Genomic DNA, 72,089 nt, shown 5'->3' with positions numbered 1-72,089 from the left:
TCGAAGGTATGTGGAGGTTTCCCATCCTTTAAAGGTGGGTTTTTCTTCAGACCAAATGTTGAATTGGTGCATGAAGAAGAAAAGAAACTTTTGGACCAATCTTTGAGACTGGGACCAAAAGTTGCTGAGGCTTGCAAGTGCTTTGCTCGAGCTCTATGTTCAGCATCGAGTTATGAGACGACGATCCCTTTTTTGTGGGGTTTTCGTGTTTATCGTCATAGCTCTCTAGTAACCGCACGTTCTTTGCGGTTACCTCGTTGCGTCATTGTTGGCCATGTTTGGTCGAACAATGTATATTCATACTATGGGTAAATAAACATGGTCATAGGCAAGGGTATGCCCACCATTGTTTATTCTATGCGGCCCATAATCGGGTTAACAAAGTCATAAGCAGACTTGTTACCGCTGTTCGGACGCTTGTTGTTCGACGAGAGTTTATTTAGAGCGCTGTTCTGCGTTCGTTTTGGAGCCACTTACCTTCCCGCTCCAATACCGAGTTTGCCATGCAGTAGCATTGTTCGGTGATGTGGAGTGAGCTTGGCTCTTCCATAGCAACCACTCTGCGGAAGCTATGGTTATGTCCGTAGCTCCTCGTGAGTGTCTGTGGTTTTGTATTACCACATTTGCTCGAAGTGGGTGTGGGTCGGATGTAGCTCTTGAAGGTTCAGGAGACAGGGTTGCTGATGTGCGTTCGCGTGCATACCCTTCCTTCCTTTCGTTAAAGAAGGTGTTCATGTACCCTCTGCGGTTGTGAACCGGGCAGGAGGGATTTGAAGCTTGAAGAGAATGAAGGCAATGCAGTTCCCCTGTGTCTGAGATGCGGTTCAGTCCAACGGCCAGCGCTGGTTCTGAGCATCTGACACACCTGAACGGGCGCGTGTGTGGCAAGGCCGCATATTCCACGTGTGCTCGTGGGTAGTGCGGATAGGTATTATACCCCCTTATAGTGTAGAGATATATGTTTTTACCTATTTTTAGGGGTATGTTAAAAAACGACATGCGGTATGGGTTATGGTGTGGTATACCAGAGAAACCGCATGCCGCTTATAATTGGATAATGTAGTCGCTTTTTGTTGCATACGTGGCTGGATGCACGTGTGAGTTGGTGGAAGTTGGTGAGATCTTCCTGGCATGTGCTGAAATGAAAGGACGTTTACACTGCCCGAGGCATTAAATGCATTGTAGCGAAGAGTGTAAACGTCTCTTGTGTCAGGCGCGTGGGCGGCCACGCGCGCGTGATAACCGTCAGCGGAAACGGCGCTCGACACGTGGTGTCCTATGATTCGCTCTTTTTGAACGTGATCATTTGTTTTCTCCCTCCGCATTAATTGCGATGGGTATATAAGGGGAAACCGTTCGTGGTTTCCCCTCACTTGTTCGAAAATTCAAAAAATTTGCCGTTTGAGAGAGAAACTGTTATCTGTCTTCTCCGACTATTTTTTCTGAAATTCCGGTGAGGTTGCTGGTGTTTCCGTTCACCATCTTTTGTTTCTTGAATATTTTTGATGGCTGAACCATCGAATCCACACAATGTGGAGGGTGAAAACCCTGAACAGCCGGTAATGGCTGAAGAAGAAGACGAGGGGGCTGCCAGTGTTGGTTTACCGGCGTTAAGGTGGACCAAGAAGTCTTTTGACAATCTTATGCTTACTGTCCAAATGCCCCCTGAATATGGGGCTCAATATCTATCGGAGGGTGATACTGGTGCCGACGCTCCGGCCGGTTATGTGACCATGTGGGCCGACTTTTTTGGTGACTGTAATCTCCGGTTACCGTTGACGGTGTTTGTCGTGGATGTCTTGGAGTGGTACAAGGTCCACATTTCTCAAGTGAGTCCGTTTGGTATGATTCGGATTCGAAACTTTGAGTTCACCTTCCGTGCTCTTGGTATAGAGCCTACCGTCGGAGATTTCCGACGGTTCTATCAGATGACAGTGTCCATGGGGTTCTTTTCTTTCCGTCAACGAGACGGTACCCCCAAGCTGATGACTCCCCCCAAGGGGATGACGATGTGGAAGAAGAAATTCTTCTACATCAAAGCTGCTGCCATTGTTGCAGATATGACGTTTCGGAATGTGACCGAGACGATCATCGCGGAGACCATTGCGGTCCCTAGCTCGAAGTCAGTGGAATGGTTTCCTCAGTTGCAGACCATAGAGACCGTGAAGCTGACCAATACGCAACTATGTCTGTTGCGTATGATGCTGAGGAGGAGCAAGAACTCGAAACCCGTGGTGCGGGAGAAGAGCGGTGGTACGTACTTTTTATCTGTTTACGTTCCTTATTTTTGTGTGCGTTACTGATATTTGTGTTTGCTATCAGAAAATGCTCCTGCATGGAGGATGTTTGCCCCGGATTTCTTGGGTACGGTTGAGACCGTGGTTTGTGCGGGTGGTGAAAAGGATCACAATACTATCATCCGTAGTAACTTCCGGGTGCCTACTGAGGCTGCACTGGCAGTTGAGTTGCCGTCAGGCAAAGGTATAATATCCAAGCTTTGTCACTTGTGTTGATAATGTTGGTTTATTGACGTATTGATTCCATGCAGGTGATCTTGGGGCCTTAGGGGACCCCGAAGCGAAAGGTGTGCCCAAAAGGCAGACTGTGAAGGGCGTGCGCTTTCGCCAAAAGAAGATAAAGGAGGTCACTACTGTGCCTCATTTGGTGCCGCAGGCGGCAGGTATCTCTCACTCCTCTTTTCGTCGACACAAGGATTATGTGATAGTATCTGATACCCTTGAGGGTTTGGGTACAGCCTCGGGGTCGCATTCTGGTGCTGCGAGGAAGCAGGCAGAAGAGACGGCCGCGGGAGGGACAGCTGCGGGTCCCCCTGTGATTGGTGAGAAGAGAAGGCCAGAGCAGAAAGCTGCTGGTGGTGTTGAAACCAAACGTCGGAGGCTGGTAACCAGAAGGTCCGCTCCGACGCAGAAAAAACCTGCGGTTGTCATTGGTAAGTGTAGGCTAGCTTGTCTTAACTGTTATGTGTAACTTGTTTTGATAGCTATTTGACGTTGTTTTTTGCAGAGCCTCAAGATGAAGATTTTTCCATCTTTGATGCTCCGGAGTCGCCCCCGCGTGCCACGGATGCGGGTGCAACTGAATTGCCATCGACACCCCCTGCCAAGGTGGTGTCGGAGCCGACTGTGCGGACAGAGGGTACCGCAGAGGATGTGGCAACCCAGATTTTTGATACCGTGGATTCATCCAACAATCTTATTAGTCCCCCTGATGGGGATAATTTGGATCTGCGGTTTTCTGATGCTGGGAAAGGAAAGTCTGATGCGGAGGCGCAGAAGACTGATACTGAGCCACAGAGCTCTGCTGCTGGGGCGAAGGTTACCGGTGTTGGTGCCGGTGGTGCGGGTTTTGATGGGCCTCCAATTCAGCCTGGGGAGTCTGAGTTGGAGTATTATTACCGCACATACTCCCAGGGTCGCAGTACTATGTATCACCGACCCCCCTGGACTGTTATGCAGGGGGATGATATTTCGAATGATCCTGCGGCCTGTAAGGAGATTTTGGGTGGTCTGGGGACCCCCTTTGAAGTTGAGCGCGCCCGTGCCGCACCTCGAGAGTTGCGTATAAACCAGCTCTCAACAATGTTGGTAGGGACTTCCATTGTGGCGAATGCCATTTTGGAAGACTATAAAGTGCTCGGTCGGCGCGAGGAAGATGCTGCTCGTATGCGGGCAGAAGCGGAAAAGCTGGTCCAGGCTGCCCGTGCGGGTGCGGAGCAGCTGGAGAAGGACAAAGCTGCTTTTGAGAAGCAGAAGCAGACTTCTGAGTGGGCTGCCACTGCCCAGCTGAAACAGGTGCGTACCCTTGCTAAACTCCTTGTTGATGAGCGCAAGAGTTGGAACGAAAAGTTGTCCAATGAGCGCAAGAAATGGAATGAATCTTGGGCTAAGCAGAATAACGTTCTGTTTCATACTCGGCAGGAGTTGGCGAATGTTAAGGCGGCAAATGTTGCCTTGGGCAGCGAGAAAGCTGCGGCGGAGGCCATTTCTGTTAAAGCGCTGCAGGCGAAGGCCGACGCCTTGAAGGCGCTTGAAGAGGCCAAAGAAGCCGGGGCTCGTGCCTCAAAGGCCCTTGAAGAGGCCGCGGAGAAGGAGAGCCGTTCTTCCAAGGCTCTGGAAGAGGCGAATGCGGAGCGCATTCGTTTGGATAAGGTTGTTTCCAGCCTTCAGGTATGTTTCGTTACCTCTGTTGTATATTTCCTTTATTGTTTTGAAAATATTTATCGAGTGTACTGTTTGCTGTTCTTGTAACAGGCTGAGGTTCAGGCCCGGGAGGTCGCGGTTACGGACCTTACTGCCCGCGTGTCTGCTGCGGAGAAGCGGGCGGACGCTGCTGCTGAGGCCAAGGATGCCTTGGTGTCCTCTTTTAACCAACTGGAAGCTGACCGTGAGTGGTTGCGGACTCACGGCATCGCGCGTGTAAGTATCCATTGCCTTTACATTGGCTTGGATTAGTATTCAAGACTTATGATCCTTTTATTGCAGATTGTCGAGGCTATCATGAACGCCCCTGAGACCTCATCTGGTCTGGACCTGGTTAAGGAACGTGCGCGCGATGCTGGCTTCAAGGCTGGTTATAACCACTGCATTGGGCATATCAATGTATTATCCGCAGGCGGTTATACTGATCAGGCATCCGGGTTCCGTGATGTGGATACCGAAGGTCGTCTGAAAGCGGCCGTAGCCTCCTTTTATGACACGCCCCTTGCCTGTGTAGGGGAGCTGGACGAGTGTTTGGAGGTTGCGGACTATGTTGACCGCTTGCGGATGCTTTATCCTGATGTGGAAAAGGAAGAGTCCGCTGGTGGTGCCGGAGAAGATGCGGGGACCAGCGGTACAAAATAGGGTTTAGGTTGGCGAGTGTGCCTCCTTTTTGTATTCCTCTTGTATAGAATAGGAACTTTATGTAAATTCAGTAAGCATCATGTGGATACTTGAATTTTTTGAATATAAAGTTTCGTTGTTCAGTTTGTACAAGTGTTTTTAATTCTTGCATGTCTGAACGTGTGTATGCGTAACTTTACCCATTTATGAACGGGGTCAAGTATGCTCCATACTTTTGTTGTATGTGTATGCATCAATTCTGTTATTTACCGTGTGAGGGTTTTAGAATTGCTTTAAGCTTTGTAAAAGCTTATATTACCGGAACTCTACCCATTTGTGAATGGGGTCGAGTGTACTCCATACCTTTGTCGTATGAGTCCGCGTCAATTCCATTGTTTGCCTTTTTGGGCTCAGGAATTGTGTTAAGTGTTTAACAAAAACTTGTGTATCCGGCCGGATAAAACATGCAAGTCTTTTTGCCTTTTGCTGGCCTATTACAATATTTGTGTGTGGTTACCACTTTGTATGGGTATCGCGAATGAAGATTTTGCCAATCTGTTTTTGGGATACCGCAAAGTGGAACACGCATTTGTAATAGTAATAACAAACAATAATGTAGAAAATTGCTTATTTATTGATTTGCAAATGGCCTGCGGCCCGATAGGTTACATAGAGAAATGTAAGAACATGGCTTACATATAACAGCGTCGAAGCTGTTGTGCATTCCATGTGCGTGCGATAGGTTCGCCTTCTAGTGTTTGCAATCTGTACGCGCCTTTCCCTAAGACCTCTTTGATGAGGTAGGGTCCTTCCCACTTGGGGGCGAGTTTGCCTGGGCGCTCGGCATTAGATGCCTCATTGTCGCGTAGGACGTAGTCTCCTGGGTTGAAAGTACAAACGCGGATGCGCGCGTTGTAGTACTTTTCAAGTTTGGATTTATATTTGGCCTCGTTGATGGCAGCGTTTTCGCGCCTTTCTTCCAAGAGGTCCAAATCGATCCTGCGTTCCATGTTGTTGTCTAGTTTTTCAATAGCCAACATTCTAGGAGAGGGGAGACCTACTTCTGCGGGAATCACCGCTTCTGAACCGTAGACTAGGCTGAAGGGTGTTTCCCCATTGCTTGTTTTTGGGCTTGTGCGGTGAGCCCATAAGATACTTGGGAGTTCATCGACCCAGCCACGCCTGGCCGTTCCCAACCGTGCCTTGATCCCTTCGACTAGGCTTTTATTGATACTCTCGACTTGGCCGTTCCCTTGCGGGTGTGCGACTGAGGAGAATATGTGCTCAATGTGTAGTTCCTCTAGCCATTTTTGAAATTCGTCGGCAGCGAAGTTGGTGCCGTTATCGGTGACAATGCACATTGGTAATCCGAAACGGCAGATGATGTGTTCCCAAATGAATTTTCTTGTTATCATAGCAGTGGTTGAGGCGAGTGGTTTTGCTTCTACCCATTTGGTGAAGTAGTCAACCGCCACTATGATAAATTTAACCGCGCCTGGAGCGTCAGGGAAAGGTCCCACAACGTCAATTGCCCATTTCTGAAAGGGCCATGCGGTTGTGACGGGGACTAAGTTGTTTTTTGGCCGCAAGGTTTTTGGAGCATGACGTTGACAGTCGATGCACTTGCGTAACTCTTTGACGGCGTCCAGGTGCATGCCGGGCCAGTAATACCCGGCATTCATGATTTTGGCCACTACCATGCGTGGTCCAGCGTGTATGCCACATATGCCCTCGTGTATCTCTCGAATGAGGTATGTGGCATCCTGGGGGTTGACGCATCGTAGTAGTGGCCCGAGGTATGATTTGCGGTATAAGATACCGTCTCCCATCTGATAATGGCACGCTTTGTATTGTAGTTTGCGTGCTTCTGATTTGCTTTCGGGAGTCACACCGGATTGTAGATATGCGATAATAGGTGTCATCCATGATGTTGAACCGTATTGAATGACGTTGACTTGGCGCAGGGGTACCGAAGGATTTTGCAGGATTTCGATGCGTATCTCCTTTGCCAAGTGTTGGAAGCTGGTAGATGCAAGTTTTGATAGTGCATCTGCGGACTTGTTTTCGCTTCGATTAATATGGCGAATGTTGAATGAAGCGAATTTGGACTTTAGTTGCAGGACTTGCTCGAGGTAGAGGATCATGATATCCCCCTTTGCGGCATAGTCGCCGCGTACTTGGCCTGCAACTAACAAAGAGTCGACGTGGGCTTCCAGATGTTGCACGCCGATTTTGACTGCTAAACGTAGCCCCGCTAACAGAGCCTCATATTCTGCCTCGTTGTTTGTGCTTTTGAATTCGAGGCGGATTGCATATGTGAGTTCTTGGCCGTCGGGGCTGACGAGTCGCAGACCTGCACCCGCCCCTTCGTCGTTGGAGGCACCATCTGTGAAGAGTGCCCATGTTTCTGAGGAGGGTGGCGTTGGTGCAGGAGTTTGTGCTTCTTCGCATTCTTGGATGCGATTCACCGGTACTTCGGCGGCGAAATCAGCTAAGATCTGGCCTTTAATCGCGGGGCGCGGTTTATAATGTATCGTGTGCGCGCCCAGCTCGATGGCCCATTTCGCTAATCGCCCAGAGATGTCGGGTTTGGAGAGGATCGGGCCGATCCTGTAATTGGTTAGCACCGTGATGACGTGGTTTACGAAGTAGCGACGCAACCGTCTCGAAGCGTGCACTAATGCTAGCACCAATTTCTCCATTATTGAGTACCTCGTCTCTGGGTCGTTGAGCATCTTGCTGATGTAGTAAATGGGTGTTTGAACCCCCTTTCGCTCCACAATTAGTACCGCACCCACCGCGTTGTCCGCGGCGGATAGGTATAGTATGAGTGGCTCATCCTTGCGTGGTGCGGTTAAAGTTGGGAGTTGTATCAAACACTCCTTCATTTCCCGGAAGGCCTGTTCAGCCTCTGCGGTCCACTGGAATTGTTCTTTCTTTGAACAGCTCCGCAGGGTCTTGATGAACGGATAAGACTTAGCTGCGTGGTTGGCTAAGAATCTGTTAAGTGCCGCTAGCCTGCCGGCTAGCCGTTGCATATCCTTCATCGATGAAGGCGATGGCATGCGCTCGATCGCCTGGACCTTCTCCGGGTTTACCTTGAATCCATCTTTAGTCACGATGAACCCAAGGAATTTGCCTTCTTCCATTCCAAACGAGCATTTCCCTGGATTGAGCTTTATGTTAACGCTTCGCAGAGTTTGGAATGTTCTTTCGATATCTGTGAGCATGGTATCTTCTTCCATGCTCATGACGACCAGGTCGTCCATGTAGATTTCGACACTTTTGCTTATTTGGCCGCGGAAAGTGTCGTTCATCAACTTTTGGTAGGTTGAGCCCGCGTTGCGCAACCCAAACGGCATTTTTGTATAGCAGTAATTTCCGGTGGGAGTCCGGAATGCCGTTTTGTCTTCATCCTCGATTGCCATTTGTACTTGATGGTATCCTTTGTAGCAATCGAGGAAAAACTTCCACCTGAATGGTGCGAGATTATCGACCTTTTCGTCGATTTCTGGAAGCGCGTAACAATCCTTGGGGCAGGCTTTGTTAAGGTCTTTGTAATCGACGCACATGCGCCACCCCCCGGACGGTTTTTCTACCATGACTGGGTTGGACAACCAAGTCTGGTATTTAACTTCCCGCAGGATGCCTGCGGAGAGCAGTTCTTCGATCTGCTCTTGCATCGCCTGATTTTTGGCTGACCCAAGGTGGCGTTGGCCTTGGATCACTGGCTTGATACCTGGCATGGTATTCAAGTGATGCTGCGCAATATCACGTGGGACCCCGGTCATGTCTGCGGGTGTCCACGCGAAGATGTCTTGGTTCCTGAAGAGGAGCTGCTTCAGTTGCGCTTTGGTGGTCGGGGACAAGGCGTGACCCAATGTGACCTTTTGTTCTGGGTATCTCGCGTTGAGAACCCATTTTTCTGGCTGGTCGTTGGGGGTGGGCCTTGCGACCTTTGTCGGACGTACTTCGTCCGACATCATGACGTCCCTGCGGGCGTAGATTATCGCGACCCCCGATTCGGTTGGGAAACCAACCGCAGAGTGGGGGACCGACGTAATCATATTGAAATCTCCTTGGGATTCTCTCCCGAGGAGTACGTCATATTTGGAGGTGTGAGGTAAAATCATGAAGTTTACCTCTTCTGTCCTTGTGCGGTTTCCGCTGGAAAGACGCACAGGAAAAGTAATCTGGCCTAGGGGAAAGACAGTTTCCCCTGCGAACCCGGTTAACGGGTAATCTACTGCTTGCAACCGATCTTTGTCCTCCTGGTCGAACTGGTTGAAGCATTGTTCGTAGATTATATCAGATGTACTGCCCGGGTCGATGAATAGACGCTCGGTGCAGTAGTGTGCCAGTTGGCCTGAAATGACGACGGCGCGCCTATCGCGCGGTCCGCCTCGGACTTTTGGAAAGACGACTTGCTCGTCCTTCCAGTCACATTCCGGCCTTCTTGCCGCTTTCCGCGGCCTGCCCTTGCCTCCGTGGATCATGTGGGTGGAAGCCACGTGCATGGTTCGCTTCCCGGAGGAGGTACCTTCGCCGTGAGGGGTAATGCGCTTGGTGGGTTTTTGCCCACCTGGCAAAAGATGTTGCAGTTTCCCCTCCTTTAAGGCGCGCTCAATTTCCAGTCGGAGACTGATGCAGCTGTTGGTGGTGTGGCCCGAGTCCTTGTGGTACTCACAGTAGAGTGTGAGGTCCTGATTTTTCTTGGACTTCATTGGTTGGGCCGGTCGCAAGAACTGTGGGTCCGCAAGTTGGACCTCACTTGGCGACATGGTGATCTCGGTCCAGTTGCGGTCCCGAGATTCTTTCTTGGACGCCCGATTGTCTCGGGCGGGGTTGTAGTTCTTTGGGTCGAACGTGTTGGTTTGCGGGAAGTATGGTTTGGAAATATCGCGATTTCCAACGTCCCGGTTGCGTTTATTGTTACGCTTGGACCCTTGTTGGGATGTTTCGGCTTGGGGTTTTGCCTTTGCCACATGCGGTTCGAGTGACCGCTGTGTCTGGGCGTATTTCTTGACCGCAGTCATGACATCTTCCCATTTTTTGGGCAAGCCCTCCTTGCCAGAGATGGTCATGATCATCTCTCTGTCTTTGACGGCCCGGATGAAGTGGTTTCGTGCCATCTGGTCTGCCACGTCACCTATCTCCAGGCACTCTTTATTATAACGGACGACGAATGCTTCGAGCGATTCGTCGTTCCTTCGCCAGATGTTCATGACGTCACACGAATCTCGTTCGTGGCGTCGCTGCTGGCAAAAATGTGCGAGGAACTTGGTGCGCAAGTCCTCGAATGAATCCAGTGATCCCACTGGCAAAGAATCGAACCATGCCCTGGCCAGGCCCGTAAGGGTCTGGGGGAAAAAATTGCACCAAGTGGGTTCATCCCACTGGCCGTTGATGCCCGCGCCCATGAAGACGTTCATGTGGTCGTCCGGGTCGGTCGAACCATTGTATTTCCCAACGTTGAATGGGAACTTTGTCGTGGTGACATGGGCATTGGCAATCCGCGTGCCAAACTTGGAATTTTCGGCCGCTGCCTTTGGCCTGTATGGTTCGTTTGCAGGGCGCTTTGCCGCCCTAAGGTATGTGTTGCGGGGGTGACTGGGAGGAACATAGTTGCGTCCTCCCGGTCTGCTACTGGTGTCATGCGAATCACCGCGGTAGCTATGGTCGTCAGGGTCGGTATGACCGTACCCTTCGGTGTATGGTTGTGGGCCCAATCGGCTCTGAATGCCGGGGCCGCGTCTGGAGGTTGATCGCCTCCTGTCCTCGCCATGGGGGCCAAGGCGGGTGTGTACCGGTCCTCTGGTGTGGGACCCGTATGAGGAATCATCCTCGTTGAGGGTGTGGACCGAACAGTAAGACGATCCCCTTTCTTCACGCCGGCTTCTTGAAGCCGGGCATGAATGGATCCTGCCGTCGTATTGTAAAATACGCTCAACAGGGGTGTGCGGTGCTGGGGGAAGCCCAGCTCGTATATTCGCTTCAGTACAAGCGCGGTTGTATGCTGCAGTCAGCGTAGCTGCCTGCTGCTCGTACCAGGCATGAATTGTCGTGCCTGGTGGGATCACAGATGGGAACTGTGATAAGTCATGTCCGAACATAAAGGAGGGGCTCCTTTGTGTGGACGTGCCAATGTGTCCGGGTTGGGAGGTCGAGGCATTGACCCCTACCGGGTTTGGGATTGGAGGATTTTGGTTATCCGCAGTATTGTTTTGGTGATCAGTCATGATCGTGAGAGAGGAAAAAGGGATGGATTAGAAAATGCTAAGAGTAGCGGTGGGCGCCAATGATGAAACAATGGTTAACCGGGCAGGGTTAACTCACTGGTCTCGTCAAGAAGGGTTAATCCCTTCCTCTCGAGGATCGCTGGCTGGATCACCGGTGGTTGATCTCCTGCACAAGGAAACAAGCCGTGACTCGTAACAAGGAGGATGGGGTGGGGGGTGCTCCTTGTTACCACTCTCCGGCGTGAGAATCAGTAGTTTGCTTGGGAAGCAAAGTAAGATAGTAGTAGTAGTGAGGGAGTTGTGAGAAGATACCTCAAACCTGGTTTGGGGTTGGTATTTATAGCCGAGGAGTGGAGGAGGATGATGATGGATGGACTGACGACGTGCTGCCCCTTTTCAGGTGTGTCAGGCTCGTCGGTTATGGAGGTTACGCCACGTCAGTCCATTGCTTACGTAGCTCTGACAGGTAACTGTCATTGGTGCCACTTGCACTGTGGTGTCAGTACCACTTGCTTGAGTACATAGGATGCGGTGCAAGCCGCATCGCTACGTGCGGTAACCTCTGAAGTTACCGCGTCTCCTACTTGTGATCAAGGAATACGCGAGATGCGGTGCTAGCCGCATCGTCGTCTTGCCTGCATCCCTTGTCGTGACGAAAATGTCCGTATGGTGCGGTGTCAGCCGTACCACTACGTTCATCTTCTTCTATGCCTAAGGTAAGGCTTTCCTGTATTGATAGAAGTGTTCACTGGACGCGGTGCGATGCCGCGTCGCTGTGAATACTTCCGTTTTTGTACACCAGATGTGATGCTATGTCGCATCACTCTACCATTCTCCTATTCCATGTAAGTCCTCCTTTGTTACTAGATAGATTGGATTCAACCCTTGTGTCGATGCGTTCCCGCATGGGCACAAGTGGGTTGTTAGCTAGTGGGGGTTTTGATAAGGGTAATGGTCACTCGCGGTCGATGCTGACGCGAGATCTGGGACCATACCCCTTCAGTGCCAGAATTCATCTTCTAACTTTTGGCGTTCATGAGGAGGACAGAATTCTTCCAGCATGACCTCCTTGAGTTCGTCCCACGACAGACCGTAGGCTGCATCATTCCCTCGTTTGTTCCTCTCGGTCGTCCACCAGTCTAGTGCGCGGGACTGGAAGACGCCGGTAGCATTTAGAGTGTGGAGGTCGTCAGGGCAACCGCTCTGTCGTAGAGTGACCTCAATGGAATCAAACCATTGGAACAACGCCGTAGGGCCTTCCTCGCCAGTGAATTCCTTTGGCCCACAAGCCTTGAACTGCTTGAAACTGAAGGTAGCTTTGGGGGTAGCTTTAGGAGCTTCGGTTCTCGACTCCTCAGATGATTTGCTGACCTTCTCGTAGACATCACTCACAGCTTTTGCTACTTGTTTAGCGATGATAGCAGCAAGACGTCTGTCTCTCTTTTCTTGGCGAGAAAGTGGGTGACGGGATCCTGATGACAGTCCAGTTGACATTGTCTGCAACAGACATCGTCATAGGTCTCAGACACAACATAATCGGATCTCTCCTCACACTTCTAATACTTACTAAAGCTCAGGAACACGTTCCAACATGTAAATATATAATCACGTAATCACAAGTTCGCATAGAGTCACGTAGGCACATTAGACACATAAGCACATAAGCATGTAGAGCACAAAGGCATAGAAACACAGAAGCACATACGCACTTAGTCACTAGATGCAGTCAGAATACAGAAACCTATCATTCAAATTCTGCGATTGCTTGATTATAGCGATCGCGTTTAGCGCAGCGGTTAGTATAGCATAAGCGTTTAGTATGGCGAGCATCATAGCGTACAGCGTTTCCTTATAGCAGTAACGATTTGTTAACGTTTTGAGATAGAAGAGCAATGCGGGTCGGTGTGTCGATCGTAGTGTGAGCAAAAATCGAATAAGTTTCCAAAATTTAAACACATAAACAGGCAATTTCACATAAAACACACAAAATCAACGAATCATCAGAGTCAGCAGTTGCGGGCTCAGAATCGAAACACATAAAAATCGAGAAATAGATTGTCTGCGGCTATTAGACATTGACTATCCAAAGTGGTTCGACCATTCTCAAGGACTTTTTGTACACATTTTGACCTTCAGGATCGTGCTCCTGCCTCGATTCTTGGGCATTTGGCTCACATCCCGTTAGTCATATCGTGACTTCAGGTCGTTGGAGTCCGTCGAGACTTTGGTGAGAGTTTTGAAAAACCATGGACAAGCCGTCAAGGTTAGGGTTTCACCCCTGGCTTGACAACTTCCCTTTGATTATTAATAAAATAGAGGAGATTATTCATTAAAATATGGTTTTGGTATAATTCTCCCCGTTGATAAGTAAAATGCGGGTTGATCAAGCAAATTTTAGTCGAGAGTTTGCGGTTTTCACACCTAATCTCGACTAATTCGCTTCTTCATTATTGAAAGTTCGAGTGCAGTGATAGTGTAGCGTAGGCGAGAATGGCGAAGAATAGCAGTAAGCCCATACATAGTCCTTACTGGACATGCACGAGTCGGTCTATTAGGTCCTAACTATAGACTAGGTCTCTAAGACATCGGCTTGGACTAGGTCGAGTCTTGCCTAATTCCCTATAGTTATGGCTCTGATACCAATCTGTCACACCCCAACCGATGGCGGAATCATCAGGGTGTGGCACTTAGCGAAACAGATTGTCCAGAAGTTTCCATAACAATTATCATTACCAATTAATTTAATATAACATGTCCCATATCATGTCTCAAAAGGTAAACAAATTATTACAGACAAATCTAGGCAAGTAGTTCTATTCCGACAACTCAGATTTTACAAATTGCCCAATTGTTTATCTGCTTCTAGAGACTCTTGATTTCATTAGTACAGACAACTATTTGTTGGCCTCTAGAAACTTATTCTAGCCTCGCTTTCCTAGCAGATAAGCATCCTAAACACCTGTCACATACGTTAAAATAAAAGCCAATACACATAGTGTAAAGGTTAGCATACAAGTTTGATAATAGCGTATAGAGTTCGAAATAGTTTACGCATAACCAACACGTACACAGAGGAAAACGAAGCATGTTAATTATCGACATGGATCTACCGATACCAATGATTGCGGGTTGACTGCCCAAGGCAGTTTGTAATACATGATCACCACCGTAATCCATGCAAATAATTGTCCTTAACAACCCCCGTGTGAACGGGTGATGAGTCCAAACTATAGTACTATCGTCGTTAAGGCAGGTAGACAGCATTCCACGTGTAAACATAACAAACAAGAATTCATTAAGTCACGTAATACATGCGGTAACGGTTAGCGTTTAAAGTATTGCGTAGTTCGATTGTGATTTTGTATAAGTAACGTATGTAACACCCAAAAGTGCATAAAGCAAAACGGGATCGAGTATACTCACAGCGGTTGACGGATTGAAGGGAGCGCTTGAGAGTAAGGTTAGCCTGAATAGTTCGATAGTATAACGATAAGTAACGCGTAAAATGGAAACAAGTGTCGATGGGTCGGTCAGCTGGTCGATCGGTCGGCAGTCCGATCGGATAGCCGATCGTGCAGTGACAATCCGGTCCGACGGTTGTCTAATCGGACGGTAGTCCGGTCGGATGACCGTTCGAGTGGATTGTTTCTTCCTTTGAGAAGGAGGTGTTCGTGTATGATGGATTGACTTTTGAAGTTTTTGTTGTAGCATTTGAAAACATTGAAGTATCTCTACCTTCCAGGCCGTTCGATCGGTCGGTCGTTTGATCGTTCAGCAGCCCGTTCGGCTGGGTACTTCAACGAGAACAAATCCTCAGCAGGATGTCACTCGATCGGATAGCAGTTCGACCGGGTGGCACTCCTAGTGCATTGAACATGTTGAAAAAGTCGATTAAGTGTTAAAGCTCAAGTATCTCATGATCCGAAGAGTAATCCGATCGGATGGCAGTCCGATCGGTTAGCAGTTCGTTCAATACTCAAACTTTAGATGAGGTTGGTTAAGTGTGGGTCCCATAGTGCAAGCCGTTCGGCTGACCGGCCGTTCGGGTGGCTGTCCGTTCAGACAGCAGTCTGATCGGACGGCACTCCGTCCTGGTCGTCCCGTTCGTCTTACACTTGGTTGTTTTTGATTATTTGCCGTTTTATCGGGGCATTTTGATAACAAGTCAAACAACAGGAACCTTGTCAATACTTGGCTCTCCTAACCGGACAGGAATCACCCAAATCCGATTAGTGAACTGTTCGAGACGGTGGTTCACGTTTAACCCGAGATCGGTAATCCTCGTGGATAGGATCCGGATCTTGAGCCGACACATTACTAAGAATGAGTAGAGGTTAGCACGAGATCCGATTCCATCGGTTTTGAGGGCATTGAGTGTAAAAGAATGAGAAAACTTGTGATTATTTCTTTCAACTCTTTTATCTCTTGAAAAATGTTCAGATCTAAGCGAGATCGTTGTGAAATCATGTGGAAATCCTTCACATCTGAGTTATTCTTGGTGGAACGAGGTCAGACTTTGAAGTTCATAAGAACTTCATGATGACGTCATCCTAGAATACCCCAAATCTTGATGACTTCACGGTCAAAAGTTAAGATTTAAAAGATAGAATGGTGTAGGAGTGCGTGTAGATCAAGAAAGTACAAGATTTAGGATGAGATCTTACCAGAATCGAGAGAAATCTGAGAAAAGGTGAAGAGGGCGTGCTGTTCGGCCAGAGAGTTTCCAAAAGTAGAAAGAATGAAGGTGACATAGTATTTATAGAGTTCCAAAAGAGGAAAGGGCTGGCCGATCAGCCAGGCAGCTCGATCGGACAGCAGTCCGGTCGGACGGCTGGTCGATCAGCTGGTTGGCTGATCGATCGGTCGCCTGGTTCGAGTGTTCGGTGTGACGAGTTTTGCTATTTCGATTTCGATTGCGAGTGATGCGAATGCGGTAGAGTTTACTATTCAAATTACTTTTAATCCCAACCACTCATATCTCGCACTATCTCTTCTCCACTAATTATCATACTATATCAACATATAATCATCCTTATTTTGTATTCGGTTTGCGATTGCGATTCGATTGCGATGAGCTCGATTGCGCTTCGATTGATTACCACACATAACATAAGTAAACATGCACAAGTAACACATAAGGCACACACACACGTATAACAATCACCAAATTGCATAATCCGAGTTGCGAGCGCGATGTTGATTAATTAGTTCGTTTAGCGTTTAGTTAACTTTATAGCATTGTTACTTCCTATTATTCACAGCCGTAAAGCAGGTCGTAGCGATAATTATTCGATTACTGCGATTGTACTTAATTACTCCACATAATACAACTAACGTAAAACATAAAATAGACTAACTATGAGTCAAGGAAGTCAAAACAGGAGTTGATCAAGGAGAGATAGATTGCAATTAGCAATCTTTTCTTCCTTTCACTTCAATCTTGACTTTGACTTTGACTTCCCGAACACTGGGGTGTTACACCCAAAGACCGCCGTACTACGCTCAAGTCGGTCTCAGTCTAATCAGAATCAACATGTATATTAAACTATTAGCTTATGTGAGTCATAGAAGATAATGAGAGATAATCAATTAAGTGGTATGTAAGAGGAGGATAGTTGGCATGAAGAGCTCTTATTAAAGTGGGGTTTAAGTTCTTATAATTATATAGATGAGGTAAAACTGTAGAATCTCTGTGGCCCCATATATGTTGGCTCTAGATTGTTTCGTAGTCCCAGTTAGGGCATCCTTTATGCTATTTGCTTATTTATATAGTTCAAAATGATTTGGCACGATGATGATGTGTTAGCAAGGTTCTAAATGTCACTTAGATCTTTCCATCCTTCATCCAGAAGTTCCTGATCATTTGTGCTTTTCATCAGAAAGTTTCATGTTCCTTCGCAAGTTTATAATCATCTAATAGTTCACTTTCAGATCTCATAGTTTTGTAGATAGTTTGTTTTGTTATGTATATATACGACACTTGTAAATTTTATTCAAGTTAATGAATCAAAACAATAAATTTCTCTACATTCCTTGGGAAATGATTTCAAGTATGAAGGAATGGAAGGCGTAATGGAATGATTCATTCCAAGGGAATGAAATTCTATAAAGAATGTGGTTCCTTTCATTTCAAGTATTTACATTCTTTAGGAAAAGAATTTTATTTTCATCTCTTCAATGAATGAGAAGAGATCTACAATTACATTTTGTTATTGTTATTGTTTATTATTAACTCGAGGATATTCTATTTCCATTGTCTGTTCTGTTCTATTGGTTATTTCATTACCTCATACCAAACATACATATTTTCTATGTTCGCACAACAACAACAATTGTACCTAATAAATCCCATAAATAGCAAAGCTATTAGTAGGGTCTGAAGAAGGTGAGATCTAGCCATACCTTACCACTATCAATAGGAATAGAGAGGGTGCTTCTAAAGAGACCCCCAACTCCAAAGACAGACCGTATACAAGTGCGAATTAAAATAAATAAAATTATAAACGAAGAACTACTACACAACAAAAGAAGTGTTGGGGAGGAAACATAGTGACATATAACATACATACATACATACATATATATATATATATATATATAGAGAGAGAGAGAGAGAGAGAGAGTAGGGTTCCTCGGAAAGTGTGTTTTTCCTAGAAAGTCTAGGAAGCAATAAGAACGCGACATGTGGCATTGAAGGATTTTAACTAAAAGGGCAATTGTGTAATTTGAATATTATTTTAATTATGGATTATTTTATTAGGATAACTAACTAACCAGAAAATTATGGAAACTAAATATTCCATTTAAATCAAATTGACAGTTTCAATTTAAATCATATAAGACGCTGTGTTTCTTGACAATGTGTTTTAACAGCAAGCAGATTTCTTGACGCTGTGTTTTAACAGCAAGCAGATTTCTTGACGCTGTGTTTTAACAGCAAGCAGATTGCTGGAGGATTCTTGACACTGTGTTTTAACAGCAAGCAGATTGCTGGAGGAATCTTGACACTGTGTTTTAACAGCAAGCAGATTTCTTGACGCTGTGGTTTAACAGCAACCAGATTGCTGGAGGATTCTTGACACTGTGTTTTAACAGCAAGCAGATTGCTGGAGGATTCTTGACACTGTGTTTTAACAGCAAGCATATTTCTTGACATTGTGTTTTAACAGCAAGCAGATTGCTGGACACACTGTCAGTGTCTTCGTCTTCAACACAACCCAGTGTCTTCGTCTTCAACACGCTGTCATCATCAACATTAAAATTGTAAAACACATAAACCTTAAAACATACTGCCATCATCAACATATTCAGATGTCATTTTAAAACAAGAACCCGATTCAATGATAGATAAAAAAATTGAAACAAGTATGAAAAACAACAACCGATAGGGAAGACACTGGTCCTAGTTACTGAGATGGATCTGGGTTCAGAGCGAATTGAATTAGGTGGGCTAAAATGTCACACCCTGATTTCCACGTGTCTCACCAGTGGGCCCGGTGGGGGATTACCGTGACGTAGTTGGCAACAATATAGTCAAACCACACAATTATATGAATGCACAGCGGAAGCATAAAGATAAATATAATTCAACCTTTGAATGTAATATCAAATGTATTACAGAAGTCGAATTGTATCCACAGGGGATCATAAATAAAATAAAGTATTGTTCAGTCAGAAACAGCATCAAGTTTGCGAGACTATTCGTGATGCTAGGAAGCTATTACCAGCCAAATTTCGTGTAGTACCTGCACTTAATCTTTTGGGGAAAATACGTCAGTTTACACTGGTAAATACGTTCAACTGACACATTTGAAAATGTTTATTAAAATTAATTTGAATGCACGAGGCACAAACTCTTTTATAACTTGGGAAAATTATTAGAATCTTGTGAACGAATTTACATGTCCTTTTATGCGTTCAGTAGCCCGGATCCTGTCCGGGTTAAAGATTAATAGACACACCACATTGCGTAAAACCGTAGTGTAAAAACCAACGGCTACGTCTTTTAATAATAATGTCTACATAATATACCGGGTGTACGCCTACACCGGGATGTCGAGGTCGTGGCCATTTCGTAAAATGATGCCAAGGATATCCGGGACAACGGTCATTAACCCCCCAAAGGCTTTTAAGTAACAAGACTGTTTAAATGAGCCGATCACATTATTCAATTAATCACCTAAGCGATGGAAGATATGATGCTCAACCAAGCGGTATTAATATACCGTATCCCAAGCCCGTATAAGGGGAAATAAGTTAAAGTATTTACCTTTGCAAGTATATTCCTTAATGGATTACGTCACAGATAGCTTTTACTGGGGCTCCTATTCTGGAACAAAGGTTTTAATTAACCTATTAGAATCCTAACGGGTCTTTATATTGGCCGTAGCCTAGACCGGTTGGTTCCGAAATATAAATACGGTTTAATCGCGCGAAAAGGCGAAAACCGAGAATGGAGCGTGATTCTGACCCAACAAGTTCAGAGACTTGTTTTATATGGGTTTAAGGTTCACACTCTGGATTTCGGGGTCAAAATAATATGGTTTGACCCATATCGGCTAATTTATGAAAACTAGTTTCATAAGCCGAATCGTGCGCGCAATAGGCGCAACGGGTAACCGTAGGAGTCCTACGCCTGTTTCCTAAGTTAATATGCCTTAGAGAGGTTGTGGTATCAGTAGGATAACTTCCGTGATGCCCGTAACGAGTTTTAATTAATATATCGCCCCGTAGGGGTTTTTCGGTCATTTTAAAGACTTTTAAAGAGCTTTTCGAGTTCTACAGGAAACCTGAGTTTCCCGAACAGTTTATACAGTTTAAAATACTTTATTTATTATTTAAAATTAGTAGCAACTGGAATCGGGTCAAAAGACCTTGTAGAACTCAAGTTTTGGCCGAAAAGGGCATATTCGGTATTTACCGAACCGTAGCCATAACCGCAGGTTATGAGCAAGGTAAAAATTATTAAAAATCTTCAAAATTCCAAAAATATTATTTTACAACAGTGGGTAAAAGTTTTGGTGACGAAATCTTGGTTTAGATAGGCGTTATGCTAATTGCGCCGTTTATTACAAAAGTTTACTTTAATTTGCGCTTTTTAGCATAACTCGCATTCTAGACCTCGGATTGACGTGAAACTTTAAGGACATGCTTATAATTTAATAAGCAAGGTTATGGTCCGTTCATGCGTCCGAAATACTCGTTTTATTTTAAAAAGGCCGTTACGGTCAACTTTTAGGCGATTAACGGAAATGCGTAAAAGACTCGGACAAATCATGAACCGGTCACAGAGGGTTATACCATCATGTAACCTGGTCCTAAGAGAGTCCTAAGGCATATCTATACCTCATTAAAACGGGTCAGAACTGAAGTCAAAGCAAAAGTCAAACTTTTGCGACATTCGGCTCCGAACCGGGTCAATATAGCAAATGGTCGATTCAAACGAGCGTAGACAAGTTTATATACTTAATGTCATGTTTTATAAGTGTCAAAACAGGTTTCATATCATCTGCATTACAATTTATACAAGAATCGCTAATATAGCTTTCTGTTGACTTTTTGTGTGCACGTTTGACTCGACATTTGACATAGTTAGAGTGGTGATCAGGGGAAACCCTTTTAGGGGTTTACTACCCACCTGAATACCAACTCATAACTACTTTTGATTCGACAATTCACTGGACCATTCGTGAGTTATCGCCATGCCAACCGTTAGTTACGACGGTTGGGTTTATAAGCTAAACTAAGCAAAAATAGAACTATGGAAGGTATGGTATACTTACAGAGACTTGTAGTAAGTTTCAGAACAAGAAAAGAGCACTTGGGAGCCTTAGGAATAATCAGAGATGAGTGTTTGAGGTGTGAGTTCACTTATGCACATAACATGCCTATTTATAGTGCTCAGCATGCCTCTAGATCATTACACATTGGTCTACACTGATCATGGATGATGGGCAGGTGTCCCATGGTGCTATGGGTCGAGTAGGGGGCGCCCATGCCTCATTTATTGGTTGTTTGATCGTTCACAAGTTCAAAAGGCATAAAAATCCAAAGTTTCTGCATCTGGGCGTCCCACGCGGCCCGCATGGAGGATCCATGCATTTTGTACGCGGGCCGCCTGATGTTTAAAAATCAGGCGCGTATCTTAGGGGGCTCGCGGCCCGCCTCCACTTAACCCAAAACACAACGCGGGTCGCGAGAGGCTTGATTTTCATGTTTTTTAAATCTTTAGTAATCATGACGAAATCCTGGTAATTAATAACGAAATCCTTCGTAATTATTAACCTGACCTTTCGGTTTTGAAGGGGTAACTTTGCGATTTGGCCCTCGATTATTTACAACTAAGGGCCTCGAGTTATTTATCCGCATTATTAAGTCCCCGGTTAGTTTATCAATTATTCGGAAAGCCTTAACTTTCATTGTTGACGCTTTTAACCCTTCTCATACGAATTTGATCATAACTTTCTCGTTTTAAAACGAAACTTCGCGGGATTTATACAGTATATTCTAGTGAGCGTATAATACTGTTACAAAGCCTCGGGAGCGTTAAAGGGTCACTCAGAGGTATAATTAAACATGTTGACACAGTTAACCCCTGTAGCTTGTAATCTCTCACTTTCTTCCGCGTTTTGCTTCCGTGCGATCCATGATTTATTCGTTTGAAGGTACAAGCACCACTTAGGGTTACTATACAGTATATTTACCCTTGTTTGACATTTATAACCCTCGAATTTATATACTTTCAAGGTTTGTCAATATTAGTCCTTTATTTAATATCAATGCCACGTGTAAACAAATGACACGTGTTAACACATCATTGGACACAAAAATTCGAGGTGTTACATAAAATTAAATAATCTACATATACAGATGGTTAAAACCAAAAAATAAGTGACAACTTGAACTTCAAACCTAAAAACACTATACCTGATAATGTGAGACCTCCAAACAACAACACGTGTCCTAGTTACTGAGATGGATCTGAATCTTCATTTATCAAGTTACCCACCACGTGTCCATTTTGTAATAATATAAAATGTCTTCAACCGATAGGGATGACGTCATGATCGGCTTATACCTCGAAGGAACCGATATATGACCAATCGGAGAAGAATATTTGCAGGAAATATGGTTGGTTCTTCTTTGGTTGCGGTTCGGGAGAGAGAGAGAGAAAGAGGGGAAATCCCATGATTTTAGGGATTGGTTATTGATATAGCAGTTTCTTGACTGATTTAAAACACTTCCAATTACCAAAATACCCTCACTATATTAAAAGTCTCTAATTATATAACTCAGATATTACGAAAATGCCATCCATTTGATCTAAGCCATTAAAAACACCAATCGGAGGGCCCAGATCGCTTCCTAGACTTTCTAGGAAAAACACACTTTCCGCAGAACACCTACTATATATATATATATATATATATATATATATATATATATATATATATATATATATATATATATATATATATTCACAAGACCACATATAAGCACATCTGAAAAACAGAAACAATGAAAATTCCACCTAGACTCTAAGGAAATCTATGCCTACACCAATTCTCAGACCATAAGATCATTCTCCTGAAAGTCCTAACCTTAATCATATGCCTTCATAAACCCCTATTGACGTGTCACTAGTGAACGGATTTTTAATGTATTTTTAGTACCTTTTTACTCTTTAATCAAACTTTAAATTTGTAAAACACGATATAAAACTATCACTCTCTACAACACGCTAGAGCAAGTGCACCCATCATTGGCGTAGTATAGTGATGGTAAGATACCGATGTCGTCCAAGGACACAAGAGCTTTTAATACCGGAATACCGTCGACGTCTAATCTAACTAAATATGGATAGAAATATTTTTATGTTTTTGTAATAAATAAAAATAAAGAAACAGAATAAATAAATAAAACAGACAGACAAGATAGAATCACTTGGATCCGACTCGTCATTTATGCATTCTTTGATAATTTCCTTGCTTTGCGTTTTTTAAGAGATTATCGTAGTTATTGTGGCATGTCCCTCTTTTGGAGGCAACACTACCCTTAGCCATATTGGTCTGAGTCTGCTGGGATACAGTCCCACAAGGCCAGATTATTGAAAAATAATTAAATAAGTTATTAATGCAAAATGTGGCATGTCCCTCTTTTAGAGGAATCGGAACCCCTCGGCCATATTGGTCTGAGTCAGTAGGGATACAATCCCGCAAGGCCGGTTTAAAGTTTTAATAGTAGTTAATTTATAAGGGATTACAAGTCGTTCTTACTTCCCCCGATTTAATGTTATCTGCCTCAAGAGAAGTCCTAATAAGATTGAATCAGGTCCTCGCAGGATCTATACACTGAACGAGGCAAGAACTTTACCCAACCACCCTTCTAACCCCCCTTCCAGGCAATTAACGTGCTTTATATAGACCGTAAAGACACGAATGAGTGAATCAACAAAACATGAAGAAATAATTAAGTAAAGTTCACCTTCAATATAAAATACTAGTTATTAAAGTCATTAATTCAAACCCAAATAAAAATTTAAAAAAGCTAAGAAATCAAAAGTAATACATAAATAATTTTGTATTCACCAAGTGATGTAAGAGATTAGCCAAGCATGACCTTTGTTTGACAAAAACTCTTACTATCGATCTTGGATCCCGAGACTACACACACACTCTAAGGATGGATGATGGATGAAAGTGGTGGATGATGGTGGTATTGTGGTGATGGAGTGGTGGCAGGTGTGAGAGAAGTGGTTTGCCAAGGGATGAGTTGCAAGTGAGCCAAACACCTCCGTTAAACCTTGAAAACAGTAGCTTTACACGGCCACGTGCCTGGTTGGCACGGCTTCGTGTCCTTTCCTTCTCTGTCTTCATTTAATGCTGGTGTCGGCTCTTCTGTACACACGGCCCCGTGTGTTAACGCCACGACCCCGTGTGTCAACGCCACGGCCCCGTGTCTTCTGTAATTGCTGTACGAACCCATATTTGCAAATCTGAGAGTTGACCACGACCCGTGCTTAGGGGACACGACCTCGTGTCCCTTGTCGTTTTCTGTTTGTCTTTATTCTCTACGAATCTTGAATGGGGTCACGGCCCATGCCCGGCTGGCACGACCCCGTGCTTGGGTTCTGGTCTTGTTATTTTTGTCTTTGGGGTGAAGCTTGGAGGGTCGGTATAGTGTGCCAACTTCTTTTCTTCATATTTATGTTGGTTTTTGTCGTTAATTTGTTCCTTTTGTCCGTTTAAGCTGTTTTAATCTTGAAAATCAAAAGTAAACAAAGAAACACACTTTTTCCAACATTAGTATTAAAGAAGGGTTGTTTTTATACCTTATTTGATATGATTTGTATGTTGTATTTTTTGCATATCACCTATCCTGAACCATGTCCTCGTAGAGGTGTAACTCTATCAAATATTTCCTATTATGCTCATCCCAAGTTATCTTGGGACTACAAAGACTCCTCTGTCCTGCCACAGTTAAGCCTTTTATTGCTCTAACTGGCGTTGTCGACTGCCTCATCTTTACATGCTCAAACCATCTCAATAAACCCTCATTTATCTTATCCGATATAGTAGCTACTCCTAACCTTTCCCCTAAAACCTCATTTCTTATCCAGACTAACCTTGTGTTCCCGCACATCTATCTTAATATCCTCATTTCTACTACCTCCATCTTGCGCGCTTATGCCCTCTTGATGGATCAACAATCTGTCTTTTACAACATAGCAGGTCTAATCGCAGCCCTATAAAATCTCCCCTTTAATTTAGTAGGGAACCTTTTGTCCCACAAAACCCAGTGGCCGCTCTCTACCTACACCAACCAACCTAGATGTAACGAGCAACATCACTATCTATCTCCCAATCACTTTGTACAAATGATCCTAAATACTTGAACTTAGTAACTTGCGGAACCCCTTGACCATCAATAGTGATTTAAATGTCGTCATCATTACTTGCACCACTGAAATGACAATAAAGGTACTTAGTTTTAGAGCGACTAATTCTTAAATCTTTGCCCTTTAAAGCTACTCGCCACTCCTCTAATCTCGCATTCAGGTTATGTGTAGTGTCCGCCACTAACACAATATCATATGCGAAAAGTATACACCATGGAATTGTTTCTCAAATCAACATAGACAACTCATCTAGCACTACGATAAAAAGAAACAAACTCAGCACAGACCATTGGTGGAGTCCTACCTCTACAAGAAAAAAATCAATATCCCCGACAGGCGCACAAACACTAGTTTCAGATCCAACATACTCTCTAATTATGTCAACATACTACATACTTCCTGGGAGCGCCTCTAGCCTCCAAACTATCCCAAATTAATTTACGTGGCACACTACCGTATGCTTTTTCAATCTCACTGAACACCCTATGTAGATCCCGCTTCTTCTCCTAATATTTTCTATTAATCTTCTTAGGATGCGTATCGCTTTTGTAGTCGACCGCCCTGGCATGAAACCAAATTGGTTTAACGTAACTTGGGGTTCTTTTCTAATTATAATCCCAATTACCCTATCCCATAATTTATAGTATGACCTATCAGCTTTATCCATCTGTAATTCCCACAACATTGGGTGTCTCCCTTATTTTTATATAAAGGCACTATGACACTGTTCCTCCACTGATTTGACATTTTTTAAGAAAACTAGTTAGCCATTGAACTCCTTCCTCTCCTAAACATTTCCACACCTCTATCAGTATGTTGTCATGATCAAACTGCCTTACCAATTTTCTTAAGGGTTGTCCTCATCTCTCCCTATGTGATACCCCTACAGTAGTTGTTTTTTCGTTGTATCCTTTGAGTTGTAGGGTTGTCGCTTTCTTGTTGTTGTGCCCTTTGGATGTTGAAATGATTGTGGATTAGGTTCGCCACCTTAACTTAATGTCATGATCTTTAACTAAAGCACGTCCATCCTCTCCTTTTATAAATTTTACTACTTCTAGATCCTGACTTTTATGCCCCTTTGCTTTAACAATCTTGAACGTATCATGTTCCCCTTCTTTAGTTTCCAAGCGTTCATACATCTTCTTATAGGTTATGTTCTTTGCTTCCGTTACTGTCTTCTTCGCCTCCATCCTTGCCACTTTATATCTCTTCCTCAACCTCACTCGTTCCTCCTTGTCTGTGCACCGCAAAAGATCCCTAAGACTCTCTTGCTTATCCCTTATTTTGGCCTTGACATCCTCATTCCGTTACTGTCATGACCCCTAAAGTCTCCTCTACCAAAGAGTGACGGTAGTCGCTATAGCCTCCCAAATCCAATTTGTGTCCTCCCCAGTTGAGCCGATGTCGCCACCTTATCCTTAAACACTGTAATCTTGCCCCGCTTTAAATTTCCCCAGCGGAGCCTATATCATAATCTTCTCTCTCACACAATCAACTTATCCCTTAATACTATACATACAACCAATAAATTGTGTTGAGCCATAGCTGTCTCCCCTAGCGCGAAATTTTCTACTATCGCACTAAACCACAAAATTACAAGTTACAAGGGGGCGGTTATGTAAATACACATTTTAATCGGTCTAAAATAATAACTCTAAAACTACAAGGGGCTAAGCGTGCTTTACGCTTATTATCACGACTGTCTACCCTTTCTCCCGGCGGCGATCACCATCTGCCACCACACACGGCGGTGCTCAGCTAGCTTTGATCCTCCATAACTCCTTCACTATCATACTCTCTCTGTAAATCCACCATTCAATCTATAGCAATTCCGTATCAAACCTCTATTTTCACCTCCAAAAGGCGTCAATAATAACAATAACCGATGCTAGGGCTTTCGTACGGAGAGCTTTTCCTTCTCATCGGAGCCACAGCGGCTCTCATAGGTACACCGGACACGATATTGTTTATTATTTGAGCGAATTGTGTTTTGATTTGAACATTTTATTGACTATTTGTTGACCTAGGGTTTGACACATGTTCAGTTTTATTATTATTATTATTGGCTTTGATGAGTTTTTGTTGATCTTTAATTGTACTGGTTTGTCACCAGGTCCTAAAGATCTCCCACGCATAGCGCGTGTTGCTGGGAGGTTAGCAGGTCGGTCGATCGGATACGTTCAAATGGCACGCGGTCAGTTCGACAATGTCATGCAGCAGTCTCAGGCTAAACAGGTTTCTCTACAACTGTAAACTACCTCATTGGTAATAGGGATTCATACAATTGTCATGAGTTTATGACATTTCTGTAAAAGTATTGCAATTTGAACATAGTCAGGATAGGTTAGTTAATAATGTTCAGGATAGCAAAGTTCTAATATATGCATGATTGCAAAAGTCGGTAGGCGCTCCCAAGTCGGTCGAACGGGGAGTTGACAGTACTCAGCCTAGGCGGAGCGTACTTGGGGAGTACTCGGACATGTTAAATTATAAAGAAATTAGTTAGTGGAAATTAAATATATGTCGAATAACATAAATTTACTAATATTTATAATTATAATAAAATACGTGAAAATGATATTCATTCTTTGATATAATTGGCATATAATTTTTGTTTTATTTTTTCTAAAGTCAAACTCGGCCCGATTTGATCTTTGCCGAGGTTGACCACGAGTAATTAGGCGGAGTTGAAGAAAGTCGTCTCGGCAGCCTACCTTGGAGCGATTACTCGAGTACTCGGCCTTGGAGACCTTGTTTTACAACCATGAATATATGCGTATGATCTAGTTGCAGCATTTTTTGTTTGATAAGTTGATGGTTTATACTTATTTTCGAGTATGATCTTTTAAGCTGTTGTTCTTGATCATTTCCCTAGTGAATAGTGTTGAACCTGCATGAAGTATTGGTCAGTGAAGATCAACTATAGTTTGTTTCTGATAGTTTTTTTTTCTTTCTAATGCAGGTGCACAAGGAACTTCAAGATACAATTGCTCAACTTGAAGCCATACGTCATGAAATCCGAACAATTTCCTTTGTGAATCCTGGTCCATTAACTAGAAGGCTAGTAGAAAATGGTGGCAGGATTCCAGACACAAATGGTATAACCATCTAATTTTTTGTAGAACTCGTGGATATTAATCTTTTCCGTGATCTATGATATGATTAACTTTTTTATTATTTTTATTATTATTTAGGGAATACTGATCTTGAACAGACTAGTGACGGTGCACTTCCAGTGCCAACCCCATCACCGCCAACGCCATCACTGCCAACCTCCACCTCTAAGGTTTTTAACCTAAAACCCAAATTCCATGTGCAAAATCTGTTATGAAAATCGATGATGGATTTGATAATTTGAATTTCAGGTTTATAAATCAATTGCCTCGGCCTTACCCTCATCTGATATGCACAGCCAAGCTACAGCTTATGCAAGGTTGGCCGAGTCAGCAGCTTTGCATTCTCAACCTACAAGTAATGAAGTTATCAGTGAGCTTACTGATGAATCTGGCATCACTGTTCTTCCTGTATCAGCCCAAGATACAGGATTATTGCCTAACCGCAAGGGTGATTACAATTCTATTTCTGTCATATATTAAGTTCTTTCTGCATACAACAATGTATTTTAACATTTTATGGATATGTATGGAATAATAGCTTCTGTTAATATGTCAATTTCAGCTGATGCAAACGGGTCTGACATCATGCTAGAGTCGATTCTGGAGGCAGACGTAGCAAGAAATGCAAAAGATTTCTTTGCTCAGCCCCAAAACGTAACCAGAAGTGAATAGAGCGAAGGCAGGTATTACAAGATTTACCTTTCATCCTATTAGTAACTATTACTTGTATCCATTTCTAATATGATATGTTTAAAGTGTAATCTTCTATTCCTTGTTCTACATATAAGATGGAAAGTAGAGGGAAAACGGGCGGGTTGTGCAGGTTGGATAACGAATGGGTGGGTCGTGCAGGTTGGATAACGGTTCAAATGGGTGGGTCGTGCAAGTTGGGTAACGGGTATGGGCCGCTGGGATATGTTGCCATCCTTTTTTTGAAGTTTATAAATAAAAAATGTTTTCGTATGATTACAAAATCCATATCGGTCGGGATATGTAGCCATCTTTTTTTTTTTTTTAATTTGTAAATAATGAATATCATTCAAAATGATTACAAAATCCATATGGATTCAGGAACTAACTTTACAATCACTCTGTTTGTGACAGGTGGTGCATCATCATTATCATCATCTTGTTTTAAAAACCTTTTTGAAACCATGAAGATGGTGCATAATAATCTTTAAATGCATCCGTGGTCGATTGGTTTAATACTCTTAAATGAAGATAATATATACAAATCTTATGGAATGAAGTCGGTCCCATTTGATTTTGTTTATACACGTTTGAAACGGTGGATATCCTTATCAGCTTTGCCTAATTTCTGGCAGCTGGCTGTTCAACAACTGAATTTTCTAGAGCACTTGACGCAATTACTTCCTTCCCTTTAGTGTTTGCCCTTCTTTAGTAGTATATCAACATCAAAAGGACCACTTCAGTAACAAAGAAAGTTCCTGTTATAACTATGTTGGTATCAATGTAGTTAAGCATTGTTAAAGTGTTTTTACAGAAAAACTCAAAAAAGTAAGAGTAAATTACAAGTTTTGTCCTTTATGTTTGTATTAAATTGCAGACGGTGTCCTTTGCCTTTTAATTTGATGAGTTTTGTCCTTAACATTTCAAAATCCTGCACGTTATATCCTTTATCCCTAACCCAGTTAGATTTTTTGGTTAAGTATGGTCATGTGTCTTGCATTTGAGACCATTTTGTCATTTCATTATCCATGGACTATAGTGCAAATAACATATGTCAAACATATGTGCAAAATGGCCATTTTATATATTGTGTACAAAAGTTAAAAACATTAAAATAAAACAATTTGTCTCATCCCCAACCCTCTGCATCATCGTCTTCCCCAATTTATAATCAACCTAAAACCCTATTTCAAAAACCATTTTTCTCAATTGAGTGTCCCCTTCAATATCACACTAATTTACACTTTCAAATTAACAAAAACATAAACAACCAATATACAGATGCTCCAGTTGGCTATGTTGCAGTGATCGCCGGCGTTTGTTCCTCTCTTTTCTCGTTCTCCTCTTTCTATGTATAGACGCATATCTTCGCTCAAACATCACGACGACTTATACTGAGGCGGAATCAAAAGGCGACGACTGTGGCATGATCAGATTCTGGATCCAAATACGTTATTCCGTTTAGCAAGGTAAAACCCATCAGATTTCAGTCTTGTTTCCAGTTGTATAGTGTGGTTCACGATCAGATTTGTTACCAACGGTTTCCATTTGATGATTACAGATTTTCCGGCAAAGGGAATCAAGTGTGGTGACTTCAATCAGACACGTACGTTGACGACAGAGGCAAATGTAACCGATAACCGGAGTTTGGATAGCCTATAGGTTCGGATTGACGATTTTTAGAACGAAATCTAGTGGTGACTGATTTCAGGGTCATTTCCAAGATGTGGTAGGTTGTGGTTGTTTTCTAGCAATAAAATAGGTCCTGAAAGTTAGGTTGGCGGTTGTTTCAGGTTTAAGGCGGTGGGTTGGGGTTTTAGGGTTGGTGGTGGTTGCAGGTATAGAGCGAGGAGGTAGAGAAGAGAAAGAGAGTTTATACATTTTTGAGTAAATTACAAGTTTATATATCTTTTTACACATTTAGTCTCTTGATATAAGTTATTTACTCAATAGTCTCTATAGAGTAAAATGACAAGAATACCCTCATGTGCAAGGCACATGACCATACTTAACCAAAAAATCTAACTGGTTTAGGGATAAAGGACATAACGTGCAGGATTTTGAAACGTTAAGGACAAAACTCGTCAAATTTAAAGGCAAAGGACACCGCCTGCAATTTGGTATTAACATAAATGACAAAACCTTTAATTTATTAAAAAAGTAAAGATATAGGCCATGCTTATGGAAATTATTAACTTTATTGTAAGATGCCATCCTTGATGCTTAAAGCACAAAAGTCTTATCATTGTCTTGGTTTGGTAGTGAAGCTTACTGAATTTGAGAATAAATGGAAGGAGTCATGTCTATTGTCTAGGACCACTTGCGAAAAACTGGCCCGCGTTTGTAGCCATGGTCTTTGCCAGGCTTGTTTTCTTTTTCGGATAACGGGTTAATGTTTATATTTCCAGAGTATAACTCCTACTTGAAGTGATATGTAACCACCATGTGGACCTAATAGGATTTCACATTAAGACCGATTTCAGTAAAGTTTCGGAAATTGGGATTGCTTATTGCAACTGTTTATATTATGTTGCGTTTTTATAGAACAAAGAAGCGGTATTGAGTGTTTTGAGGGTGTTTGGGAAACTTTACGCAAACCGCTTATCTGATTATTTGTAAATGAAAAAAAAAAAGCATTTTTAAAGAGTTAAGATGGGAGTCTTATTTACAGGTTCTACTATTTTCACCTAAAGATTTGAATACCTCTAAACTTTATTAATTTGACTGATTAGTTTTATATTTTTCTTAGTTTGTTATCTAAGGTATATTTGTGTTTTTCTTTTAACTCTTTATATCGAATATGTTTTAGTTTGTGATAAATGTTGATCAGTTCTGTTTAAATATAATGGAAAACATGAATAACTGAAGGGGTATGGTCCCAAAAAGTCGCGCAAACCTCCGCCCAGGTTGCGCGCGAAACCATACTCCTTATTTCAGAAACTTATTAATAATATCCATGCGCGACCTACACACATTGTAGTTTATCTCGCGCGAGGCAAGGCCCACAAGAGGCTCAGATATCAGCACTTAGCATAAAACAATGGAACAAATGAGCATACTAACCCCGCGCGGATTAGTTTGCTGTCCAACAAAAGCCACTCAGTAGGGAAGCGCACAGCTACCCACAGTGGTACATAAGGTACAAGTGGCAGTAAAAGGAGCCAATGAGCGTCTAGCAGGCTCTGCACAATCGTGCGCCACGATCGCCTGACGAGAAGTACACAAGGACGCCTACGTGGCACCAATCAGAGGACGGAGACAACTGTCCCACGATCTCCACTTGTCTGCTGATGACAGAAGGACAACAAGGCCGACAACAATGACACGTGGCTCCAATCAAGGTGCGCCAGCACCGATGAACGTCTAGAAGCCACTAAGCGGTCGACGCCAGTGAGACAAAGAGCATATCCGTTTTGTTGTCCGCTTCCGGCCCAAGGCCCATCAGCCCATAACCCCTTACACCTCTCCGGCTATAAATAGAGACCTCATTCCACAGGTTAAACATTCGATTCCCTCTACTCTCACTCTTTACACTTAATCACTCTCAAAGCGGTTGCTTATTCTCACGCCGGAGCCTGGTTAAGAGGGAAACCCCCACATTCCCCTCTTAACGAGTAACGGTGTTCTGTTTTGCAGGATTGATTACCAAGTCAGAGCTCAAATATCCTTAAGAAGATTAACCATCATGAAAGGAACATAAACCAATCTAATTAACTCCCTAATTAGATCACTGTTTCTTCATTGGCGCCCACCGTGGTTTTTTTTCTATAACCACCCTCATCTTCTTTTATTTGAGCCTTTGACAACTTTTTCATCCTTCGACTATGACTGGTCAAGGAACCATTCTAGAGTTCGGTTTCGGAACCAACTCTAACATGGCGTTGGGTGAAGGAATCCAAAAGTTCCAAGCCCAACAAATCGAAGAAATCGGTGAAGTTGAAATTACCAATACTGGGGGTCCGCGCGGGAGCATTAACCGCATCACCCAAGTGGTCACCCCAGGGAACAACGGTGAAGGACCGTCGAACACAGCGCCACCTCAAAATGTATCCGCATTACTAGGCTTACCAGAAGGCGAAACCCCAGCCTCGTGGTATGCCAAGAACATCGCCACCATCAATGCAGCATACCAATCGCTGATCGCGCAGCAAGCAGTTTTGACGGCAGAACCGTCCTTGGTCACCCTCAGAGTAAGGGGGTGCGCCAAATGCCCCCGCCAGCCAATCTACAAGGCAGAATCAACAGGCCTCCCCCTACAAGACGTTTAAGCGTACAAGACACGCGCGATACAAGAGGGGAAACGGATAGTTACTACGACTATCCGTCGAACCTTCAACGAGGCCCTGTTCACAGCCGGCTCACGCCGCGCAACATGAACAACGAATGGGAAGAAACGGACCCGTATGATCCCACATGGGAAGGTGACGAGGAATCGTCAGTCTTTAATCGTTTACCAAAAAACCATGAGTACTACAAGCCAAGGTAACACATTGGCTACACAGAAGAAGCTGAAAGAGATTTCCGCCTGGCATACAGACCAGCGGAAGCTGCGGAACACTCCAAGTTTATCCCGAAAATTGCACTCGCGCCGCTTTCGCGAGAGAAACTACCCCCAACTGTCGGGAAATTCAATGGGTTGACTGACCCAGACGATCACGTCAGAACATTCACGAGTGTGGGCTGCATGGGAGGTTGGAACATGCCCATGTGGTGCCACCTGTTCATTCAAACTCTTACCGGAGCGGCGCGCGCCTGGTTTGACAGCCTTCCGCCTGGGAAGATTAAATCATGGACAGATTTCAAGACGCAATTCTTAAGCTACTTTAGCCAACAACGTCGCTACCAACGCGACACAGCCGAAGTAGAAGATATTTGGCGAAGAGATGGTGAAGGTTTGGAGGACTTCATCACGCGTTTTAACAAAGAATGTCTGGAAATAGGCGGCGTCAGTGAGCAACTAATGCGCTGTCACTTCAAAAAGGCTATACGCTGCGATAGTCTCATTAGAACCATCACAGGCAAAGATGGAATGCCAAAGGAGTGGGATAAACTAATGGAAGCCGCAAAAATCGTCGCGCAAACTGAGGAGTCCCTTGCTGGTGGAAAGGGCTACTACCCTGAAGATCGATTCTCAAGAGGAAGTACGCGCGACAACAACAACAAGCGTAACAAATACAAGAGTCATGACTGGAAGTCTGAGAGACCAAGAGGCGGTGACGACAGGCCGCGCTACAGAGAAGATGCGCGAGAAACGATTGACCGAATTGGTTACAAGAAGGCGGTCAGAGACGACAATCGTGACAAACACTGGACTCCGCTCACAAAAACACCAAAGGAAGTATTGATGACGGAGAATATCGATTTCAAGGCTCCCAGGCCAATGACAAACAAGAAAGGGCAAGACCCCAACTTGTACTGCGATTTTCACAAAGATTCAGGGCACCTGACCGACAACTGTTATAGCTTGCGTCAAGAAATCGAGAGAGCGCTCAAAAGCGGTAAGCTAAGCCATTTAGTGAAGAATGTACGCAAGGAAACCCGTCAACTCCAGCGCCACGACGAAGGGAACCACAAAAAGGTCCGACGACTAGAGACTCACATGGTCAACGGACCCAGGTATAGCGCGAAAGAGAAAGGCAAACGCCCTTATGAACCTTCTTGGCAAGAGCAGCAAGTTATATTTCCGGTAGTGCGCGGCGGACCTCGCGCCACACGTCCCGTGGTCATTACCGGTATAATCGGGCATTATGAAACTGACTACATATTCATAGACCCGGGAAGTACTGCCGACATCATTTACGAACAGTGTTTCAATCAATTGGATGAGGAGGATAAAGCGCGACTCGAGCCAGTCGATTATCCTTTGTCTGGATTTTGCAACGAGATGGTTTTTCCTCTCGGACAGATCAGTTTCCCCGTCACGCTCTCTGACGGGAAACACTCAAGAACAACAAATGTGAACTTCATGGTAATGCCAGTGAAATCGAGGCATGATGTGCTTATTGGGAGGGAAACACAAGGCGAGCTAAACATGGTGACTTCAACGCCTCATTCTGCGATAGGTTTCCCAACCAAGACAGGAGTAGCAATCATATATGCCAAGAAAGAAGTAATGTCAACTGAAGAGCTGCGCCCAACAAAGGCGGCGAAGGTCTCCACGACCGAGCCGGAGAAATGGGTTTTAAACCGAAAATACCCTGAGCAGACTATGACAATTGGCCACGCCATTTCGTCAGACATCAGAACACGTCTAAAGCAACTGCTGTTTCGAAACATGGATATCTTTGCCTGGACACCGGCAGACATGACCGGTGTCCCGCGCAACATCACCGAGCATTGCTTAAACACGTACCCCTCTGTCGAGCCAAAGGTCCAAAGAAGGCGCAGCCTAGGTGCAGACAAGACAAAAACGATGAACGAGCAGGTATGTGAGCTGCTCAAAGCCGGGATCTTGCGAGAGGTAAGATATCAGAGTTGGGTGGCGAACCCCGTGATGGTCGAAAAATCAAACGGCGGATGGCGCATGTGCGTAGACTACACCGATCTCAACAAGGCGTGCCCAAAGGATTGCTATTCCTTGCCTGAGATCGATAAAAAAATAGATTCTCTCGCGCCATACCGATGGAAGTGCTTTTTGGATTGCTACAAAGGATACCATCAAGTTCAGATGAAGCTAGAGGATGAAGACAAGACAGCGTTCAGAACTGATCTTGGAATCTTCTGCTACACAAAGATGCCTTTTGGCCTGAAGAATGCAGGCGCGACATATCAACGCTTGATGGACAAGACCTTTGCAGGTGACATCGGAAAGCATATTGAGGTTTATATCGATGATCTAGTGGTTAAAAGTCCTGAGGAGGACCAAATGTTGAAAGACATCGAGAAAACGTTCAACTCATTGCGCAGCGTAAATATGAAGCTAAATCCAGCCAAGTGTTCCTTCGGCATGGAAGAAGGGAAGTTTCTAGGCTTCATTGTCACAAACGGCGGTTTCAAGGTGAATCCAGAGAAAGTACAAGCTATAGAACGAATGCCCTCACCGCGAAACATCAAGGAAATGCAACGACTGGCCGGCCGGCTGGCCGCGCTTAATCGTTTTCTCTCCAATCACGCCGCAAAGTCGTATCCCTTCATTAGCACGTTGCGCAATTGTGTGAAGAAACAAGAGTTCAAATGGACCCCGGAAGCCGAAACAGCTTTTCAACAAATGAAAGCGTGTCTGATCGAACTCCCTACCCTGACTGCACCATTTGAAAAGGAGCCCCTCGTACTGTACTTGTCCTCCTCGGATAAGGCAGTAGGGTCAGTATTGTTGGTCGACAGAAACGGAGTGCAAACTCCGATCTATTATGTCAGTAGGGTACTCACAGACCCAGAAACAAGATACTCCACAATGGAAAAGCTGGTTCTTGCGCTACTACACGCTTCCCGAAGGCTGCGCCGGTACTTCACAGGCCATGTGATAACTGTGCTTACAAACTTCCACATCGGCACTATACTGCAAAAGCCTGAGACATCAGGCAGGTTGGCAAAATGGGCCATTGAACTAGGAGGCCATAACATCTTGTACAGGCCGCGACCAGCCATTAAGGGTCAGGTCCTTGCCGACTTCATCACAGAAGTGCCGGCCGATAAAATCAAGGAGTGCGAGCTGATAGAGACTCCCGAGAAAGATGCAACAGATGAGACTTGGATGCTTTACACCGACGGGGCATCAAATGAAGATGGCGCGGGAGCAGGATTGCGCCTAGTGAGCCCAGAGAACCACGAGTTTACTTACGCCATTAAGTTGGACTTCAAGAACACCAACAACGAGGCTGAGTACGAAGCATTTCTGGCAGGCTTATGCCTCGCCATCAAAATGGGAGCCAAAAGCTTGCGCGCACATGTTGACTCACTCCTGATAGCCAGTCAAGTAAATGGCATATACGACGCGAAGGGAGAAGTCATAGCTTTGTATCTGGAACAAGCGAAAGAATTGCTCCAACAATTCAAATCTCACAAGGTTATACACATCAATCGCTCCGAAAACAAGCCAGCCGATGCCTTGAGCAAGCTTGCCTCGACCTCCTTTCAACATCTTGCCAAAGATGTAAGAATAGAGGTACTCAAGAATCCATCGGTGCTGCTGCGACAAGTGAACGTGATCGAAACGGGCCAAACTTCATGGATGACCCCGATAATCCAGTACTTGCAAGAGGGGGTACTCCCCGAAAACAAAGCGGAAGCAAGGAAGATCCAAAACAAAGCCCTACAATATGAAATGAACGGCGGTATTTTGTATCGGAAGTCCTTCCTGGGGCCACTACTGCGCTGTGTGGACCCTCAGGATGCGAACTACCTGATAAGGGAGATCCATGAGGGGATCTGCGGCATTCACTCCGGGCCACGGATGGTTGTGGCAAAGGTCATGAGCGCCGGTTACTACTGGCCTGGTATGCATGTAGACGCGCTGAAGGAGATTCGCAAATGTGACTCTTGCCAGAGGCACTCTCCAAAAACACTGCGCCCCAAGAACGATCTTATCCCCGTATCCACTGCATGGCCCTTCCAGCAGTGGGGAATTGACATGGTGGGACCCTTCCCGGATGCTCCCGGCGCCGTAAAATTCATCATAGTGGCTGTTGATTACTTCACAAAGTGGGTGGAGGCCAAAGCCCTTGCATCCACCACAGCTATGATTGTGCGCAAGTTCATCTGGGAGCACATCATATGCAGATTTGGCCTCCCGCTCAAGATTGTAACAGACAATGGCACCAACTTTGCATCGGAAGATCTCAAGAAGTGGATGAAGGAGATGAAAATTGAACACACTTTCACATCTGTTGCGCACCCCCAAGGCAACGGACAAGTGGAAAGCGTGAACAAATGCATTGTCGAGGGGATAAAGGCCAGATTGGGGACAAGGCGACGAGGATGGGTTGATGAGCTCCCGAGCATCTTATGGGCTCATCGAACCATGCCAAAAACAAGTACCGGCGAGACCCCTTTTAGCTTGGTTTATGGCTCAGAGGCGGTTATCCCGGCGGAGATTGGCCTACCCTCACCACGCATGACAGCGGTCAACACAGTTGACAATGAAGCGGAAAGACGCCTTGACTTGGACTTGTTAGAAGAAAGGCGCGAAATCGCGCGAATCAAAGAGGCCAAGTACAAGACCCAGCTAGAAAGATACTACAACACAAGGGTCCGTATCTGTACCTTCACCCCAGGGGAATACGTCTTCCGCGACAATGAAGCGTCAAATGCGGAACGTCCAGGAAAGTTGGCACCTAAATGGGAAGGCCCGTACCTGATCCACGAGGTCCTGGGCAAAGGGGCCTACAAGTTACGCACCCTAGATGGCCACATCTTACCACGAACATGGAACGCGCAACAACTGCGCAAATGTTATATGTAACTTAATTCGGCCTTGCGCCCGTTTTTACTTTCCTATGTCGGCTAGACGCCATTGCAATTAATGTATGAAGGCCTATGCGCCCATTCCAGACTTAATGAAAACATACGACATGTTTTTCTACTACATTTTTTCGTTACAAATGCACGCTAAACTTTTGATTAGCGCGAAAACACTCCAGCATTTTAAAAATTTGTTGACAAGAACCGCCTCCAAGGTCCTCCGCGAACAAAGCGCGAGACCGGGCGGTCACTGTTTACTTAAAAAACACTTCCATTTATTCGAGCTAATTTAACCAAAGTTTTGACAGCAATGCAATAATTGCAACGGAAAAAACGAAAACGATTCATATAATAAACTTGCGCAACAGCGCAGCATTTACAATCAAGTTGCAAAAGACAATTATAAGGCACAAACGCCTATCAACAACCTATTTAACAATCTATTCTATTCATCGCGTCGATCACCATCATCATCTCCGTCATCCTCACCATTGTCATCGTCGCCATCATCATCTCCATCTCCACCGTCATCACCAGCTGGTTCTTCATCGGATAATTCGACGGTAACTGGTGGGTCGAGGACTGCTTTAAGACGCTGGCACCAGTCGTCTTTTTTCAAAGATTCCACAACCAGATCCATGATAGGCAAGGTAAGGTTGTCATACGAGTTTTCAGCATGTGCAAGCGCAGCATCAGCACGTTCAGTCACCGAGCAATGGCTTACATCAAATTCTTGCCCTAGTATCTGCTCAACGTGACTGGCACATTCCAAGTAACCTCCTCGATGACCCACCGCACGCGCCGCATCCGTAAGAGCAGCAACGGCGCGATCGAGCTCGCCAGCATTTAAGATGGAGTTGGCAACCTTCAACAAAAGAAAAGCGTTAAGAACAACCCTTAACCAGATGGAATCATAAAAAACAGAAGTACAAACTTACAAGCGCTACTCCACGAGTGCGCATCCATTCAGCCTCCGAGACAAGCGTGTCAACAATGCCTTGGGCCTCGGAGTAGTTGGTTTGAGCCACGTTAAGCGCGGCAGTGCTGACAGCACGCGCCTCCTCAGCCGTAGCAGCCTTAACCCTCTCGGCCTCCAGGTCGATCTCCAACGACTCACATCTGTCGATTTGCTCGTTTAAGCGACGTTTGAGCTCCGCAATCTCAGCGTCCTTGGCGTGGAGATCTCTGTCCTTGCTAGACAGCTGCACCTTGGCCTCAGACAACTCAACCTGGAGACCGACAAAACAACTTAGGCTGGTTTGTTAACAACATAGCCAGAATAAAGGAAAACAAATAAACTAACCTCCATCTGCTGCTTGGCAGCCTTCTCTCCTTGCGCCTCCTCTACCTTCGATGTCAAGTCAGCAACTTTAGCCTCAAGATCAATAATCTTCTGTCGAGCCGCGTAGGCGCGCTCGTTGTCTTGGGCGCAAATACGTTTAAACTCGGCCTTCTCTTTGGCCAGTTGCTCCTCAACATTGTGGAGTTTCTTTTGCAAGCCCTCGCGCCCCCATTCTTCGGCCTTCTTATCGGCTTCAAATTTGGCTCTCTCCTCACCAAGAGCAGCCTTGGACTTTTCAAACTCAGCAATACGTTTTAACGAGCGCTCACGATAAGCCTCCCAATCGGCGCGCTCTCTAACCATTGTTCGCCATTCACGAACTATCTGGTGATTGGCAGCACGAGCGTTGGCCTCTCCTAGTATAAAGGTGCGATATAACATTTCATGGGGTTTCGCCCTTTGCCGGTTAACTTCTGCAGGGGTAAACGAATTCAAAAACCACTCGCGGCAAGGGGCAAATTCATGAAATGTATCTTTTTTGCTTTAAGCTCCAAGGGGCTTGGTGAGGAGCATCGCCGCGTTCTTCTTCATTATAAGTTTTATAGTAGATATCGCCGACGGTATCCTTCGCCCCGATCACGTTCGGGTTAAAACCCCCTGCACCACCAGAGCTCGCGCTGCTTGAAGCATATCGACCCGCACCCTTAGAAGTAATGACATGCGCGGAGTGGGTAGGGTTTGTAACCTCAGGCCCTTGAACATTAACAGGCTGCTCCATAGCCTTCTTCTTTTCTAACTCCTCCAGGGCCCTCTTCTTCGCCGCTTCGGCCACCCTCTCCTCCTCCGCCTTCCTTTTCCTCTCCTCCTCCTCCTTCCTTTTTCTCTCCTCCTCCTCCCTCTTTCTCTCTTCTTCATCCCTCCTCCTCTTCTCCTCCTCAATCTTTTTCTTCTTTGCTTCTTCTCTCCTCTTATTCTCCTCCGCCTTTCGCTGCGCCTCAGCAGCCTTCGCGGCGTCCTGAGCAGCAGTATCAGAGGACTTGATAGTAATCTTCGGCCTCTTCGACGCAGCCTCACTGAAAGTGACACCCTTCTCAGGGGTCTTCTTCTTGATCTCTGCCAAAATAATGCAAGTACATTTAAGCAGAGAGAGAAGTATTAAGGAGAGAAGCAAAGAACATACCCGGAGAAAATTTATACAACGAGCGCAAGTTGCTCGTTTTCCCAACCACGGGAAGCACAACAGCAGTAGGCGCGGAAGCCACTCCAACCGTGGTTTCGCTCCTACCTCTCTTCCTGCCAATCAGTTGGGCAGCCGCATCTTCTTCTTCCGCCTCATCATCTTCAGGGGTCGCGCCAGCATCAGGGTTACGAGAACCCGCGCTCCCAGAGCTTTTCGAGCCACCTGCACCAGTTTTTGCCTTAGCTGTACGCGACAAGCCTTCAAATGAATCGCTGATTATCACATAATCATCTAAGTCACTTTGACGAAGGCGGAGAGTACCTTTGACAGCAGCAGTAGTTGCGCGACTCGGGCCAGTACCCTTGCTGGTCACTTCCGGATCGACCTTGGTCTTCTTCTTCTTCAGGGGTTTCTTTTTCTTCTCCTCTGGGTCAATCCCCAGGTCGCGCAACACACCTGCAAAGATTTTAGACCACGAACTTAGCTCGCCGGTGGAAGACCCTACTGACTCCTCGCTGGAAAGATAGAGAATCTCTTTCCCAGCAGAAGTCACAGAGCGCAAAGGACGAGGTTTAGGATATTGCGCACCTTCAGTAGCGGTTGGCGGCGAAGCAAAGGCACCTTCAACCGGAAACATGAGGTTGCCCTTAATCTGGTCATACCAGCTTTCTTCATCGTCGCGCAAGGGGCGCACGCCCATGGAACCACCAAAGGTGGAGAAGGCAGCTTGATAGAGTTGCGCCTCTAAACATGAACATAAGTAAGTAACAATTAAATCAAGATACTTCAAAAAAGAACAAAGAGATAACAAACCTTGATCACCGATCTTCAACACCGGAACCTCCCTGCTGTTGGGTGACCACTGGTCACTCATCTTAGCCGCGACCAAAACGTTTTCCCCAAACACCCGATTTGGGGTTGGGGTCAGCTGTTGATACCACTAGGCCTTCTTAGGAATCGGAAGGTCTTCCTTCGGTATTGCCTCAGTCCAATCCCGGAAGGGCATGGCAATCAGCAACACCTCTTCACGAATGAAGAAAAACTTGGGTTTCCAGTCATGGAAACTCTTGGGGGGGTTTAGCAGAATCTTCTTCGCCGCACCACGGCTTGCAAACGAGAAAAAACCCATCGTCCGCTGCAACTGGTAGAAGGCCCGAAACTTCTCTACCGACGGCTCGATGCCATGAGATCGGCATAGGAATTCGAAATGACGAACCCTAACCATCCCAGGTGGGCTCATCTGTGACAGATGGAAGTTGTAGTAATGAAGAATATGCCCCAGGAAGTTTGTAGCCGGTAACCTAAAGTTACCCTGAAGGAAAAAATCTTCATATAGGGTAATATAACCCGGTGGTGCATCAGCCGCGGTCTGGCCCTGAGCCGGATACCGGGCATCCCACTCCGGTGGGAATCGGAAACTCCGAACAATCTGGTCGAAGAGACCTAGATCCCATTTGAGGACAGGAACTGGACCTTCCTCAGCAGCAGCAATTTCTTGATGTTCCTCACTCATCGTATCAGAGAATAAATCTGGAAAAAACTCGAAGAAAAACTTGAAGATTTGCGGAAATCTTGAAGATGTGAAGAACCAACTTTGAAGATTCAAAGAAAAGTTGAGAGAGAATAAGAAGGAAACGAAGAGAAGTGAGAATCTCTCACCTCTCTTCGGATATATATACCCATCGCATTTAATGCGATGGGTAACCGTGCCGCTTTCGCCGCTAGGCTAACCAACGAGAGGCTGCCACGTCAAGCGGAAAACCAGGGGTGACGGTTACCACGCGCGCGTGGGCCTCACTCTCCTGACACGAAGTGCAACCGCCGCAGACGGCATGATGACACCCGTGCCAGAGGTCAACTCAAACGTCGCACTCAACGACTTATCCCACCAACTTGTCAGAAGTTCAAATTTCGAAGTTTCCCGCCATAAAAATTACAAGTAACTTAATGCAAAAGTTACATGAGCCGCGCAAGCTACACGTCACCTCCAATAAACCTGCGCGCCTGATCAGACAAACGACAATCCCTAAAGACCTGCATTGGTAGCAGCGCAATTGAAAACAACATTTTCCACATGCGCCACACCAATCAGGATCAAAAGAACATTTCCCCTATTACACTTATTTCTCTTATTTTTATTAAGTCCAGAGCTCCAACCACTTGCGTTGCGCATGGTGCAGCACTGGACTGAGGGGACTTGAAGGGGTATGGTCCCAAAAAGTCGCGCAAACCTCCGCCCAGGTTGCGCGCGAAACCATACTCCTTATTTCAGAAAACTTATTAATAATATCCATGCGCGACCTACACACATTGTAGTTTATCTCGCGCGAGGCAAGGCCCACAAGAGGCTCAGATATCAGCACTTAGCATAAAACAATGGAACAAATGAGCATACTAACCCCGCGCGGATTAGTTTGCTGTCCAACAAGAGCCACTCAGTAGGGAAGCGCACAGCTACCCACAGTGGTACATAAGGTACAAGTGGCAGTAAAAGGAGCCAATGAGCGTCTAGCAGGCTCTGCACAATCGTGCGCCACGATCGCCTGACGAGAAGTACACAAGGACGCCTACGTGGCACCAATCAGAGGACGGAGACAACTGTCCCACGATCTCCACTTGTCTGCTGATGACAGAAGGACAACAGGCCGACAACAATGACACGTGGCTCCAATCAAGGTGCGCCAGCACCGATGAACGTCTAGAAGCCACTAAGCGGTCGACGCCAGTGAGACAAAGAGCATATCCGTTTTGTTGTCCGCTTCCGGCCCAAGGCCCATCAGCCCATAACCCCTTACACCTCTCCGGCTATAAATAGAGACCTCATTCCACAGGTTAAACATTCGATTCCCTCTACTCTCACTCTTTACACTTAATCACTCTCAAAGCGGTTGCTTATTCTCACGCCGGAGCCTGGTTAAGAGGGAAACCCCCACATTCCCCTCTTAACGAGTAACGGTGTTCTGTTTTGCAGGATTGATTACCAAGTCAGAGCTCAAATATCCTTAAGAAGATTAACCATCATGAAAGGAACATAAACCAATCTAATTAACTCCCTAATTAGATCACTGTTTCTTCAATAACATACCTGTTACAGCAGACAGGCCAGCAGAGAATCCAGTCAGAGATGCAGCCATTGAGTTCGACATACTTGTCAGGATGATCTGGTTCCTCTTTAGGGTGTAAAGTTATGATGGTGATGAACCGAAAACAAGGGAGATTTCGGTTGGGATAGAGAGCCGATTGTGATGTTATGAGGGTTGGTTTGTTCACTAAATTGTGTAACCCTTAAACTCTCTAATAATCTCCTTATATATACACCCAAGAGGAAACCTAATTAGTTAATAAGGGTAATATGGTCCATCAACAATTACCAACTAATTTATATTTATATATGATAAAATTTAAACTGAATGAATAGTGTTTATTATTATATTAAATTAAAATTAGAATTAGAATTATTTAAAATTAGAATGGAAGAGATGAATAAATGGTATCGGATACAGGTACCGGTCTCAAATTTACTAAACCGGTGTATTTTCGGTACCGGTTCTGCACAGGTTTTCACCGGTTTTTACCCTCAAATACCGGTGCCAGTACCGACCAGTACCGAACCGTACCATACTAGGTATATTCGGTACCGGTACCCACTTTTGGGGATTTCGGTAACGGTATTTTCGGTACGGGTTGGTACCGAGCTCATCAAATCCTGTAGCAATGCATCAATGCAAGTAATTGCACCGTTTAGATTACTTTTCATACACACAGTAAGTAAACTGTATTTCGTTTGAATGAGGTTTTATATACACAACAACTTATTTTGCTTTTTTTTTTGTCTTTTTCTGTAATGAATAAATTGTAGCATGTAAAATTAACTTGGATATTTAGAATATTGATGAGCAAATCGTATCAAATCCTGTGAACGAACCGGTATTGTATCGGTACCAAATTTACTATACCAAATCATTTTCGGTACCAATTTGGTACCCACCTTTTGGCGTTTTCAAAATCGTTACTTTCGGTTCGACACTTGTCTAGCACCATACCTGTTATTGATTTTTACCTTCAAATACCATACCGTATTGTACCGAGCATTTTCGGTGCCGGTACCTAATTTTGATGATTTTCCGGATTGGTACTTTCGCTGCCGTTACCGGTACCGAGCTCATCCATATTTTAACGTGTTAGCACCGTAATAACTGAACTGAAAACAACCGAATTTCTAACGTGTAGGACGTGTGGGTCCTATTATTATATATTAGGTTATTTAAAATTGTTTTTTTTATGACGGAGTGACTATCCTTACCACGACATTTTATTTAAGTTTTGATATTCGGTATCTGTTTGCCGTTGCTGACACGCCTTTTGTAGTCATTGGGTCCCGCCGCAACGCGCGGGCGAAAAATAACTAGTTATTAATAGGTTATTAATATATTTTGATCTATATAATATAAATGATTATAATGGCTACAAGATTAGATATTATAATATTAATATATTTAATCTCACATTCTCCTACTTAGCCGAGTAATCATTTATCATGAGTATTAGATGAGCCTGGCCAGGAGTTAACACTCATTTTAGCCTTAAACCAAGAACTATAGCAGAGAAATACAACCGTTGAATCATCATTCGACTCAGGACCCCCATTAGTCATACTATAGCCTCAATTTAAAGCCTAATAGTTATGATCAAAATACGCATAAGCCCTTTAGCGTCTGATTTGTATTTATATTTGTCTATATGTCATTACACCGGCAGAACATATGTTAGAGACATACAAAATCAAACTGAGGAAATTTCATTAATTAAAACATAAGCTAGTACAATATGCCATTAAATAAGGTCTTTGGTAAGTCCCATATTCGATACATGTTCTTCGAAAACTTTAGGTGGGAGACCTTTAGTTATCGGATCTGCAAGCATATCTTCAGTACTAATATACTCAATACAAAGATTATTTTCCTCAACTCGTTCACGTACGAACAAATATTTTGTATCGAGATATAAACCAGCTCCAGTCGAACTGTTACTGTTCGAGAAACTAACGGCAGCTGAGTTATCACAGTAAAGCCTCAATGGTCTAGAAATGGAATTAACGATTTTGAGTCCAGTGATCAGATTTCTAAGCAACATTCCATGACAGGTTGCGTTGTAAACAACAATGTATTCTGCCATCATTGTGGAAGTTGTAGTTAACTGTTGTTTATGACTCTTCCATGAGATAGGTCCGCCTGCTAACATAAAGATGTAGCCCGGAGTGGATTTCTTGTCATCTTTGCATTTGGCAAAGTCAGAATCAGAATAACCTACCACTTCTAAGTGATGACTTCTTCTATAAGTCAGTTTATAGTCTTTCATCCCTTGCAGATATCTAAGGACCTTCTTAGCTGCTTTCCAGTGATCTAGGCCAGGATTAGTCTGATAACGGCCTAGCATTCCAGCAATATAAGCGATATCTGGGCGAGTACAGACTTGAGCATACATCAGGCTCCCGACTACTGACGCGTAAGGTATCTGCTCATTTGCTCCTTTTCAACCTCTGTTGTCGAACACTGGAATGAACCGAAAACATCTCCCTTAACTACTGGAGCGACGGAGGGTTTGCACTGTTGCATGTTGTAACGTTTAAGGACACGATCTATGTAAGTCTTTTGAGACAATCCTAAGATCCCTTTGTGTCTATCTCGGTGAATTTCGATGCCAATGACGTAAGAAGCATCTCCGAGATCCTTCATGTCGAAGTTATGCGAGAGTAACCGCTTCGACTCATGCAACATGTCTAAACTATTACTTGCCAATAGAATATCATCTACGTAAAGAACAAGTATAGTAAAGTTACTCCCACTCATCTTGAGGTAGGTGCATTGATCCACTTGATTCTTCATAAAACCTTGCCTCTTCATGACTTCATCAAACTTGAGGTACCATTGACGTGATGCTTGTTTTAACCCATAAATGGATTTCTTCAACTTACAGACTAGATGCTCCTGACCTTCAGGTTTAAATCCTTCAGGTTGTTTCATGTAAACATCTTCGTCTAAGTCTCCGTTAAGGAAAGCAGTTTTGACGTCCATCTGATGCAGCTCTAAATAAAAATGAGCTACTAGGGCCATTACAATCCTTAATGAATCTTTACGAGAGACAAGTGAAAACGTCTCTTGATAGTCAATTCCCTCTTTCTGAGTGTAGCCCTTTGCAACCAATCTCGCTTTGTAGCGTTCAACGTTCCCATTCGGATCCAGTTTTGTTTTGAACACCCATTTACAACCTACAGGTTTGACACCGTTGGGTAATTCTACCAAATCCCAAACGTCATTTTTCTTCATGGATTCAAGCTCATCAATCATTGCTCTGTTCCATTCAGAAGACTGATCACTGCTAATGGCTTCATTATAAGAGATAGGATCATTGAGCTTTCCAGCATCCATTTCAGTCAGGTAGGTAACATAATCATCCCAATTAGTAGGCCTTCTTTGCCTAGATGACCTCCTGAGTTGATTATCGGGTTCAACGTTGTCTTGGTTTTGAGTGTTTGATGTACCTTCGTTATGAGGTATAATAGGTTCTGGTTGTGGAGATGGAATTTGTGCAGTGGCTTCAGGTGCAGTTGCATGGGGTACAAGAGGAGTAAACGGAGTAATGGTAAGCGACGAGTCTCCCCTCCCCCCCCCCCCCCCGCGTCTTGTACTTCTTGCAATTCTTCGTAAGGGTTGGTACTGCTCCCACTGACCTTGAAATCCTCCAGGAACGCAGCACGCTTGGTTTCAACAATACGGGTGACATGGGAAGGACAATAGAAACGATAACCCTTTGAATGATCAGGATACCCGATAAAGAAACAGGTAACTGTTTTAGGGTCAAGTTTCCTTAGGAAAGGATTATAGAGTTTTGCTTCAGCAATGCAGCCCCATACTTTCATATATTTAAGACTCGGTTTCCTTCCTGTCCAAAGTTCATAAGGAGTTTTAGGGACAGACTTAGAAGGAACTCTATTAAGTATATGAACAGCTGCTTTTAACGCTTCAGTCCAGAGGAATAATGGTAAATTAGTGTTGGCTAACATACTGCGCACCATGTTCATAAGGGTACGATTTCTTCGTTCAGCGACACCGTTCTGCTGAGGTGTACCAGGCATGGTGTATTGGTTCACAATCCCCTGGCCCTTACAAAACTCATAAAATGGACCAGGAGCTTGACCCACATCAGTATGTCTTCCATAATATTCACCGCCTCTATCTGATCTCACAACTTTAATCTGACGATCTAATTGCTTTTCAACTTCAGCTTTATAATCTTTAAAAGTTGTAAGAGATTCAGACTTTTCCTTAATAAGATACAAGTACATGTAACGAGAATAATCATCAATGAAAGTGATAAATGAAGTATGTCCTGTGATGCCAGCGATTTGATAGGGACCACTAATATCAGTGTGAATGAGTTCTTATAAATTAGAGCTCCTAGTGGCACCTTTCTTATTCACTGATGTCATTTTGCCTTTAAGACATTTGACACATGTTCCAAAATCAGTGAAATCGAGAGGAGGTAAGACTTCATCCTTTACGAGACGATTTAATCGTTCTCTTGAGATGTGGCCTAAACGTTGATGCCACAACATGGATGAAGTCTCTAAGTCTCGAATCTGTTTCATCTTTGTGAGTGATTCATTAATATTATATGACAACAAAGATTTAGAAAAATTATCATCTAGTTCTAATCTATAGACACCACCATCCAGAATGCCAAACAACGGAATCATAGAAAATAGAGAGTTTACGATGACCATGAGAAACCACAAAACCGTCCATGTCTAACTTTGGTCCTGATACAAGGTTCCGAGTTACCTCAGGAACATATAAGGTATCATAAAGTTTAATACATAAACCAGTTTTCAAAAATAATTGTAATGTTCCTATGGCCTTCACTTCTAATTCCCGATCATCCCCAACTTTAAGTGTTCTTTGGTTTCTTCCCAGCTTCCGGATTGAAAAGAATCCCTGAGTAGAGTTAGTTACATGAACCATAGAACCAGAATCAAACCACCCAGAATTAGCAGGAACATTTAAATTAAAGGACTCAAGTATCATGAAAAAATCATAACCTTTCTTAGCCAGCCACTCCTTGAAGTCAGGGCATTCCTTTTGTTTATGTCCTGTTTTCTTACAGAACTTGCAATAGGGTTTGCCTAAGGAGTTCTTAGAGCTGGAAGGTGCACTTGTATTAGGATTTGGCTTTTGAACTTTAGAAGCATCCTTCCTTTGATGATTGTGCTTCCTCTTTTTAGAGTTGGAGGTGGTGAAGTTAGCAACATCCGTAGTGCGATCCATCTTCATAGACTCTTCCTCCTGTACGCACATAGCGACCAGCTCACTCATCGTCCATTTGTCCTTCTGAGTGTTGTAATTGATCTTGAATGCTTCATAGGACGACGGAAGCGAAGTGATGATGAAGTGAACAAGAAAACCATCACTGATTTCCATTTCTAGCCCTTTCAGCTTATTGGCCATGTCATGCATCATCATGATGTGTTCGCGAATGCCGCTCCTCCCATCATACTTAGTCGTCACCAGCTTGAGGATAAGAGTGCTAGCGTGTGCTTTTGATGTTCCTTTGAATTGAGCCTCCACAGAAGCCAGGTAGGTTTTAGCATCCTTAGAATCAGGAATAGCTCCTCTAATTGCATTATGAATGGACTGCTTCATGAACATGAGAGACATGCGGTTACACCTAGTCCATTTTTCATGAACTATCTGCTCAACAGCAGTACTTTGAGTAGTAAGGTCCGCTGGCTTATTCTCTCTAAGAGCATAATCGAAGTCTAGCAATCCTAGTGTAAGCATGAGGGCATCCTTCCATTCAGCAAAGTTATCACCAGTCAAAGGTGGAATCCCGCAGTTGGGTGCTGATAGTGGAAATAAGATGAGCAAGTTATGATACTAAGAAAGAAGTCCTAATGTGATCTAAGGGCATGTTATACTAAGGCAGGCATAAATAATGACCATTTTAATTATGAAGTTGTGATATTGTCTATTACTAACATCAAAATAATAGACTTAGTTAAAAAATTCTACTTAAACGAAGACAAATCAGCTTTGGCCAGAAGTGTAATCATTTAAGTATGTGTGCAAAGTAATCGTGACAAATCAGCTTTGGCCAGAAATGAGACAATCACTTTAGTTATGCACTTGTCAAGCATGCTAAACATAAATGAATTAAATCAGCTTTGGCCAGAATTAAGACATTTCACGTTTGTAATGCATACTCAACATAGCTTTTATAATACTTGAACAATAAATAGGTGTATTAAATCAGCTTTGGCCAGAATTAATACATCAGAAGCTCATTCAAGTTAAGCTATTTTGGTTTTGTAAAAATTATCTGATTCTGATTTAGTTAATTAAGTGTTAACAAAACCAAGTATTTAATAGCAAACCACCTGTTAGCACGGGGTTCGGGGCGGAGCCCTGAGCTAAATTTTAGTTCACATCAAACAGCCTAAGGTAATGAGGTCTCGAGTGAGGTCTCGAGTTAGGTTTCGACGGAGTTTTGAGATCTCGAGTCAGTTATGAGGTCTGTAGTCGCAACCTTTGTCTCGAGTCGGAACCATGGTCTCGACTTTCAGCCTTATGGTCTCGAGTCGCAACCTTATGGTCTCGAGTTATGACCTTATGGTCTTGAGTCGAGACCTTTGTCTCGAGTTGTAAACTTTTGAGCCCTTATGATTTCGAGTCGAGACCTTGTGGTCTCGAGTCGAGATCTGTTGGTCTCGAGTTGTGAAGATTTAAGGACCTGATGATTTCGAGTCGAGACCTTATGGTCTCGAGTCGAGACCTTATGTTCTCGAGTCGAGACTGATGGTCTCGAGTCATAATCTGATGGTCTCGAGCCCACTGTTAATAGCTGTTTATTGTGATAATAACTGAAAACTCGAACTTTTAGGGATTGTGGGATAATGTTTCCTGTTTTGTTGCTGATCTAAACTTATCAAAGATTTCGAAAATTATAACTGATAATCTTTTAACAGTTTCTGAAATTTTTAATAGATAAAATTCAGATAAAAAACAGTAAAACACCCACTAATCCGGATTATATTCCAAAACTTAATGAATTTTCGAGTTTTCTTAGAACAATATGATGAACCCTAAAAAATTAAAATATAATTCTGGGATCCGAAACCTTAATTTTAATGATTCAAACTGGTCTCGGACATAAAATTAACCCATATAAGTTTCGGGTGACATGATTATTCACCCTTTACTTCAAAACAGCGATTTCGGCACAATGAAAAACCGAAAACATCCATGATTTTTATAAACTTTCAAAATTCTGTTTTCCAGATTTTGATCCCAGAATAATGGATACGAAAACAAAACTGATTTATCAACATATGCTCTGATACCACATGTTGATCAGTTCTGTTTAAACATAATGGAAAACATGAATAACAATATAACATACATGTTACAGCAGACAGGCCAGCAGAGAATCCAGTCAGAGATGCAGCCATTGAATTCGACATACTTGTCAGGATGATCTGGTTCCTCCTTAGGGTGTAAAGTTATGATGGTGATGAACCGAAAACAAGGGAAGTTTCGGTTGGGAGAGAGAGCCGATTGTGATGTTATGAGGGTTGGTTGATTCACTAAATTGTGTAACCCTTAAACTCTCTAATAATCTCCTTATATATACACCCAAGAGGAAACCTAATTAGTTAATAAGGGTAATATGGTCCATCAACAATTACCAACTAATTATTAATAGGTTATTAATATATTTTGATCTATATAATATAAATGATTATAATGATTACAAGATTAAATATTATAATATTAATATATTTAATCTCACAATAAAGTCTGTATCGGAATATTAAGTAAACATGTTTGGATTATATATTCTGTTGATCTAAAACATTATATATTATAAGTTCTAAAGGAAACATAAAGCTAAACTTTTGAATATAAAAAATATCAATAAGATTGGCTCTAATGCAACGGCCTGCATTTACTACATGCATACTAGTCATCACTGCCAAATCAACTTTTTACACATCCTTCTCACATGCGCTCTCTTTCCACTTTTTTAGTTGAAAATTAGGTTTTTAATGATTGGGCTCACCCTCTCTCTACACTTGCCAACATGGTATAATCCAGTTGGTCAGAGGAGTTTTTCGTAAGGCTTCTCCTCTGGAGAGGTCCCAGGTTCGACTCCTTGCTGTGTACATATTGGGATTTTAGTATGAAGTTGGGCCTGGGCAGGGTTTAAGAGCTTGTCTCGCCCTGTGGGGTAGTGGGTCCTTTGGCCCCTACAATTGTCGTTCGAAAAAAAAACTTGGCTGCACTTCCCCACATACATGCCCTTCACTTTATACTTCACTCCATTCCATCCTTCCGAGTGTAGCATGTCAGCTCATTAAATGCATCCCCCTAACATACGCATTGAGGGTAGTTTAAAAATAGTCACATCAATTTCATGTAAATTTTAATCTTCTCAATGAAAATTGATCAACCATCTTAAGTGTTCTTGTTATTTGTGAATAAAACGACTTCGCTAAAAGATCCCAACCCGAACACATTTCATTTAACTATAAATAACATAACATTTACATAAACCAAAAGTTTAATGTAATCAATATAATATGAAAGTCGTGATACAACCATAGTAGGTTATTGATTGAAATAAAATTTTATTTTCTTACTATCTATAAAATTACATCGTTTTGTTAAACAGGGCACAATCATGTTCTGTAAACATGTTAACATGTTTAACATGATTAGCTAAACTGTTATGCGCAATGGCGTAGCTTTGTGGGGGCGGGAGGGGGCGGCCGACCCTTCGAATTTTTCGCTCATTAGTGGATTGTATATAGTTTTCGTATTGAAATTTTTGGGTATATATGTTTTTGACCTCCCGGTTTTATAGAAATTTTTGGTATATATGTTTTCGACCCCTCGGTCGGAAATCTCAAGTTTCGCCACTGGTTATGCGTATCATAAACAGGTTAAGCGGGTTGAACCCGTTTAGGCATGTTTTTAATCGTGTCACTAACGTGTCGACCCGTTTATAACCCTAACCTGTTTAACTTCGCTTCAAGTCATGTTTTGTTAACAAGCCGTATCATAAATTGCTGTGTCTACCCATATCCAAACCACTTATATGAATATTGGGTTTAAAAAACAGTTTTAAAGAATTGATTGGGAATATATCACTTTGAACTTCTTTATTTAGTTACTTCATAATGAATTATCAACTTTAATAATCAGACACCCTCTAAAACCGGTCTTTGAGTTGCTTGTTTTGAATTGCTTCTTTAATTATTTCAAAACCATAAGCATCTTTAATAAGCAATACCAGACAAATTTTCCATAATAACCGAGATGCTGTTTTTGAAATTCTACTTTCTACGTTTCACATGTACAACGGAATCGCCATAACTATTAAGGGGTTGGCTAAATACACTCCTCTTTTTACTAAATGTACCCCCCTTTCCATAAAAAATATTTTAAAACTTTTCAAATTTCACTCTTTAAAAATCCATGACTCACATTTTTTATAACATTCAGATCTCCTAAACAGTGATCAAAATTGTTTGATTTTTTTAGATATATTGAACAAGATTTCCTAAACAAACTGAAATCGTTGTATATTATTCACAATGAATAATCTCAAACTGATGCTCAAATCAAAATCAGTCAAAAACTGTTCGAAATCACAAATGATACACCAACCAATTCAGTTCGTAAATGTTCAAACTTGATTAAAAAATAAACCGAATATCAATCAAAATCAATTCAACAATATAATTTCCAATAATATAATTTCCAATAATTTATGTTGGTTTTTCTAGTCTTTTTAAAATTAAAATGCAACCAAACAACCAGTTAATTCGGGTCAGTATTCGGGTGCCCTAAAAGAAGTCTACTAGACACAATCATTAATCATTAGGTTCATGTCTCACATTTTTCTTAGTTTTTAGGAAAAAATAAACTCAAGTGGGGTTATATATAATGACCAATGATGGCTTTAAATTTTTCAATATAAAAAGGCAATGTCTTTAGATCTTTATATTTTTTGACGATAAATAAATATTTGCTTTCGTATTTGAAAAGATTACTCGGTGGAATGGTGTAACTTTTAGCGACATAAAACAAATAAATCGAGCACGTTGTCTTTTTATATTATTCAATACAGTTGTGATTGAATTGATGGGTGTTAAAAGCGGGTCCTGTTCATCTAGTTGACGGGTCGAATCGGATATGTATGAATATTTCACATGAATTCGGACATGACACAAACGTTGTCTTTTCATAGTATTCAAATAAATTGAGTGGCATTAAAATCGGGTCTTGTTAGTTGGTTGACGGGTCGAATCCGGTATGAAACTAGAAATTTTACAAGAATCCGGAAATGCACAAATCTAAAAATTATCTCTGACATATAACCTTAAACTTGACACGTGTATTCGCAGATTGAATGTGGACACGATTCGTTTAACCTGCAATAATTTTTAATATTTTTTTTGGCATATCATTATTCTTAAATTATGGAATAATCAAAGAGCATGTATCGTGGTTGGTTTTTTGTGTGCTTAGTCATGAACTACCAATTTGACGTCTATTTATCTTTATAATTGTTAATAATTTAGACATAAGATATCTATTTAGTTTAATTTTTTTAACATAAAATACCTCTTGTCCCCCCCCCCCCTTTTTATTATCATACGTATTGGATCAGTATAAAAGAATATTTTATATATTGTAATGATATACACATTATTTGGGTTGTTAAAATACTGATTCATTCTTGACAAGTTACATCAAAACAGAAGATAGACGGACAACAAGTTGCGCCGCCACCTCTTTCTGAATTATAAACCCTAATATCCCAAAGACAAGACCCTAAACGTACTTACAAACACAAACATGTCAACCACCGATCCATCTAGCTAGGTTGATCAGAGCCCTTATCTTTAGCAATTTGTATTTATGTTCGACCCAAAACTGATCCAAACATATATCTTTATGTTAGGTTCTTGTCGTGTGAAACACACCCAATCAAAATCACGGAATTTAACATGTATCCACTTTCATTTTAAAGCAACAACCAAAAGTAAACTTGAGGAAAAAAGACATTACATGAACATATCTATACATATTTGTATATTGTTCTTCAAAAACTCAAATCCTCATTCTACACTAAAATAGATGAAAATTCGATACAAACATCCTATTAACCATTTTCACATTTTGTTAAATGAAAACTTAGGTTTATTTAATATATTAATTCATAAATCCAACCCTCTAGCATCACACCCTTTCATGATTCTAAGCCTTTTGCAAGAAGTAACAAACATTTCCCATGGTACATCTCCAACAAGCATCCAATCTCCATCTTTATCTTCATAAGTTGCCGCATGCTTTGATCCCTTGTACCCATCATTCTCACTGTACAACCCTATAATGCACGCAAACATCTCTTCCAAACTCTTCATCAACTCCCCATAACTTTTGTACACTTTCAAGTCAATCTTTCTTAGGTATGGAGCTCCATCCATACTCACTTTCACAAACATCCCGGAACCCATCTCCGGCTCCACTTTCTTCCCTTGTAATATGTTTTTCCGGTAAGATCTCACCGGCGGCCACCCAACCACTTGTGCCCTGAAATCCATTTAACAAGTAACATGAGTTCATGCATGCGGTATATCATATATAGTCTATACCTAATAAATAAGTAAGTGTCATAATGAAATGTTCATTACTAACTATTTAGTACTAATTTAAGTTCTCGTGTGTTACACACGGCTGAACTCATAGTAAAATATATTATTTAACACGGTTGACATAATTTTTTACATGACTTACTTTGGTGTAGGGTGAATCATCTCGTAATAAAATATATTATTTAACATAATTTTTTATACGACTTACTTTGGTGTAGGGGTGGATCTTGATTCGTCGGTAACACTTGCATCGATATCCGGTGAACTTCTTTTGTTGGTTTTGATTTGGTTAGACGTTGTTGTTGTTTTAATCTCCGGCAAGTCGTCGGTTCCGGGCAAGGCTAAACTTAGCTCGGTTGCTTTGAGGTTAAGATCCATGTTGAAGGTTAGCTGCTAAGACGGTTGATTGTGGATTGAGCAGTGTGATGATCTCCTCCGGCTAGTTTGTTTGTTGATTTTGAGAGGAAATTGGGTTGTGTGTGGTTTAGGGAATGAAGAAGTGTGTGGTTATATATAAGATTGTGGTCGGGAAATTTAGGTTCCTTCCTATCTTGGTGCATCAACTTCTACGAATTTTCGTGGCCCACTCGCACACTCACCAGTCACCACACACGCGCATCCTTATCAACTTCTTATTATTTGTTTGTTTTCTTTTTTTCTTTTTGAAATATAAATTTTATTAAAGAGTAGAGGAGAAACAAATTTACAATGTTATAAATATAAATATAAATATTATTATTGCGGTTATCAACTCCTAAAATAGCTTAGTTTGTTTTTCAACACTCCATCTCCTATATATATATATATATATATATATATATATATATATATATATATATATATATATATATATATATATATATATATATATATAGGACAAAGATCCGTTAGGAACCACCCTTTATTGCGAGAACCGCGAGAACCAGTGTGAACACAAACAGTAATAGCTAAAAAAATCTAAAAAACACCCAAAAAATTTTTTTTTATTTTTTTACTATTTTTTATATAAAAATCGCTACTTTTAGTATCCAAAAAAAAAAAAAATTTTTTTTTTTTAAAAAAAATTTTTTTTTTAAAAAAAAAAAATTTTTTTTTTTTTGGCTACAAAAGTAGCGATTTGAACATAAAAAATAGTAAAAAAATAAAAAAAAAAATTTTAGATTTTTTTTTGATTTTTTTAGATTTTTTAGGTTTTTTGGGGGTTTAGTTTTTAGCATTTTAGCTTGGGGGGGTGGGGTGGGGGGGGTTTAGGTTTTTGGGTGGTGGGGGAGGGGGGTTTAGGTTTTTGGGGGGGGGGGGGTGGGGGGGGTTAGGTTTTTTTTAGGTTTTTTGAGGGTTTTAGTTTTTAGCATTTAGCTTGGGGGGGGGGGGTTAGGTTTTTTTGGGGGGGGGGGGGTTAGGTTTTTTTTTTTGGGGGGGGGGGGTGGGGGGTTTAGGTTTTTGGGGGGTGGGGGGGTGGGGGTTAGGTTTTTTTTTAGGTTTTTTGAGGGTTTTAGTTTTTAGCATTTAGCTTGGGGGGGGGGGGTTAGGTTTTTGGGGGGGGGGGGTTAGGTCTTTTTTTGGGGGGGGGGGTGGGGGGTTTAGGTTTTTGGGGGTGGGGGGTGGGGGTTAGGTTTTTTTTAGGGTTTTTTTAGGTTTTTTTAGCTATTTTAGCTTGTGTTCACATTGGTTCTCGCGGTTCTCGCAATAAAGGTGGTTCTCGCATGAACCTTACCCTATATATATATATATATATATATATATATATATATATATTGTCATTGTATTCTCTTGTATGAGATATACCTATCAATGAAATATTAATCTCCTTTTCTCTTCATCTATTCTATATTGTTTAGCTATTAGGTCTTGTTGTTTCACAACACGTTATCAGCATGAGTTGCTTTTGGAATTGAATCACGTTGATACATTGATGCTATATCATCAATTTTAATTCTCTAAACATGCCATTAACATCACAGGCGCTAAAGAATTTACAAGATCTTAGAAAGCTGTTACGAATGGACGGCAAAATTTCTTGGGTGAAATAGAAACACACAAAGGTACCGTTTATCCTAATAACTTTTACATAAAGCCCCCCATTTATTTTTATGATATAAACTATTTTGACTTTTTATAGTTTAATTTTTAATTTGAAACAACCTGAATCTCAATCTCACGCAATACCTCGAAACTAGCCAAGGTATCCATTATGAAGGGTTACACAATATGATTGTGGTAAGTTGCAAATATTGGTTAACATAATTTATTTAATCATTATAAATAATGAAATTATTAAAAGCACAAGGTTGGTTCAGTTCAATAGTTCTAAACTTATTATCAGTTAGCCTAGTTTGTTCATAAATGGCATGATCTCAAATCAGGTTATACATATATGCAATGTTTTAAATACCGGTATGAACCGGCCGGTTATACCGGTTAAACCGGATATCGGACACGAGTCTGGTACGATAAAGGCCGGTAAAACCCGAATACGGTATGTCTTATGTACCGGCGGTAAATCCGGTTCTACCGATTTATACCGTTGAACCGGTTTGCATTATCTTAAGATTTGATTCCTTAATTTTAATAAAATACGATATTAAGGTAATATTGATTTTCCATATTTCCGGTAATTAACCTACTGTCTTCTATTCCAATATTTCATCGTTGTTGAAATTGTTACTCACCTCGTACAACGCAATATTGTTTATAACTAATAAAAATATTTTTAAAATGCTTAATAGTTTACAATAAAAATAGTTGTTTTTAGATAAAACTATGATCAGTTACATAAATCAAAGTTGAGATTTGATTGTTTTTTAGATGAATTTGTATTTTATGAAATTTATAGGGTTAACTAGTAACCCGGTTCAATCGCCCGATACAACCCGGTTCAACCGGTTGAACCATTTTAGAGCCCAAACTGGTATGACTTAAAAACCGGTTTTTAAAACATTGCATATATGTTGATACGTTTCAGATTAATTTTTTTTAGTAAGGTACAACCCTTATGTTAAAAGAATTCAAAGTTGCAACCCCTCGTGTTGGTGCAAATTAACTTTCAATCACACCTCAATTATTTTTAAAACAAATAATATTTTTCTTGATTTGAATATATGAAGTTATAAACTTTTCTTGTTTACATTATATGTTAAATCACACTACAGTTATGTTTTTTAAAACGGGTTATTTTATAAGGAGATCATTACTTTTAAGCCATTTGCTAGTAAAGAAAATATCACTATTTTCCCGGTTAGTAAAGGGCTTATTATAAATTATCATAACACTAAAGTGTGATGTTATTTAATTTGTGAGTTTGCTGTCGGTTGCTATTCGATACAGTTAAAAGTAGTTATTTTATAATGTTATAGTTTTTACCTAGATACACGCTTTGAATTTAGAGATTGCGATGTTTTAGTTTTAGTTTAGAAAACTAAGTGAGTTACAAGTGAATTCGTATTCTAATATCCAGGAGTTTTGCTTTTAGTTGGTCGATTATAGTACTCACAACCTTTGATTGTAAAGTTCTTAATTGTTTGGTTAAACTAATTAATATGGTGTCATTGTTTTTGTTTGATAAAAAAGTTGAAACTTTACAAGCGCTATAAATATGAGATTTGATTTGCATCAACATGATTTGTTAAGTTTGTTAAGATTCTACTATGAATTTCATATATATATATATATATATATATATATATATATAGGTAAAGAGTATGGTACAAATAGGGTTATCGTACATTATATACGCTATATTTTGAGCCATACACGTGTCCTGATTCATTTCGGTTTAATAAGGTTAAATCAGACAATTAACCTAATCATCAGAGGGCAAATTCGTCTCTTAATTCATTCAGCGAGAAGTTCGTTACACTGATATCCCGGTAATTATTATTCAAATCAGTTTCAAATTTTCCATAATTCACAATTTGCAGTTTTCGTTCTTCTGTGTTAGGGTTTCATTCAATTTGTTTATTTCGATGGATCCACATAGTAGCACTGGACGAACAGAAGTTGATTTTGAAGAAAATCGACCGATCGGTGATCATGCTCAATTATCTGCTTATCAGAGAGTTTCGATTGAGGATGTTTTAAATCCGCGACCTGCAAATCCAATTCCAATTCCAATTTCAAGTTCAAGTGCTGCAAACGAGTTTTCTATTGGTAATTATGTTAATTCAGATATCTAAATTGTTCGTATAATTGTTTTTTGTTTAATCGTAGCATTGTTGTAGCTGTTTTTGTAGTTTGAATGTTTGATTACACTTTTTTTTTTGAAAAGCAACATGTATAAATTCGCATGTTATTACTCTTACAATTCGCATTTGATTTTTTTTTTTTTTTTTTTTTTTGCAATTTCGCATGTTATTATGTAATAAATCGCATACGCAATTCAGATTAATGAATAGCATCATTTCGCATGTTTTGATCAGACAATTCGCATATGTTTTATATGACGTTTTATGTTTTTTATTTTGATTCATGTAGATGAAAGGGTTTACACTCCGGAGGTTCAGGCATCAGCTACACCTGTTGTTGGAATGCAATTTATCTCTATTGAACAAGTATATGCGTTTTATCAATCATATGCTAAGTTAGCTGGTTTTTCTATTCGGAAAGGTGGTGAAGTATACAGTGGTGGTATAATCAAAACTAAGTATTTTGTTTGTTCTAAAGAGGGATATAAGCCTCTGTGTATTGATGATCATTCGAAGTCAAAAAAGCAATTCAAAACAAGGAACAGGGGGACTATTAGGACGGATGCAAAGCTCAACTTATGATTTGCACTGTGGATGGTAGATTATATACAGTAAAGAGATTTGTTGATGGTCATAATCATAAGTTTGTATGTCAAAATGACATTCACATGCTCCCAGCTTACAGACAATTGTCAGATGTCCAGGAGGAGATGGTATGGGAACTTGGCACTTTAAACCTTGGTCCTGTCAAAGCTTTCCATATAATGAGGAAACGTTATGGTGGTTTTGAGAACGTTGGTGCCACGGTTGATGATTGCAAAAATTTTAGGAAGCGAATAAACAACTATATAAGAGAATATGACGCTGACATGGTAATAAATAGGATGACTGACAAAAAAAACTATTTAGCTGATTATTCGTTTGAATACTCTGTTGATGATGGCAAACGGTTAACTGGTTTGTTCTGGGCTAATGGTTTGTGCAAGCTTAACTATATTGAATTTGGGGATGTGATATCGTTCGATGCAACTTTCAAGACAAACAGGTAAGTGTTTCAAGAGAAACATGTTTGTTACTTATTTTCGCATGTTTGTTTGTTAATTCAATTTTAATATCACATTTGTAAACAAACAGAATGTGATGAATATATCGCATGCCATACTTCTGGTTTCGCATGTGATTTTTAATAATTCGCACATACTAAATGTTGTTTCGCATGTGTTGTTTCAGGTACAAGATGGTGTTTGTTCCGTTCACTGGCATTGACAACCACTGTTGAAATGTAACAGTTTCAGCTGGGTTGCTGACATCGGAGAGTATTGATTCATATAAATGGCTTCTGAATTCATTTTTAAAGTCATTTGGTCGGCAACCAAATGTTGTAGTGACGGATCAAGACCCTGCTATGAAACAGGCTATTGAGGAGGTTTTCCCTATTAGCAGACACAGATTGTGCATGTGGCACATAATGAAAAAAGTGGCAGATAAGGTATTTCATGCAATATTTTTATTTTAATTTTTTTTTTGTTATAGGCTGATATAAAAAGCATTTATTGTTATAGGTTGGACACGAGTTGTGTAATAACGATGAGTTTAAAAGGAGGATGTGCGACATTGTTTGGACTGATTCGATTGAGCCTGAAGAATTTGAGAGACAGTGGAAATTGGTGATGATTGAGTTCGGTCTCACTGAAAATAAATGGATTGATGATATGTTTGGGATGAGATCGATGTGGATTCCGGCTTTTTACCGGCATGAGCCAATGTCGGGTCTTATGAGAACAACTTCAAGATTAGAGAGTGAGAACCATTTTTTTTGCCAGGTTGCTAATTCACAACTCACACTCGTAGAGTTTATGAATCATTTTGATGGTGCAATGGATGTACAAAGGTTCAATCATAGAAAAAATGATCATATTTCAAGATATACTGAGCCAGCTGATTGGAGTCAAACTACCTTGGAAAAAGATGCTGCTAAGATCTACACCAGGTCTATATTTTTTGATCAGCAAGTAGAGATACATGGAACAATTTCCGAATGTTTCCCGATGGACACCAAAGTTGAAGGTCCACGTATCAGAATATTGTTGAAGGACTTTAAAGCACATGGCGATGGTTTATTGGAGGTATTTTACATGTTTTTTAGACTTGCGAAATTGTTACATTACATATGCGATTTTAGTTTATTTATTTACATAATTTTTTTAGACATGCGTATTCGTTATGATTCACATGCGATTTTAATTTTATTCACTTACATGATGGTTTAGGCATGCGAAATTGTTATTTTTATATATGCGATTTTAAATTTTATTAAATTTTTTTTTGGTTATTTCTAGGTGTGGTTCAAGAATCTTGAAAATGATGTAACTGCAGAGTGTAGCTGTTTGCGTTTTGAGCAGTATGGGCTGCTATGCAAACACATATATTTTCTTTTCAAGATGTTTGGTGTTAAAGAAATTCCAAACAAATATGTTATGAAGAGATGGACGAAGGATGTGGTGCCCAATGAGTTAAATGTGAAGTACAATCTAAATATCGGTGGTAAGGATGTGCAAAACAAGGCTAAATGGATTGCTCGTGAAATCATTCACATAGGGGAGTATTTGGTTAGTAATTTGATTTCCGACCTTGATCAACTTGTCTTAGTGAGGGATCAAATGATGCAGCTTAAAGAGAGAGTTGATCAGAGTCGCATAACCAAGCAACTTGATCCAAAATTTGACCGATTTTCAAAGTTGATTGGTTATCAACAACCAGTAACTAATGTTCCCCCTACAGTTCGTGTGCCGGCTGGTATAAGAAACAAAGGCCGCGGCTCGCATAGAAGGATTAAATCTAAGAAGGAACAAATGATCAGCCGCAAAGGGAAAAGGTCAAGGACATATAGCGTATGCAATGAAAAAGGTCATGAAATTCGGAATTGCGGCGAGCTTAAAGCCAAACAACAAGGTAAACAGGGAAAAAAGAAGATGAAGGGTGTCCAGATTGAAGATGGTTTGAGAGACAAAGACAATGAGGGTGAAGACGACGAAGAGGAAGATGACTTTGAAGATTACAGTAGTGATGATGGATCTGAAGATGAAAATCAGTGGGAAGAGGTGTTTGAAGAAGACGAGGATGAGTAATTTTTTTAAATGTAAATGCGAATTTATACGAAACACATGCGATTTTATATTCATTTGTGTATATCATTTTTCACATGCGATTTTATATTCATTTGTGTATATCATTTTTCACATGCGATTTTAGTAGTATAAACATGCGATTTTATATGCATTAGTTTATATTTACTTTATATCATTTTTCACATGCGATTTCACTTTTAACACATGCGATTTTGAGTTATCTTGTTGTTTTTTTTTTGTGGCAAAGATCTCTAATTCATGCGATTTTAAATTATAATAAAGCATAAGATTTGTTCAAAACATATATCCAAAATACAAAATAGTTGTTATTGTCAAACACAGCTACAACCATAAAACGATTAAACAGAAAATTAGTTACTTGAAGCAAAGATTTTGTCACGTTCAGTAGAGCTGAACTCCATCTTCTCCTTCACAGTGTTTAGAGCATCTGTCAGGAAAGAGAAGGCTAAGTCATCAGCTCGAGATTGCTCTTTTATGTGATCCAAAGCTTTGTCTCTGAAGCTTGATGGTGGTTCTTGAAGTATCTTTTCCCATACTGCTTGATTGTTCTTGATTTGTTCAAGAATTTTGCCCTGAACATTAAGAACCAGATGAGAAGAGGTGACATCAGTGCTTATTTCCGTCAACGTGCAAGTTGACAATAGCGGAGATGCCATTTTTGTTTGGTCTGTGTTTTTGTGTGTGTTTTATTTGGTCTTCTATGTCTTAATATTGAAGGTAGTTATCTAGGTTTTTTATATTAATATAGTAAATTTATTATATAGGTAGGGTGGTAAGTTCAGTAGTATTTATTGTAAAATTCATCATTACATGTCAAATTATAGCCACATCGTTAATAAATTAAGTTTTTTTATATAAAATAATATTATTTTTAGTTTTTAAGATTGGTAGTTTGTTTTTTTTTTTTTGCATTTTTATTACAAAGTATTTTTTAAAGTTTTTTTTTGCAGTGTTCTTATTCAAAATCGCACTTGATTCGAAAGAAATTCGCAAACTGTAAGATACCAACATATAAATATCCTTTTTTCTGAAATCGCATGTGTAAAATAACTGAAATCGCACACTATATGAAGAGTTTTTTGAAATCGCATGTGCATTATCATGAATTCGCAAATTATATGAAATATCATAGAATACTTAACTTTTTTTACTGAAATCGCATTTGCATATCATGAATTCGCAAACTATATGAAATTTCAAAGAATTTCCTTTTTTACTGAATTTGCATTTGCATTGTGATGATTTCGCACATGATTTGACATTCTGCATCATCTTCTTCCATAGTCAGTCCTTCCAGAATTTCTAAATTAATCAGAAGTTCATTTTCTCAGACGAATTTGTGAATATGAATCGATCGATTTGGTGAATAGGAATCGATCGATTTTTGATTAATTGTTATAATTTGGTTTCTGGTTTTGATTTTAGGATTTGTCGTTATGATTTTTGAGGTTTTGTTTTGCCGTTTATCAGGTGTTTTGATCTTAAATTTGACGATTTTAACCTTGGCGGTCTCTTTTTTATTAATCCTAATTTGATAAATTTAATTGTTAAACACGCTCTTTAAATGAGATGATCGGACGGTTGTTGTTGTAGCGTACGTAATGTACGATTAGTGTATTTGTATGTTAACCGGCCTCTATATATATAACACTTAATTTCATATAATCTTATCATAAATCAATTTCGTATGATTTCGTGGTGCCTTTCATCATATATTAGTTTTTTTTTGAGTGACAATGCTTTGAAAGTCACTTAGTTGATTTGATCAAATAGAGAATGATATTTAACGATTTTATTAGAAAATGATCACTATTGAAAGTGTATATGATTTGTTCCATTATCATTCTTATAAAAAGTATAGATACATCTCATAATCCATTTACAGAAGATCATTAATTGTTAGACGAGTAAACATGACTCAATCATCTAATTACTTCTCAGCTTATATTAGGCGGTGAGAAGATTAGTTATAAGGAAAATAATTTTTTTTTTGTCACACATGAGAGATATGATCCTGAAGTAGCGATATCATTAAAAAAGTATGACAAGTTTGAAATCATCTCATATCCGTGTGACCGGGTAAAGAATGAAAAGCTATAAAACTTGTTCTGTTTCTACTTCATTCCCTGAATTGAATGTGATTATATAAGGATCATTAAAAATGTTGTGTTCATGGATATAGTTGAGAAATTTATAATGACAGTCATGTTAATAATGGAATCGATCATCAGAAGTGCTATGATAGCTAAGTTGATAATGAGATTGACCATTAGAATGTTATGATAGTGAAGTTAATAATGAGATCGACTATCAAAATTGTAATAATGTCATAATGAGATTGACCACTAGAAGTGGTAAATTATGGGAGTAATTATAGGAAGATAATACGTGGAGACGATGAAAATTGACGTGACAATTTGAAATGATAGTTAATTGTTCTATCTCACGTTTTGTATTACATACGTGCAAGTAATACATATACGGTCATAAACCAGAAGTTTATGGATCATAATTATTTAATTAGTTGGCATGACCGGTTAGACCACACTGTGTCAATGATGATGTGAAACGTATTGAAGAACTAGAAGATTCTTCAAGTTGGTAATCAGCATGCAATATTTGCTCTCAAGGGAAATTCACTATTTACCTAACAAAGTAGGATGAGAATCCCTAAATATTCTGGAAGTGATTAAAGTATATGCATATCCCAACATGATACCATTTAGTGTTTTAAATCGATGCATCGTCTAAATGGTTATCAAATCCACAACATGAAGTTTGTGCGATTGTGGCTTAGCTAATGTGATAGCAAGCATATTAATCCGTATTAGTATATTTATTTAGTAATAATGAATTTGATTCCCAAGTTATTAATGATCATTGGAATAAGTATTATTGTTGAGATGATCACTAAACGTCTACTATTGATTACAAAGCCAATGATCATGAGAGGAGCAAAAGTTCATTTAGGTACATGTAATTTTACATATAGTACCATTAATTCACATCAAGCCAATAAGTTATAGATGTAACACCCCGTGTTTCGAAAGTCAAAGTCAAAGTCAAGATTGAAGTCAAAGGAAGAAAAGATTTCTAATTGCGATCTGTCACTCCTTGCTCAACTACTGTTTTGACTTCTTTGACTTGTAGATTATCTATTTATTTTATCGCATTAGTTGTATTATGTGGAGTACTTATTAATAATCGAGGTTTAATCGCTATTTATCGCATGTATTATCGCTTTATCGCTTATCGCATCGCAATCGCATTCGCAACCTGAATTATGCGTGCTGGATATTGTTTTACGTGTGTGTGCTATTTGTGTGTTACTTGTGCATGTTTAATTATGGTTATGTTGTGGTGACTAATCGAAACACAATCGCAACTCTATCGCAATCGAATCGCAGACACTAAACGCAAGTTAATTATAATGATCGTATGTTAGATATAGTAGTTGGGATTAATTGTGTAACTAATGGGTAATTCTATCGCACCGCTCACTCGAAACGCATCGCAAAACTCAACGCACGAAATGAAACGCCGAAGCTTAAATCGTCGGAGCCACTCGATCGGATGGTCAACCGATCGGATTACCATCCGATCGGATTGCCATCCGATCGGACAGCCATCCGATCGGTGACCCACTCGACCCTTATGGACTTTCCTTTTTGGGAAACCCTATAAATACCTACCTGTCACATCATTTGTGATGTGACAGCTCCTCACTCGACCCAGCCGTACTCAAGCTCTATTTCTCTCGATTTCTCGCGATTCTTGTAAGTTTTCAACCTAAATCTTGTACTTCTATGATCTACACGCAGTCCTTCATCTTTTTCTCTTTTGAATCTTAACTTTTAACCGTGAAATCAATGGATTTGAGGTGTTCTAGGGTGATGTCATCATTGAGTTCTTATGAACTTCATGTTTTGTCTTCAACCCACCAAGAACAACTTAGATCTGGTCGATTTCCACATGAATAAACAAAGATCTTGCATAGATCTGAACATATTCGAGGTGAAAAGGATTGAAAGATGGTTTTCTAACTTCCTTTCAACTCTTTTACACTCAATGCTTTCAAAACCGATAGAATCGGAGCTCGTTCTGATCATCTACTCCTTCTTAGTGATGTGTCGGTTCCAGATCTGTGTTCTATCAACGAGACAACCGACCTCGGGTTAAACATGAACCACCGTCTCGAACAGTTGACCGACCGGACTAGGGTGATTCCTGTCCGATCGGACCACCTGGGTGTTGATGGGGTTTTCTATTGTTTGGCACATCGTCATACCGTCTCGATCAGAACTACAAGACTATCAAAACAATCAAGTGTTAAGGACGATTAGGCCGTCGAACGGATTGCCATCCGATCGGACAGCCATCCGATCGGACAACCATCCGATCGGCTTACACTTGGTCCCACATTTCAACTTATATTTCAACTTTTCAAGTTTTGAACATCGAACGGATTACTGTCCGATCGGATTGCCATCCGATCGAACGACCATCCGACCATGTGATATTTGGAACTTTAACACTTAAACAATTTTCAACATGTTCAATACATTACCAGTTCTAACGGATTGCCACCCAATCGGTAGACCATCCGATCGAGTGACAACACTGCTGTGAACTTGTTCTCTGAGAAATACCTCGCTGAACGGATCGTCACCCGATCGAACCGCCGTTCGATCGATCGACCTGAAGGGTAGAAATACTTCTCTGTTTTCAAAATGCTACAAAGAAAACTTCAAAAGGCAAACCATCATACACAAACACATCAAGATGTCAATCCAATTGAATGACCATCCGAACGGATTGACATCCGATCGACTGGCCATCCGATCGGATTGCCATCCGATCGGACTGCCATCCGATACTCATCAATTTGCACCGTTTTATGTGCCGCTTATCGTTTATGCTATCGTTAACTGTTCAGGCTAATCTCTCTCAGTGCTCCCTTCAATCCAAGAGCGTGTTTACTTGTAAAACAGAATCTGTGAGTATACTCGATCCCTTTTTGCTTTATGCACTTTTGGGTGTTACATACGTTATCTATATTCAAATCAAATCAATCACACAACGCAAATACTATTTATACGCTAACCGTTATTGCATGCTACGTGTTATTCGATGAATGCTTGTATGTTATGTTAACACGGTGATTGTTGCCTGACACCTTAGCAACAATAGTACAATAGTTTGGACTTAGCACCTGTCGTGGTGTCACACCGCGATATTTCCACGTATTACCGGTGAGTCCGGTGGGGAGTATCGTGACGTAGTTGATATCATCATAGTCAATAATCGAAGTTTAATGCACAGCAGAAGTCTAAAGTAATAATAATGCAAACCGATTCGAAAGTATAATAAAATATTACACAACGGTTGTAAAGTGGATCCACAGGCGGATCAAAACAAAAGAAATATTGTTCAACAGACTTAAAGTGATAAAAGCTTGCAAGACTCTTTCTTTAATCACTCAGGAGTTTCCAGCCCATTACGTGTAGTACCTGCACTTAACCTTTTTGGAAAATACGTCGGTTTACACTGGTAAATACAATTAACCGACTCTTTTTGGAAAAGTGTTTATAAAATTGATTTAAATGCACAAGGCACAAATATTCTTTTATAACTTGGGACAACTATTTAAAATAATCTTGTATACAGATTTATATGTTTGTCGTCCATTCGGGACCCGGTTAGAAGAGCCGAGACAAGATTAATAGACACACCACTAATATAATCCCACGGCGAGTTATCCTCAATGAGTGGTTATATCTTTTACATACGCAACTGTCAGGTGTATGCCTACACCCCGTGCTTAAGTCGTGGCCATTCAATGAATGAGCCGAGGATATCCAGGACACGGTCATTAACCCCCCAAAGGCATTGCATCAAACAAAACAGATTAAAACGGGTTATCTCAATGATTTAACCACTAATCGATTAAAGATTCAATACCCGACCAAGCGGTATTATTAAATACCGTATCCCAAGCCCGTATAATGGAAAATAAGTTAAAAGTATTTACCTGAGCTAAAATATAAATTTAATCTCAGCCGTATATCAAATCAGCAAGTACAGTAGCTTTTACTGGGCTCCTAATCTGGAACGAAGGTTTTAATAACCTATTAGATTCCTAACGGGTCTTATTTAAGTTATAACTTAGACCGGTTAGTTTTAAAGAAAGGTATACGGTTCAAAATGCAAGATTAAGCGAAGACAAGATTAGAATGTGATTTAGGCCCAACAAGTATGAAGACTTGTATAAAATGGGTAAACTAAATACATTCTGGATTTTGAAGTAAAAATGACAAGGTTTGACCCGTTTCGGTTAATTTATGCAAACTAGTTACATAAACCTTACCGATCGCGTATATGCTTAACGAGTAACCAAATGAGTCATGTACAAGTTCCATAAGTTATTATGATTAAATTATGTTGTGATATCAGTAGGATATCTTCCATTATGCCCAAAACGAATTTAAAATTAATTTAAGCCCCGTAGGGATATTTTGGTCATTTTTAAATTTATAAAAGAGGTTTAAATATAAACTGAAGATCTGGTCCAAAACCTTCTGTGAAAATATTTATTTTATGTGGTTATAACAGCAAGATATCATACATATGTGTGTTTAATCGTTTATGGCCAAACTATGCACCGTAAGGGCATTTTGGTCATTTTACATATGTTTAAAGGGTCAAATTTGGAAATCTGAGTTCAAGACTTAAGCTTACTGTTAAAGTATAAAAAAATATTTTAAAAATCAGTAGGTAATAAGTCTTAAGCGTTAAATATGGTTTAAACCATACTATGCGCTTAATAGGCGTAAAAGTCGGTATTTGACGATATTTGAAATGTTTATAAAATTTTGAAGTCCTAATAAGTTTCTGAAGCTTAAAATATTTTATTTAACATATGAAATCAGTAGGAAAAGGTTTGGTATCAAAATGTTATATAAAACTCATTTTATCAATGAAAAGATCAATTTCGTCAATACCGAATTTACACTAAAACTCTATAATATGATCAGTATAAAATTTGACAAAAAATTCCAAAAATCACTAAATTTTATATTATAACAATGGGTAACAAGTTTAGTGTCAAAATTTGGGTCTAAACATGATTTATGCGGAAAATGCCATTTAATTAACAAAAAGCTTTCAATTTACGACATCTTGCATAACTCCTACTTTAGACCATAAACTGATGTCAAAATTTTAGGACATACTTATAAATCAGTAATAAAGGTTTTTGTCCTCTACATTTTCAAAAATCTCATTTTTATATCAAAAGGGCATAACAGTCAACTTTTAAGCATTTAACGGAAACATGCAAATGATTCAGATTTCAAAGGAACCATATAGTATAATCTCAGAGGGTTATACTAACATGTAATATGGTCCTAAAGGAACCCTAAGGCTTATCTAAACTAAGCTAATTCGGGCCAGAACTGAAAGTCAAAGCAAATGTCTACTTTTACGACTTTCGGTTGCGAACCGAGCCTAAACTCAGAATTGTTGGGTTGAACATGCCTAAACATGTTCTTATATTATTTACCAAGTTATTTAAGTGTTAAAACATGTTCCATAACTTCAGCATTAGCAGTTATGTATTATTTTGCAAAAACAGACCCGTTTGACTTTTTTTTGTTAAGTAGTTTGACCCGACAATTGACTGAGATAACGTGATAATTAGGAGGTGCCCTTTTAAGGGTTTAGCACCTACATAATTACCAACACATAGACACTTTCAATTCGAATAATGGCTGGACCGTTAGTGATTAATCACAAAGTCAAAGTAGAATTACGTTAACTTTGACTTTCGGTCATTACACTAATAAAAACTTAATTACAAGAGCTAAGAACACTACTTACAAGAGTCCTTAGCACAAAGATTAAGACTAAGAGAGCTTCCTTCCAAGGTAGGATGCTCCAGAGAATGAGATTGAAAGCTTAGAACTTGAGGAGATGTTTGTAAGTATGGAAATTGATCTTGCAAGTGAGAATGGCTGCCAAATCTTCACCTATGTATACTGCTGGAGGTTGCCACCAGATCATTACAGGTGTTAGGGCTCTCCTCTGATGATCACATGTGTCCAAAATGGTTTTTAAAACCATCAAACAGTCCCTTGTATCGAATTAAAGCTGGTATGTGTGAAGAACTTGCAGAACCTGCACCTGTGCATGGGTTTCTGCCCAGATCATGACGTCGCGTCATGCAACGGAAAAGGAGGGGACCTGTGGCGCGACGCCACCACCTGGGTTACCAGCTCAACAAGTTTCAAACTTGCCATTTTCACCCCCTGAACCTTTTAAAACGTAATATTTTCCATTTCATGCTCATTTAACCCATATAACTTATATTTTTATGATCCATGAGATATAACCAAACATCGTTGGGTCCGGTTTCATTAAAAGATAACCGAAAACACAAGTTTTGCCTCGTTGACGCTTTTAACCCCTTAATTATGAAAGTTTACGTATTTATTTCAAACGACATCGAAACCTTATGAAATTTTTATCACTTATTCTTTGGAGTATAATTAGTCGTTACAAAGCTTCGGTGTCACACCCCAACCGATGGCAGAATCATCGGGGCATGGCACTGAGCAAAACAGATTGTTCAGAAGTTTCCATAACAACTATTTATATAATCCAGTTAAAGATACGTCCCATACCGTATCCCGAATAAATAAACAAACATGTCATTACATATAATCATCCAAACAAGAAATTCCGTTCCGACAACTCAGATTCAAATATTATTACAGCAATTGTTTATCTACTTCTAGACCCCTTATCTGTTGACTTTCTGGCTGTAATGCCAGAGGACAAGATCTACAGACAACTATGCCCCAGACGCTTGTTCTCGGCAGACAACTATTTGTTGGGGGCTTCTAGAAACTTATTCTAGCCTCGCTTTCCTAGCAAATAAGCATCCTAATTACCTGTCACATACGTTAAAATAAAGTCAATACATAAAATGTAAAGGTGAGCATACAAGTTTGATAATAGCATATAGAGTTTGAATAGTTTATGCATAACCAGCACGTACACAGAGGAAAACGAAGCATGTTAATTATCGACATGGACCTATCGATACCAATGACTGCGGGTTGACGTCTGAGACGGTTCGCAATACATGATTACCACCGTAATCCATGCAAGTAATTGTCCTTAACAACCCCCGTGTGAACGGGTGCTGAGTCCAAACTATAGTACTATGTCGTTAAGGCAGGTAGACAGCATTCCACGTGTAAACACAATCAACAAGCATTCATTAAGTCACGTAATACATGCATATTGGTTAGCGTTCAAATAGTTTGAGTAGTGTGATCGTTTGTGTTTTGATATAAACAACGTATGTAACACCCAAAAGTGCTAAAAGCAAAA

General features: G+C 41.2%; 3 protein-coding genes across 5 annotated transcripts; 1 reads left to right on the top strand and 2 right to left on the bottom strand.

Annotated features, from left to right (window-relative positions):
- The first annotated feature begins 26,596 nt into the window (after positions 1 to 26,596).
- Positions 26,597 to 30,700, top strand: LOC110909291 (sec-independent protein translocase protein TatB). Of its 3 annotated transcripts, none has more exons than XM_035988553.1 (8): positions 26,597 to 26,923; positions 27,091 to 27,212; positions 27,940 to 28,075; positions 28,172 to 28,263; positions 28,343 to 28,541; positions 28,656 to 28,776; positions 30,065 to 30,252; positions 30,345 to 30,700. In XM_035988553.1, exons 1-6 carry the CDS (start codon positions 26,863 to 26,865, stop codon positions 28,763 to 28,765), a joined length of 720 nt encoding a protein of 239 aa, XP_035844446.1. In that variant the 5' UTR covers positions 26,597 to 26,862; the 3' UTR covers positions 28,766 to 28,776; positions 30,065 to 30,252; positions 30,345 to 30,700. The 3 variants fall into 3 exon arrangements, with proteins under 3 accessions (XP_035844446.1, XP_022010021.1, XP_022010026.1); XM_022154329.2 differs by having other exon boundaries at positions 26,598 to 26,923; positions 28,656 to 28,772; positions 29,198 to 30,252; XM_022154334.2 differs by having other exon boundaries at positions 26,598 to 26,923; positions 29,198 to 30,252.
- A 9,284-nt stretch (positions 30,701 to 39,984) lies between these two features.
- On the bottom strand, positions 39,985 to 41,518 carry LOC118491568 (stress response protein NST1-like). Its single transcript, XM_035989437.1, has 4 exons — positions 41,458 to 41,518; positions 41,233 to 41,388; positions 40,645 to 40,902; positions 39,985 to 40,577 (listed from the first exon to the last, which is right to left on the bottom strand). Exons 1-4 carry the CDS (start codon positions 41,516 to 41,518, stop codon positions 39,985 to 39,987), a joined length of 1,068 nt encoding a protein of 355 aa, XP_035845330.1.
- Positions 41,519 to 54,706: 13,188 nt separating this feature from the next.
- On the bottom strand, positions 54,707 to 55,860 carry LOC110936782 (auxin-induced protein 22D). Its single transcript, XM_022179181.2, has 2 exons — positions 55,572 to 55,860; positions 54,707 to 55,301 (listed from the first exon to the last, which is right to left on the bottom strand). The coding sequence occupies exons 1-2, from the start codon at positions 55,739 to 55,741 to the stop codon at positions 54,926 to 54,928; spliced, it is 546 nt and encodes a 181-aa protein (XP_022034873.1). The 5' UTR covers positions 55,742 to 55,860; the 3' UTR covers positions 54,707 to 54,925.
- Positions 55,861 to 72,089: the final 16,229 nt, after the last annotated feature.

Source organism: Helianthus annuus, chromosome 4 (genome assembly GCF_002127325.2).
Source record: "Helianthus annuus cultivar XRQ/B chromosome 4, HanXRQr2.0-SUNRISE, whole genome shotgun sequence".
Taxonomy (NCBI): domain Eukaryota; kingdom Viridiplantae; phylum Streptophyta; class Magnoliopsida; order Asterales; family Asteraceae; genus Helianthus; species Helianthus annuus.
This window is presented reverse-complemented; position numbering and strand designations above follow the sequence as displayed.

Coding starts and splice junctions, on each gene's coding strand:
- LOC110909291 (XM_035988553.1), top strand. CDS start 26,863: ATGCTAGGGCTTTCGTACGGAGAGCTTTTCCTTCTCATCGGAGCCACA. Junction 26,924..27,090: donor AGCCACAGCGGCTCTCATAG/GTACACCGGACA, acceptor GTTTGTCACCAG/GTCCTAAAGATCTCCCACGC. Junction 28,542..28,655: donor ATTATTGCCTAACCGCAAGG/GTGATTACAATT, acceptor TGTCAATTTCAG/CTGATGCAAACGGGTCTGAC.
- LOC118491568 (XM_035989437.1), bottom strand. CDS start 41,518: ATGAGTGACCAGTGGTCACCCAACAGCAGGGAGGTTCCGGTGTTGAAG. Junction 41,389..41,457: donor GTTGAAGATCGGTGATCAAG/GTTTGTTATCTC, acceptor GTTCATGTTTAG/AGGCGCAACTCTATCAAGCT. Junction 40,903..41,232: donor GCCGCCAACCGCTACTGAAG/GTGCGCAATATC, acceptor ATTCATTTGAAG/GCTTGTCGCGTACAGCTAAG.
- LOC110936782 (XM_022179181.2), bottom strand. CDS start 55,741: ATGGATCTTAACCTCAAAGCAACCGAGCTAAGTTTAGCCTTGCCCGGA. Junction 55,302..55,571: donor AGATCCACCCCTACACCAAA/GTAAGTCGTATA, acceptor AATGGATTTCAG/GGCACAAGTGGTTGGGTGGC.